We start from the raw sequence: 72,089 nt of genomic DNA on the forward strand, positions 1-72,089 counted from the left end.
AGGCTCCAAGGGAAGTACGATCAACTTATGGAGCGACTGGATGTAGCTTTTCGGGATGATACTCGACTCCAAGAGGAACCTAAGACACAGTTGATTCCGAGACTTGAGTCCTTGACGCGGTTTGTTAACACCAAGCTCGGGGAGAAGCCGGCACACCGCGACCGCAACAACCAGTATACCATCCAGATGGTAGCAGATGAACTCCAGGGTATCGTGAAGGTACTTCAAGGGGAGAAGTGGGAAGAGATCCTAATAGTTTGAGATGATAACTAGGAGATTTGGGAGGATGACCGTTAGGCCGAACTAGGAGCCAGATTTCCTATTTCCTTTTCAGTTGTCTATCTTTTATGTTATTGTATCTTTCAGAACTACATAATTTCTTATGTCCCTTTCAGAACTACATAATTTCTTATGTCCCTTTCAGAACTATGATGTTGCCCTTTAAATTCGTACCTTATTCGGTTATGATAAATCCTGTTTCATTTTTGGTTCTATAAATGAAAAGCTATGTCAAAGATTTTCAAGACTCATGGAGAGTAAATATGAGATAAGTATGATGGGAGAACTAAGTTACTTACTTGGCCTTCAAGTTAGCCAAATAAGTGATGGAATATTTATCAGTCAAACCAAGTATATCAAAGATTTATTGAAGAAATTTGGAATGGTTGACTGTTCACCTGCATCAACACCCATGTCTACAACTACTAAGTTGGATGAAGATAAGAAAGAAAAAAGTATAGACATCTCATATTATAGAGGAATGATTAGATATTTGTTGTACTTAACTGCTAGTAGACCAGACATCATGTTTGTAACATGTTTGTGTGTTAGTTTTCAAGTAAATCCTAAAGAATCACATTTGATGGTTGTCAAGAGGATTTTCAAATATTTAAAGGGAACAATAAACTTGAGATTGTGGTATCCTAAGGGAACTGGTTTTGAAGATTTTGGATACACTGAAGCAGATTTTGCTGGATGCAGGGTAGACATAAAGAGTACAGGTGAAAGCTGTCAATTCCTTGGTCATAGACTTGTATCTTGATATAGTAAGAAATAACAATATGTGTCAACTTGCACAGCTGAAGCTGAATACGTAACTGCTGGAAGTTATTGTGCTCAAGTGCTTTGGATTAGAAATCAATTAATGGACTATGGCCTAGTGTTACACAAAATTCCAATAATGTATGACAATACTAGTTCCATATCTATTTTTGCTAATCCAGTTAATCATTCTAAAACTGAGCACATTGATATAAGGAACCATTTTATTAGAGAACATGTTGCAAATGGTACCATTGAGCTTATTTTTTTCAAATATAAAAATAACTGGCTGATATTTTCACTAAACCTTTGGATGAAGCAACTTTCACTAGACTTGTAGGTGAAATTGGTATGCTAAATTCTTCATCATAAAGGAAAAAACTCGGGTAATGTGTTGTAGCAGATTAATTTCTATTAAATCAAAATTAATTTAATTTAATTGGAAATTAACTGGAATATGATTTATAAATATTTCAGAATTCTCTGTATATTTATTATTCAAAATTCAAACCTAACTTGTAATTTCTCAAATTCTGAGAAAAACTGTCTAATTGTTAATTCACATTCTCAATAACTGAAATTAATATAAGACATAACTGAAAGAGAACAAAAGTATGTAGATAACTAAGTTCTCGATAAGTCTAAATGACTTCTCGACAGATTTCTAGATAAGTCTTTTTCATGACTTCTCGATGGGCTTCTCAATAAGCCTCTTTATGACTTCTCGATAAGTATTGTAGAGAACTCGACATATATTTATACATGGAGTTCTCTACATGTATAAATTTTAGACTTCTCGATAACTTAGTACTGAAATAATTTAATTTAATAAATTATTTTATTAAAATACTTTTGATATAAAATTAATTCTAATTTTATGTTGGTTCATTCAATATAAATTGGAATAGTTTAGTCCAATTAGAACAAACTGGGTATTTATTCTACATCTCGATAAGTCACTATCTAGTTCTCAATAAGAGTCAGGATATTGACTTCTCGACATGAGTTTTCTAATTCACGTGACTTCTCGATAAGCAAATATCAATCGTTTATTTCTACTCGACAAGTCACATCTCTAGCCTATAAATACCCAGACATCTCGACATAATCTATCTTTACGCTTTTAAGATCTCAATTGACCTAACATTCTAAAATCTTCACCACTATCACTCATTTCTAACTCTTTCTTTCTCAAATTTCTTACCCACTTGAACTCAAACACTTTCAATGGTTTCCAACAATGTTAGAGCTGTTATCCCAAAATATGGTACTAATTACCTGGCATTTATTGATGCAAACCAAGCTCCTGACAGTTTCAAGTGTTTTGTCAAGTTTTTAGTTGAATCTTATCTTGCTGGAGTTTTGATTTCTAATCCTTTTCTATACTTGGATGTGCTCAACGAGTTTTGGAACTCAGTTTTTGTGAATACTATTGTTCATGAGAATCAGACAGTTTCCTTGGTGGTTAATTTCTCAATTCAGGGAAAGCTCGTAGAGTTTGATGCTAATGATGTCAACAAGTCTTTGGGCATTCCTACATATGACATTGTGGAGGTACCAACAGCACTAGAGCTGGCTGATTTTATGGACTTCATAAACTACTGTGAGAAGATTAACCTGGCCAACCTGAACAAGACGCATCTAAGGAGGGAATGGTCTTTCATCTTCGACTTCATTGTTAGAGCTTTCACATGTAGGAAGACTGGGTATGACAATATATCTAGTATTGTATAAAAGCTGGTGTTCTCCATGGCATACAACATGCAATCTATGGCATAGTGACATTAATGTTGGTCTATTGATCCTGGAAGAGCTAAGCAGCAGGCTAACAAGGCCCTTGGTAAGTAGAGGTAAGGAAATTTTATTCCCTAGATTCATAATGTCTACTTTAAATTATAAATTTGCAGACATTCATTTGCTTGAAGGATTCAATAGGACTAAAACAGGAAATTGTAAAATGGTGTTTAAAATTTTATTTGGGTCACTTATTACAAAGAATCGGGTAAAGGTAGCTTTAAATTTCACAGACTTTATGTTGAGATTTAGGACCTACCTTTATCCTATGCCTGATATGAGGTCTAGTGCAATTTCTAGTACAGTTATGGCTCCTGCACCTGTAGAATTACACAAACAGGATAACCAACATGAGCTCTCCACAACTGAGAACATTTCTTTAAAATCATTAGAAGGTAGGGAACCAACTACTTCATCCTCTCAACAGGGTGGAGTTAGTAAAAAAAATATACAGAAAACACCAATGGTCATTGTTATTGAGAGTGGTGAGGACCAAACAGATACTGAGTCAAACCTAGTCAAAAAACCAAAGAAGTCAAGGAAGGTTGAGTTAACCACTCAAATAGCCACCTCTGAATCTTCTCAAAAAGATGCAGTTACAACAAAAGGGTATGAACAGACTCTATGGGCACCTTCTCAACAAGGTGTCACTGTTGAACAAAGCATTCACCCCAATGCATCTTGTATAGAGTTTGTACCACATCCTGAGCACTCTCAAGATTATGAAAGAAGATATTTGGCTAGAACACACAAGGAGAGCACATCTGTTGAAACTCCCTCATCCATTCAGGGGAGTTACCAAAAATCAATTTTGAAATATCTAATCTTATTTTCCAAATTTCTTCTTCTTATAATAAAGGGCTTGAATCCACTTCTCAAGCCTTGCCAAACTCAAGTGACACAGTTCAAGAAATTGTGATCACCACTCAAACACAATATCTAGATGGTGAGAGGCTACATGCTGAGGTAGACCTTGATGACACCATCACAAACATAGGGGTTTCATCAGTCTTTACTGAAGACCCTGTACAAGTTCCTATAGCACCTTCATGTGCACCACAATCTTCACAGTCTGTTAGGTTTGAGGGTAGTCCTTTTGAGGGGGAGCTACTCAAATCCTCTCCAATTCAATTGGAGGTTTCTCAAGTAGAAATAACTCCCCTCACAAACCTGGCTGAAATTGGTTTTTCAATTGAAGCTAGGAGTATAAATACCAATAATCCAGTCACTGAGGAGGCAAGTATAGCACATTCAGATGCCAAATCCATGGTACATGATAGTAACCTGGTAAAATTCCTTCTAATTCAAACAGAGGTTCCCACTAGTGCTGAACAACACACTATCATAACCACAATGCATGCTGTGAGTCAAACTGTGACTCCTGTCACAAGCACAGTTGTCACCTCCATCCCATCCGCATCAAACACAACAGACCTACCATCAACCTCAACCATACCAAACCATCCTAAACACCTCATTTCCCAATGGTTGCAAGATGTTCAAGCTCAACCTACAATAGTAAATGATCTTTTGGTTGATCAGCTTGCTGGCCTAGCTAATATAACTCAACAACTTCTTACCACTGATATGTCCAACCAAGACTATCAAGCTATTCTACTCTCATACAAGGAAGATGTTGAGGAGCAACTTGAGAAGATTGTAGATGAAGTAGATGGTAATGTGGATGCATGGCTTTCAAAAGACTTCACAACAACCATGGAGGAGGCCTTGGAAAAATTTAGAGAGAAGTATGTCACCATTTTGGGAAGCAATGCCAAGGTCCTCACTCCTCAAGAGGTTTAAGATGCTATGAAAGAATTATAGAAAACTCAATTGAAGGCCTTTCATCATATTGGAAGAGTTATGGAGAACACACTAGACAAACATCAAGATGCAGTCAAGAAATTAATAAATGACAGGATTGATGAAATGATGCCTACATTCATAGATATCAAATCAAAGTTCAACAAGTTTTTAGATAAACTTCAAGCTCTCTCTCTCTCTCTCTCACTAGTTGAAAAAAATGTGTCCGAGTTGAGAGAATCTTTCTTAGACTTACATGAAGTGATCCAAAAGTAGATAACTCAAAATAATGACTCCAAGGTCAAGCTGGATCAACTGTACAAGGCTAGCTTTGAACCATTAGCTTTGGTCATGGAGGAGATCAAAAATGATGTTCAAAATTCTTTTGGCACTTTAGCTGCATCAAGTTTACAACCTATACCTTCCATTTCAACAAACCTTCAAATTCAAAATCTACAAACTCAAGTCTCCACTCTCCAAGCTTCAAATGACTCCTTATCTGCTCAAGTGTCTTAGCTCACATCTCTTGTACAAAACCAGCAACAAGACATCAAGTCCTTAATAGACTCCCACAAGTATTTATAAATGCAGAATTCAGTATCCTAGGGAGCTATTATGGGAGCCTCGAAAATCCCACTTCAGGAAACCTCTCAAGCTTTCAGGACCCAAATCCCATTCTCTACATCTACTGTGCCTACTATCAAGCCTAAGGGGGAGATGGAGTCTCAGCTACAACTAAAATCAAATCAAACCACAGTTCAAATTCAAAAAAAAAGATGATGTTGGAATGGACAGACTTATGAAGGAAGCTCAGGGACCTTTTCTTGACAAAGAATTTGATGAACTTCTCAAAGATCTCAGAATCTCTCTAAACAACAATCACTTCACTTACAAAAAGGCTTTAGATACTTCAAGGAGAAGAGGATTGTTGTCAATATTAATGACTCGGGTCTGGACGGGTGCATGCATGTGTCTCTTTCTTATCTCCAATCAAGAAAAGTATCTGAGATGGACATCCTTATCAACAAAGTCAACAAGGTGATTCCAGAGGACACTCTCTTGCTCAATAAACTCAAAAAGGGTCAAATGGCCGCATTTCCTGAAGCCTAACTTCAACCAAGCAAGGGAGTGGCCTACATCTATCCCAACACCAAACAGTGCACACATTTTCGGATCCCAAAGCACTGTGTCATAGGGAATAAGAAATTGCTAATAATAATATAGATAAATTTGAAGTCAAAGATGAACAAGACTGTTGAGGATGTGGAAGCCTTGAAAATAATTGCTAAATATTTGAAAAATGATGAATCCATATTTCCAAGAGCTCAAATCAAAACAAAAGATGACTTGGATGATGATAAGCCGAAGAAAGATGAATATAAATATTCTGGCTCAAATCCAAGCCAGCCTAGCAAAGCAACTGGAAGCAAGGTGGAGGAAAAGAAGAAGGAGAAAGAGGATAATAAAAGTAAGGATGGAAAGAAGAGAAGAAGGGATGGAGAAGGAGAAACAAAGAAATAAAATGTCCAAGCAAGCCAAATCTCAGAAACTCAAACCCCTAAACCTAGCCAAACAAACACTCAACCTATCCTGACCTCAAAGCCCAAGTACCTCTACAAGCCAACTGCAAATTCCCTACTAAAAATACCTATCAAATCTATCCAAACCTCACTAAAGAAAATATCAAATCCACCTTCATTCAAACCTCCAACCAAAACTCACTTCAAAATTGCAGGAAGAAAAACCAAAGAAATTCAAGTCGAGGTTGGTAACAGGAACTTTTTAAATCATGATGACTTTCTACCAGTTTCAGGAAGCATAACAGATGATGATTATCACCAACAACTAGCTGAGGAGATAGTCAAAGTTTTGGTTATTTCTCTGGGAGAAGTCAGATGATACTACAGGGATAGCTCCTTCATTTTGCTGAATAGAGAAGTTATAGAGACTTTTTCAACTGCAGAATTGAAGAGGGTGATCAGTTTGATAAAGGTTAAGGATTCAAGTACAAGAATGAGGAGGGTTGTGTTGGCTGAAAGGTTGAGAGACATAAATATAAGGCATGCTAGGGAAAAGGCTAAGAGGGAAGAAAGAGAAAGAAAATATGCCAGGGAGATTGAGATGTTTGAATAAAGATCTAATGAACTCAAGGAAAGGGGGTTGAGCAGGGTTTCAAAAGATGGACACTTTATGAATATCAAGGTTGGTAGATTTTCAAGATTCATGATTCATCTTCTCAATAATTATTCATTGGAAGAATGACTCAAGCTAGTGAAAGCTCTAAGAGGGACTGAAATTATTGAAGAACTTGAAGTACTAGTCAAAATCAAGGACTTCATTAGAAAAGAACCTGGTTATGAGAAATTCACCTAATGTTTGTAACTGTGAATTGATGTAAATGATCAATATATAAATAGTGCATTTTTTTGATTTGTCAATTTTATTGTATTTGATTTTAGCTTGGGGTTAGTCTTGTTATCAGGCATGAATTTGTGTTAAGCAATCTTCTCATAAATTAGGGGAGATTGTGGTGCACGACATGCCTGTATATGACAAGATTAAGTCATATTGACAGCCCTAAGAGTAAGTTGTATGATAATCAATATTTATATTTAATAATTATATGCTCGGAGTCTGTAAAAATGTTTAGTAGATTAGACTGGGGGATTTTTCTGTGAACAGTTTTCAAGCTAAGGAATAAACTTTGGAAGAAGATCAAATCCTGATCATGCCTCAGAGAAAAGTGTAGCAGCTTGGAGTTGAATAATGTTGTTCTAGGAAAAATGTTCTAAGTCAAGATATCGACAAGTCACGGATCAAGGAATATCGAGAAGTCAGTCGAGAAGTTCAAAATGACTTGTAGAGAACTCCCAAGAGATATCGACAAGTCATTTCTGCATGTAGAGATCTCAGAGATATCGACAAGTCATTTCTGCATATAAAGATCTCAGATATATCGACAAGTCATTTCTCCATCTACATATCTCATAGATATGGACAAGTCAAAATGTGTATGTAGAGATCTCAGAGATATCGACAAGTCATATATGTAAGTAGAGATCTCAGAGATATCGATAAGTCAAAATGTGTATGTATAGATGTTGGTGAGACTGCGTAGCTGTATGAACAGTTATGTGATAACTCAACACAATAACAACACTAGAACAGGACAGGTTAATAATACTACGTCTACACAAAGAATCCAGAAGAAGAATGATCAGACACCTACAAGAATCAGAACACAGTATTACAAGTGCAAGTCTATTTGAAGTAATAGAAAGAAGATCATTCAGTGATCAGGCCTCTGTGAAGAATAAATAATCAGAGGACTTGTTGTTTTAATACAGTTGAAGATTCAAGTATAGAAATCAAGTGATTCCAATAGAAAATAATCTATAGAACTCAAGTCAGAATTCATTAACAAGGAACAATCAGAAAGGATAAGGATATTCAATTCAGGGCTAGTCGTTTGTGAACCAGACCAGTGCACTAAGCGTCAGCATTCCAGGATTGATCATTCAAGTCTATAAAAGAAGTGGTAAGTGAATTCAAGATTAAGTTCAAAAGGGATTCAAGTCAACATTCCAGGAGTTGTTGGTTAAGCAAATAGCATGTATAAAGATTTGGCTAAGTAAAGAGCACTCTAGGAGTAGAAATCGACTTATGGAATTCAAGAAAATCTACTAGTCGATTCTAAGGAGTTAGTAGTCGAATGGAGTGCATTGTAGAAAATTTTCTAAGGCAAGAACAAGCCAAAATCGACTTCTAGATTCTGTTAGTCGATTTTGAGCTTTAGAAATCGACTAGTGTGAAGCTTCTAGAAGAATCCAAGTCAAAAACACTCTTAAGGATACAATTCGACTTCTAGCATTTCAATTCAAGGAGAAATCGACTTCTAGATTCTACTAGTCGATTTTGAGCTCTAGAAAATTGACTAGTAGGTACGTGTGTTTAATTCTAAGGCAAGTCTCACTCTCTAGGCTTGAATTTGACTTCTACACAAGGTTATATCGACTACTGCAATCGACTACTAGGGACTTGGGTTATTTTGAAGTACAGCAAATTAGAATGCTTGGACCAGAAAAAGCCACATATTCAATTTAGTTTTAAGTCTACAATAAAACAGAAATTTCAGCATTCATTCAGATAGATTTCTTCACCAGCAAACTGAGAAGCTTTTATGGAGAGCATTACGGAGCATTCAAGTTCATATTAATTGCTTTGTAACTGTACTATTATGTTGTTGAAATTTCTGTAGAAGCTAATCAATTGATTAGATTGTAGCAACATTAAGGTTTATATCAATCGAAATATATTCCTTGAATTGTGTTGTGTTTTTACTTTCCAGCATAAACTAAGAACTTGTTTTGAATCAGAATTAATTGGTGGTATCGTATTCAACCCCCCCTTCTACGATACCTTTGGACCTAACAATTGGTATCAAAGCCTACTGATCGATATACAGATCAGATCCGTAAGATTATTACGTTATGTATTGGTTTTGGTTATTACGGAGTCTGGGAGTTCTTTCGGTGTGTAGAACTGATTGGGATTAATTTGTGGTCGTAGTGTTCTTGATTGTTGTGGATTGGTTGATTGATTGGTATTGGTGGATTTTGACTGTTTGGGTTATCGTATTTTGAGACCTTATATTGCTGAATTTTTGTAGATCTAAAATTATGAGTACTCGGATAGTTAGTGGCATCAAGATTCCTTCCTTCAGTAACGTCAGTGAAAGTAACTTTAAATTATGGAAGAAAAAGATCACTCTATTTATTTCAGTAGTAAACTGTGATTACAAGGGAATTTTAGAGAGTGGTCCGTTTGTACCAAGAAAGGACATTTCTGTACCTACAAATTTGGACAGTACAGTTCCTCAAGAGTTTATCCCAAAGGATCCGGCTGAATACACTGATAGGGATAAAGAATTAATCTCTTTGGATGCAAGTCTTCGATCAATTTTAGTTGAGTCAATGGATTCTAACATGCGTCATCAGATTAAGAATTGTGTTAGTGCTAAACACATGTGGGAAACCATTGAAGCTATTGTGGAAGGAACTGAACACAAGAACATATTGAATTTTTTAATGTCTGAGTACAGGGAGTTTAAATCTCTTTCCGGTGAAAGTATCAAACAGTTGCTTGGAAGGTACACCCAACTTCTAGACGAAATGAGTACACTTGGGAAGAAATACTCATAGAAACAGATAAACAGAAAGTTTATTCTTACCTTGCCCAATCATTTGATAAATAAAGTGTCATCCAACAGAGAAGGATTGGATTTGAATACAATGTCATTGGATGAGCTTTATGACAAGTTGAAGACCTATGAAGCTGAGGAAAAGCAGAGAAATATCAAACATGGGTCTGAGACAGTGAACAACAGGAACAAGACTATAAATGAATCAACATGTCCTGTAGTAGAGGAATACAGAATTCCTGAAGAAAAGGTTAAAGGATCACTGCCTTCGGAAGCTTCTACAAGTGGATCAAATCTGACTGGAAATGAAGAAGCTACAGATGACTATTATACTTTGGAAGAGCTTGAGAAATTAGAAGATCAAACTATGTTTAAGATGGCTTCTAAATGTGGTGCAATTAAATTCAGAAGAAATTCCAAATATAAGGTTAAGTCATCTAGTGGAGACAGTCAAGATCTTGAAAATGAAGAATCTACAGAGTCAGTACCCAATGAATGCTGCAAGGAACAGTTGATTGAAGGAAGCACACATGAACTATGTGATGGTGAAGAAAAGGGACACTCTAACAGTGAACTAGAAGAGTCCACACAAGCAAATGAGAAAGAAGCTTGTCTGAAAAGGAATGAAGATGGACAAAAGAAGCATCAGGACAAAGAATTAATCGGAGATGAAAAGCACTGGAATGGTACAGATGTAGAGGAAGAAGAATGCAATGATCCAACATTAATGGAAACCTCTTCATCGCAGGTATATTCTGAGACCACTAATAATATATCCTGGCATGATTGCAAATATTGTGATAAGGATAGAAGAGTAGAATTGTTTCAACTTTATGCTAGTGTGATCAGCTTTAAAGAGGATATAGATAGAATAAAATCTAAAAATAGATTGCTGCTCACTAGACAAGAAGAACTAGGCCTAATTACTGTTGAATTAGATAATCTTAAGAAATGTAATGGATGCCTAGAGAATATGGTCAAAGCCAGTGAGGATTTAGATGTTGTCTGTAGGAGTCAGATAGCTGAGTTAGAATCTAAGTTGAAAGCTTATCAAGACTCTTCTGTTAGTGCAAAAGAAATTATTGACAACCAAATCGGTGGAGCCATAATTGACATTGGATCCAGTGATGTTGGACGGAAACATGTGATAGAATCAGAGAATGTTGATAATTTTAAATCAAACTCTTCAGATGCATCGCAAGCTTCTGAAAAGGTCAATAATTTGTTATGTAAAAATGCCACTCCTGATTTGCTTGTTGAGGATTATGTCTCTAGTGATGAGGAGTCAACTGTAGAGTCATCTGAGGAGTCAACTTCTAATGATGAACCTAAAACTCACTTAGATGATAGAGATGTTCATAAGGCTAAAAAGAAAAACAGACGCAATAGAAGTGGGAAGTTAGGTTTTAGCAATAAAAATGAAGATCTGCTAAAACCTAATTCTTTTAGGAAGTTATGCTTTAAATGTAATTCTGCTTCGCATCTTGCATATGCATGCACTGTGAGTAAAGTAGATAAAGATAAAGTTCATAATAAGCATAACATGCCTACCATGCCTAGTTCTCATACATCATGTCATAAATCTAAATGTATGTCATGTGCTTTTAATACCTTGTCTTCCTATCTTAACTTGATACATCTGCCATCCACTACTTGTAAGTATAATGATAAGAACATGAGTAGAAAGCATGATAGGGCAAAGACTGTTAGTCCTCCTAAGGTTAGGAAGGCAACTTCTACTTGGACGCCTAAAGGCATTCTTAAGGCTTCTAAAGAGAAGAAGGAGACAGTCGATGAGAAGCAAAAGCATGTTAAATTTGCATCTGATATTATTTATAATGTGAATCTCTCTAAGTCCCCTGGACCCAATTTAGTTTGGGTACCAAAGAAAACTTGATCCATAATGTAGACAGGGCAAGAAAAAGTGAAGCGGACCATGTGAATTGTGAATAATGGATGTTTAATACACAAGAGTTCGAGGATAGAGCCCTGCTATCAAAAGTGGACAAGTAAGCTGGCCCAGTAGTAACCTTTGGAGATGACAACAAAGGAATCACTACGAGATATGGCGTGAAATCAAGAATGTCATCTCTCACTCAATATTTAAATGCATATATTTGTTGAATATCTGTTGCAGTTATTTGTTGAGTTTCTACTTCAATAGTTTGATTTATGGACCTTGAAGCCATTCAACTTTATTATTTGCTCCATAAGTCAAATTGTTAAAGTACTAGCAGCATCACATCTCTGATGATTTATTCAGTGATTTGTGATGAGTTTAGTAGCATTACACCTCTGAGAATCTTTTTCAGTGGTTAGTGATGAGTTTTGTAGCACCATAAACTCTTGATAATTCATATCATTAGCTAAAGGTGATATATGTAGCATCATAAACTCTTGATAATTCATATCATTAGTTAGTGGTGATATATGTGACATCATAAACTCTTGACGATTCTTAGCATTAGTTGGTGGTGATATTTGTAGCACTATAAACCTATGATAAATCTAGTAACAAATCTTGTTGATAGTTTTATCACTATTTAGTGGTGAGATTATGATGATAGTGAGATATTTTAACTTACTTTTTCTGAAAAACTCACTAAGATCAAAATCATGTGTGTAGCATAGTTGAACATACTTCAATTTCTGTGGAGTCTAACAATTAATGAGTTCTTTATTGAATATCATAATTTGTAGTAGACTTAGTGAATAGTGAATCATGTTTGATTACGAGGTTCTATATTTGTCATTATTAACATCTAATGACAGCAAGCTCCTAAGTAATCAGAGGGAAGACAACTTAGACAATCTAGATGTTGAAGATCTTTCTGATGATGAAGATAAACCTGAGGTTGTTCCAAATGAAGATGTCTATGCAAATGATTTTGTCAATACTCACAATTCTGATTCAGACTCTGATGGGCATGGTTCTGAGATAAGCAAATATAGTCAATCTATTTATGGAACTAGTTCTCAGGATTCAAATTCTGAAGGATTAATTGACAGTAATGATAATGGAAATTGGAAGAAGCACAATCATATCATCTTTGGAACCAATCCACAAGCTTCAGATTCTAGATCATGCTGACAACAACTCAGGGGGAGCAAAAGAAGAACAAAGATCCACTGGTCAGACTTAACATAATTTTGAAAATGCTGAGTTATCAAGAGCTAGTCTACCAAGACGTAAGAATAGTGTAAAAACCATCCTTGGCACTTGATACTTGGTGTTTTTGATACTAGAGTAAAGGCTAGAGGATCAGAAGAAGGAGCAAAAGAAGGATCAACTAGTCAGACACAACACCACATTGAATATTAGAGGACACTAAAGAACATATCTGCTGAGATAAAGGGTTTGATATCAATATTATTCCCAGAGTCTAGTTCTTAAGTGATCCAGATGGTGGAGTAATGATTAGCAGGGCTACTGAGTGTGAATGATTATTTCTCTAGTTTTCTATCTGAAGAAGAAACTAAGAAAGTTACAGAAGCTCTGATAGATCTGGATTGATTGGGTGATTGTGAAGCAAGATGAGCTCAATTAGTCAGCGAGCAGATTGTAGGGAAGCTGGTATCCAAACCAAATGACAATATTGTAATTGGTACAAGGATAACCAGAAATCATACTGGATGACAATGGCATTGTGACGAGGGACAAGGCCAAACTGGATGCTAGGTTATTATCAGGAAGCAGTATCTAACAGAAAGCACCAGTGATGAGACTTGAGGATATTACGACATATCAGGTACCTGATGCACATTACACTTGGAATTGGACTCTAGTAGATGTGTATAAGTGCACTCCTGGTTGGTGAGTCAAAAGAGGAAGTCAATGCACAACAGTTGATGGACTTTGCAGTTGCAGACCTATTGGACCACGTATATCTCTTCTTCACAAGCTCACTTCAGATTGGTATGAACTAGTATACTACTCAGGCAATCGTCAAGGATTTGGTATGGCACTCTAACTGAAGTTACAGTTTAATATGAACTAGTAGAGTCGTCATATTAATAACTCTCTTATCACTAGGCACAAACATAATGTTATATATGTGCTCTGATATAATGATAATTTTATATGTTGGTCTACTAACAAAACTTGTGCAATATTATTTGCTAAGTAATTGCAGAGTAGGTATGGAGGAGCATGTTGGAAATGTTACAATTCTTTTTAGAATTACTTCAAGCAGGCCATTAGAATAATTCTTTTAGGAGCTCAAGCAAGCCAAAAGAACAATTCTCTTAGGAGCACAAGTAAACGAAAAGAATGATGGCAATACAAGTAAGTTAAGGATCTTTTGAAGATGCAAAATTTGGAAGATTCTAAACATGCCAAGACTACTTACCAACAGAAACCACTAAAGCTTGATCAGTGCAACTCAGGTATAATGACAAGTTATAGAGGTATGACGAGCTCACTCTTTTACTCAAATGCTAATAGAAAACATGTAATGGTCTCAAAATGCCAAAGTGCAAGGTTCTAAGTGGATCCTAGAGAATCCAATCTTATAGCTACTATCAAGATTATTAGATATCTTAAGGGACTATCAACTCTTGGAGTAAAGTACCCTAAAAGATATTATGCTTAACATGTTTGGCTATATAGATACAGATTATGCAGGTTGTAAGAAAGACAGGAGAAGCATATCTGAGGCTGTCAACTTAAGTGACAGGAGAAGCATCTCGAGAAGCTGTCAACTTCGTGAAAGAAGATTAATTTCTTGTTATGATAAGAAACAAACAACTCTGTGGAACACTCTATTACAAGGCACCTTGACACCAGGTATCATTTAATTCGAGAGCATGTCTTTTAGTTAAAGAGTTACTGACAGAAACATTTATTAAATTACTTGATAAAGTTAAATTTTCAAGACTGGTTTGTAAGTGTGGGATATCATTCATTGCATATTTTTTGGAAATCCCATCTGTAAGGAATTCTTAATATAAGTTCACAAGTATTAAATCTTTAATAGTTAAAGGACTTGTGAATTTATCAGTAATCCAGTACCTCGTACTTAGTGCTACTATCCTAATTATCATGATTACAATATCATTTACATTTATGGTAGTTAAGTGTTATAGCATTAAGTTTGAATATTATTTTAATTGACTTAAATTATGACTGTAGACAATTCCATTCCATATCAGTCTCATAATTTGAATTGTATGAAAATAATATGCAGTATAGTTATTTGTATCTTGTACGAATAATTGTGATACTTTTAGTATTAGTGATATTATATAGAATTTTTGTTCTAAGTAATCAATTCTTATTTCTAAAATCATTGATATTGAATGTTGAAGTATTTTCTAAGTTATGTGTATAAAACTCTCAATATTTTATATGCTTAGAAAGTATTTCTAAAGTTACTAATTATCCAGAGAGTGATTGCCATGTATATAAGTCATATATCCTATTGCTGATTATTCAAGGATAATTATGAAAATATTTAAGTGCTAGTATCTAACTCATAGATATTTAGTATTTATTTATTTAATATTTATTTTGGGTAGTTTGGATTATGGAAATTGAAGCAATTCAATAATTTTATTTGCTCCATAATTCAAACTAACTTAAAATAAATAAGCAGCTTGATTGATTATAACTAAGATTTGTCAACAATTGATATCTAATATATTGATTGTAACTTATATGTTATAAGTTAATTATGAGATTTTGGTTTTAGTGAATTTAGCAATGCTTATATCTCAAGAATTCACTGAAATCAGAATATGATTGTAGCAGGATTAGTTGTGTGATTTCTTGACTTATATCAGTTAATGATATTTAGTTAAGAGTTTAATTATGAACTAATTGTGGAGTATTAGTATTTGTGACATTACTTAGAACTCCTCTAAGTAATCAATGTTTATCCTCAGTCACTTATACTAATATAAAAAGTGTAAAAATATCTCTAGAAGTACAACTATGGTCAATGAAGATTTTGCTTTATTAGAAGTAACCATATGTTGTTCACCTAGAATAATTTTTATACTTATTTCCGAATTCCTAAACACTTTGATAATAGATGCAATACTCAATGGATCAAAGTATATGGAACTTAGAATATTTTTCTAAAAATTGCAAACAAGTCAATATTGGTTAATGTTGCTTTATTTATCGAACCAATATTGTTTGAGACACTACAGTTTTTAGGAGTTAACAATTGTATGATATATGAAATTGAATGCTAATATCTTTTTGATAGATAATTGGTATTTAATTCATTAATACCTTATTTTAATATTTAAAATAGGATGCAACATAATTATTGGTATCTAAAGAACTTGACAAGTATCAGTCAATGATATATTGTTAATATTTTGTTGCAGATAATTGTGAGATTTTAAATTCTAGTGAATTTATATGAGTTGCTATATCTGAAAGTTTCACTATAATTTAAAATCAGCAGTATAGTCATTCTTGTTAAGATTGTTTATCAATACACAATGTTGTTGATAATCATTTTATAAAGATAGATTATGGAGCTTTTGACATGAATAAGAATTGCTTAGACTTTACCCTAAGTGATCAATGCTTTTACAAAAACTCATTCATGTTGAAAGACAAAATCTTTCTTTCTCTTCTTAATACTGCTAAGTCATCAGTCTGTGTCTTATTGTTAGGGTGAATTCACGCGCTAATAATACACGCAAGTATACGTGTTCGCAAGTAATATAGAATACTTTCTAGTTCGTTCCCACAGAGACTCAGACTAATTATGTTCAATTAAACTTACTCACCAATGTATGATTGCTTCTCAATGTTAAGACAATAAAACTTAGAATTGATTAACTAATTATTAACTATAATCAACTACTACAATTAAGAACTTAATTAACACTTCGAATTAACAATATTAAAACACTCATGAGATCACAACTTCATTACTACTTCCTTCAATAGTCATTGTTATTACCCTTAGCATGCAACAATGATGATATTAATCGAATAACATGAAACTAATAAAAGCCAACTTTCATTATACTAATACCATTCTACCAAACATCCACAATTAAGATAGAAGTTGAATAGGCATCAATTATGTTGAGTCCCTATATGTCTACAGAAATTGATAACATAACGATTTAAGAACAACTTATTCCTTTTGATTACACAGGGCGAATAAAACGGTTAGAGTTACCCACTAATCATGCAACATCATACATGAACCTATGCTAGCATGGCAAGTTCTAAATCTCAAGATCCACCGTCGCTTCACAAGAGATTAACACCCTATCTTATATGTTCGCGACGCACATAAGATGAATAAGCACAACCAATACTAGATATCATACAATCATCACACACTAAGGTATTAAACAACTAACTAAAGAATTCCATAGTAAATCCGTTACGACCCCATGATCACGATTAGCCCATGATAGCACTCATCGTCATCATGGGTTCATATGAAAATATGATAAATAAACACAAGAGAATAATAACTAAACTACTTATATTAAACCAGAGTACGTGATAAGTGGATTTTATATCCACTTGGAATGCTTTATTACAAGCTTAAATTGGTGTTTTGGACTCAAGTTATTGGTATTTTGATGTGTTTTTGTGTTAATGCATTTCAGGTATCAGTTAAATGAAGAAAAGAGCTTTTAAAGGAAATATGATGAAAAGTGATCAGAATTGGAAGCCAAGGCCATTGTCAAGTTGTAGAGAATCTCAATAGCTTCGCGTGGGCAGTTGAATAGCCTAATTCTGACGAGTAGAACTCAAGTTATGGTCAAAACAAGATTCATCAGAATATTTTTCCCAGTCAGTAGCTGAGCGCCCGCTCAGCAGAGCTGAGCGCAGGAGAGCTGAGCGGCCGCTCAGGAGGCGGCTGGTCGCTGATTTCGCTGAAAAAGCCTTTTTTGAGTAGAATTTGACGATTTTAAGGGTCCAGGTCCACTAGGGGCGTATATATACTTAAAAAAAGGGTTTTCATCATCCAGGAAGATTGGGATACCAAGGAGAAGGCCTAGAAGCACAGAACAACTCCGAAAAGAAGATCTTGTTTTCAACTTGTGATTCTTTGAATTAGTTGTAACTTTGGATGCTCGTTTTCGTTCTTGTTGAACCTAGATCTCGTTTATTCGTACTTTGATTATTATTTAGTTTATTAAGACCTTGTTCATACCATGTTTTCATTGGAACCCATGGTGACGATGAGTTCGATTATGGGCTAATCGTTGTCATGGGGTTCTAGCGGATTTACTTATGGATTTTAATAGTTAATTGTTTCGATATCTTGGTGTGTGGTGATTGTATGATATCCTAGTATTGGTTGTGCTTATTTGTCTTATGTGCGTAGCTAACATATAAGATAGCGTGTTAATCTCTATTGAAGCGACAGTGATTATAGAGGTTTAGAACTTGCCATGCTAGCATAGGTTCTTGTATGTGTATACATGATTCGTAGGTAACTCTAACCGTTTTACTTGCCCTATGTAATCAAGATAGATAACTTGTTCTTAAACCGTTATGTTGTCAAATTCTATAGACATATAGGGTCTCAATATAATTGGTGCCTATTCAGCTTCTATCTCTTTTGTGGATGTCTGGTAGAATGGTACTCGTGCAATGAAAGTTGGCGTTTATCAGTTTCGTGTTATCTGATTAGTGTTCTCACCATCACATGCTAAGGTTAAGAACGAGAAGGCTATTGAATGAAGTAGTAATGAAGTTAGAATCCCATGTTTGTCATATATAGTAATTCAACCTCAATTCTCTTAGTTAATGTTATTTAGTATAATCTCTTAGTTTAATAAAAACCCAATTTGTTATTTGTCTTAGCATTGAGCGATAACCATACATTGTTGCATAGGTGCATAAATTGAACTTAACCTAAACCAGTCTCTATGGGAACGAATCTGATTTATATCTTATACTACTTGCGAACGCATATACTTGCGTGAATATTAGCGCGTGTTTTCGCCCTAACAAGTTTTTGGCGCCGCTGCCGGGGACTCGGTGTTAATTTTTAGTTTATGTGCTTGTCATCAGTGGTCGTTAAAGTTCACTGACTCGGATTCTTTTACTTTCACGGTTTATTTGTTTGTGTTTCAGGTACTCATTACAATGGGAGATCCAACAGCATGAACGAAAGCCTTGATGGATTTTTCTCAACCCAAGATCAATGACATTCAATCTAGCATTGTCCAGCCAGCTATCACAGCTAATACCTTTGAGATCAAGCCTGGCGTAATTCAATGGGTACAGACTTCAGTCCAGTTTGGGGGTTCTCCAACGGAAGATCCCAATACACACATTAGGGATTTCATTGAAATATGCGACACCTTCAAGTTCAACGGTGTTTCTGAAGATGCTGTGAAGCTGAGACTGTTCCCATTCTCTCTGAAGGACAAGGCTAAGAGCTGGTTACACTCTCTACCAGCTGGTTCGATTACTACTTGGGAAGATCTTGCTCAGAAGTTTCTTACTAAATTTTTCCCTATGGCGAAGACAGCTGCACTCAGGAATGCTATTACTCAATTTGCGCAGCAAACGGGAGAATCGCTAAGTGAAGCTTGGGAGCGCTACAAGGAGATGCTTAGGAAGTGTCCTCATCATGGAATTCCTGATTGGATGATCATCACTTATTTTTACAATGGGTTGGGAGCACAGTCCAGACCCATGCTCGATGCAGCATCAGGCGGAGCATTATGGGCAAAGAGCTATAAGGAAGCTTATGATCTAATTGAACTGATGGTTGCTAATGAATATCAGTATCCAACCCAGAGATATCCACAGGGCAAGGTAGCAGGAGTTCTTGAAGTGGATACAGCTACAACTATCACTGCTCAACTAAAGGCATTGTCTATGAAGATCAATTCTCTGGCTAACTATGGTGTTAAGCAGATAATTAGTGTTTGTGAGCTGTGTGCAGGTCCGCATACGACAGAACAATGCGCTATATCTAGCGACTCAGCTCAGTTTGTGAGCAACTTTCAGAGATTGCAGCAACCAGTTCCAGACACTTATCATCCTGACAACTGGAATCATCCTAACTTCAGCTTGAGCAACAATCAGAATGCGATGCAACAGCCATTCCAGCAGTTTGCAAATAAGCTATTTAACCCTCCTGGTTTTCAGTAACAATTTACACCAAGACAACAACTCCAACTTCAACAACAAACTAATGATGCAGGTCTATCTTCGAATGAAAAATATGAATTGGAGGAGTTGAGGCTTATGTACAAAAACCAGGCTCTTATATGCCAAAGCCAGGCTGTTTCTATCCAGAATCTGGAGAACCAAATAGGGCAAATTGCTAATGCCTTATTGAATCGACCACCAGGAACGCTTCCTAGTGATACAGAAACAAATCCAGGCAAGAGGGAAGTTGAAGAACAGGTGAACGCCATCACCTTAAGGTCTGGAAAGGTCGCAAGCCCCCAAGTTCAGCAAGACGAAGATCCAGAAAAATCTCACGATTCAGAAAATGCAGTTGTGGCTGAAGAAGATGTGCAGAAGGAAGTAGAGGTGCAACCAAGGAAGACTACTGTGGAAAACACTCCTCCTGAGGGTAATACAGGGGAGAAACATATTTATCCTCCACCTCCTTTTCCTAAAAGACTACAGAAGAAAAAGCTGGATAAGCAGTTTGAGAAGTTTCTGGAGGTGTTCAGGAAACTTCATATCAACATACCTTTCGCTGAAGCTCTTGAACAGATGCCTAGCTATGCGAGGTTTATGAAAGGTATTCTCTCTCGGAAAGTGAAGCTCGATGACTTAGAGACCGTTGCTCTAACGGAGGAATGCAGTGCTGTGCTGCAACAGAAGTTGCCTCCGAAGCTTAAAGATCCTGGAAGCTTCACTATTCCTTGCACCATCGGAAACTTGTCGTTCGACAAGTGTTTATGTGATTTAGGAGCTAGCATCAATCTGATGCCCTTATCTATCTTCAAGAAGCTTGGTCTGCCTGAGCCGAAACCAACATTCATGTCATTGCTACTAGCTGACCGTTCCATCGCTTATCCACGAGGTATAGTGGAGGATGTCTTGGTCAAGGTGGATAAACTCTTCTTCCCTGCTGACTTTGTAATTCTTGATTTCGAGGAAGATAAGAAGATTCCCATTATCTTGGGAAGACCATTCTTGGCTACAGGCCGAACTATGATTGATGTGCAAAAAGGAGAGCTTATGATGAAGGTTAATGATCAGAAGGTCACTTTCAATGTGTTCAAGGAAATAAAATTACCCACAACTAAAGAGGAGTGCTTTAAAGTAGAGCAAATTCAGGTTTTGAATGCACCTCTGTGGAAGAGGAAGTTGGATGTGCCATTCGATTCTCTTGGGTTAGCAGAGCTGAAAATTTCTCAGGATCGTCTCGAGTCGTCTATTGAAGATGCTCCTACACTTGAGCTCAACCCACTACCAAATCACTTGAGTTATTCATTCTTAGGTGCACCCCCTGACAAGGGGTTGGGATATATCTTTGATGATGTAGAGGGTAGCCGAACGGATCCTCCAGTGCCTATAGAGGGTTCTTCTCATGTGCAGCAGGTAGTTGATAGGACTGGTGTTGGTGACGAGCAGTACAGGCGAGTAATTAGGCGTATGGAGGCCATGCACGACATTCACCGTCATTTTGCTGAAGATTTGACACACGCTTTCGGTACTATTTTCCGAGACACTAGTGGCGAGGTTGATTGGCCACCTGATCCTCCACCCGAAGAGGGTGATCTTTCCGACGACTAGGTATGCCTGAAATCCTTATTATTACCTTCAATGAGGACATTGAAAATTTTAAGTTTGGGGGTGATAATGTAAGGATTAGTAGTGTGTGTCCATATAGATTCATATAGATTTATGTTGCATGTTTAGTTGTAGTTCATTCATATTTTTGCATGATTGTTCATTTAGGACATATTTGTTTATTTTTATGTAATTTCATATAGTTGCATTTGCATGCATATTTAGCATGATCCCTTAAGATGAACTATGATATTTGATAAGTTGATGTTGATTTGAGTGTGGTGAGGAGGAATAGAGGGATGTTTAAGTCTTAATGAATTGATTTGCATGCCAGAAATAAATATTTTCAAAAAGTCTTATAGGGTTGCTTTTGATCTAGATCATGATCATACTTGTTTGTTGTTGAGATTTAATCACTTGGTTATATTTAGAATTTGTGATATTCTCGTAATGACGTAAAAACACTGATTTTTTTTTATCTGGAGAAAAACTTGGATTTCATTGCTAGTTGTTGTAAGGCTAGGCATCAAATGGCTAGTAGTCGGCTCATATTTTTATGAGTAGTCTAGGGTTGAATGAGATGGAGCGAAACGCACTCATTCAGAAATTGTTGAAAAAAAGGAAAAAAAAAGAAAAAAGAGAAAAAAAACAAAGAAAAAAAGTATGTGTTTATGCACAATTGATCAAGAGTGAGCTCTTTAATACTCGAGTTATTAAGTTCTAGGGGACTTTGTGCCTAGTGACCTAAGGCTTTTATAGTCTGGGATCCGCTAACCTAACGCTCGCTACATGGGTATTATTGTATAAGTCTTTTGGGACCTCATTCATTGCACGATCAAATAAGCATCTTTGCTATGTGTTCAATAATAGTGTGAATCCTTGTATAACTCTAGTAGAAAGGAGGTGTTGTGAGTCATAATGCATTTATTGTCTATTCTGTTTATAAACTTTTGATTGTTTCAATGATAGATAAGTTAGGGTTATTGATCTAGTATCGAGAGTATATCTGTTAAGCATCCACACACGCACGTTTTTGGTTTGTGAGTTGGTTTGTGGGATTTATTCAAACTCTATTTCAAGTTATTGTATTCTTAGAGGCATTGGCTTATTCATTTGGTTATGGTTATTCTGAGGGGATCGATTGCATTGTCATTTAGTTGCATTCACATAGTTGCATTCATGCATTAGGTTTATTTTGTAGTTTTGAGTCTGTTTATGCTTGAGGACAAGCATCGATTCAAGTTTGGGGGTATGATAAGTGGATTTTATATCCACTTGGAATGCTTTATTACAAGCTTAAATTGGTGTTTTGGACTCAAGTTGTTGGTATTTTGATGTGTTTTTGTGTTAATGCATTTCAGGTATCAGTTAAATGAAGAAAAGAGCTTTTAAAGGAAATATGATGAAAACTGATCAGAATTGGAAGCCAAGGCCATTGTCAAGTTGTAGAGAATCTCAATAACTTCGCGTGGGCAGTTGAATTGCCTAATTCTGACGAGTAGAACTCAAGTTATGGTCAAAACAAGATTCATCAGAATATTTTTCCTAGTCAGTAGTTGAGCGCCTGCTCAGCAGAGCTGAGCGCCCGCTCAGCAGAGCTGAGCGCCCGCTCAGAGAGCTGAGCGCCCGCTCAGGAGAGCTGAGCGGCCGCTCAGGAGGCGGCTGGTCGCTGATTTCATTGAAAAAGCCTTTTTTGAGTAGAATTTGACGATTTTAAGGGTCCAGGTCCACTAGGGGCGTATATATACTTAAAAAAAGGGTTTTCATCATCCGGGAAGATTGGGATACCAAGGAGAAGGCCTAGAAGAACAGAACAACTCCGAAAAAGAAGATCTTGTTTTCAACTTGTGATTCTTTGAATTAGTTATAACTTTGGATGCTCGTTTTCGTTCTTGTTGAACCTAGATCTCGTTTATTCGTACTTTGATTATTATTTAGTTTATTAAGACCTTGTTCATACCATGTTTTCATTGGAACCCATGGTGACGATGAGTTCGATTATGGGCTAATCGTTGTCATGGGGTTCTAGCGGATTTACTTATGGATTTTAATAGTTAATTGTTTCGATATCTTGGTGTGTGGTGATTGTATGATATCCTAGTATTGGTTGTGCTTATTTGTCTTATGTGCGTAGCTAACATATAAGATAGTGTGTTAATCTCTATTGAAGCGACAGTGAATATAGAGGTTTAGAACTTGCCATGCTAGCATAGGTTCTTGTATGTGTATACATGATTCGTAGGTAACTCTAACCGTTTTACTTGCCCTATGTAATCAAGATAGATAACTTGTTCTTAAACCGTTATGTTGTCAAATTCTATAGACATATAGGGTCTCAATATAATTGGTGCCTATTCAGCTTCTATCTCTTTTGTGGATGTCTGGTAGAATGGTACTCGTGCAACGAAAGTTGGCGTTTATCAGTTTCGTGTTATCTGATTAGTGTTCTCACCATCACATGCTAAGGTTAAGAACGAGAAGGCTATTGAATGAAGTAGTAATGAAGTTAGAATCCCATGTTTGTCATATATAGTAATTCAACCTCAATTCTCTTAGTTAATGTTATTTAGTATAATCTCTTAGTTTAATAAAAACCCAATTTGTTATTTGTCTTAGCATTGAGCGATAACCATACATTGTTGCATAGGTGCATAAATTGAACTTAACCTAAACCAGTCTCTGTGGGAACGAATCTGATTTATATCTTATACTACTTGCGAACGCGTATACTTGCGTGAATATTAGCGCGTGTTTTCGCCCTAACAGTACGTCACAAGAGTAAATAGGTTCAAAGTAAAGAAAACTAGCATCCAACGTTACAACGAAATAAGAATCACAAGAAAATATGCTTCCTCTTCGTTGCGGTGTGCTAAAACGGTCTTCTTCCTTATCTCCTTCGCTTCTTGATTAATACCACGATCCAACCTTAGTGAAACGTCTCTGAAATCTACTTATATAGGAGTGCCATAAAATCCAGATTACTCAGAAGTTGGAAGCCAAACAGAATTAGAAGTCTAAAAATAATTATTCTGAATTTACGACCCTGCGCGGCCGCTCATCATAGCTGAGCGGGCGCTCAGCTTCCTGCGCAGCCGCTCAGCATAGCTGAGCGGGCGCTCAGACCCCTTCTGGAAAAATGGTCTGTTTTGCTCCGTTTCTTCGCTGTAATCTGCTCCTCTCTTCCCACTTGCAATGCTGAACATATGCCAAGGCTTATTATTGATAAATTCTCCCCCGAAATGCAACTAATACTCTGAAATGCACAAACACTAGAAAAACGCATCAAATACACAAAATACTTGATTTCAAGACACCAATTTAAGCTATTATAAGACGTTCTAAGTGGTATAAAATGCCACTTATCACACCCCCAAACTTAAATCGATGCTTGTCCTCAAGCGTCACAGACTCAAAAACAAAATAAAAACATGAATGAATGTAATCTATATGAAATGCATCGATCCCCCTTACTACGACCAAACCAACCAACTCACGACATCTCAACAAATGCAATTAGGCGAATAAAGATCAATCGAATCATACAAACTAACATACAGCCAGAAACGTGGTGTGTGCAGATGCTTAACAGATATGCTTCGCAACTAGATTAATTATCATGACTCAACTATCATCAAGGCAATCGCATGATTATACAAAGAATAAAAATTCTAGGCACAAAGTGACTTATAACACTATAAAAATCCTGGAGCTTATTACGGAATCATGCTTTTTATTTATAACAACAAATGCTTATTTGACCGTGCAATGAGTGAGGTCCACAAAAGACTTATACAATGGTATCCATGTAGCGAGCGTTAGGTTAGCGGATCCCAGACTATAAAAGCCTTAGGTCACTAGGCACAAAGTCCCCTAAGAACTTAATAACTCGAATACCAAAGAGCCTACTCGTGATCAATTATGCATTAATTCTTTTTTTTTTCTTTCTTTTCTTCCTTTTTTTCCTTTTCTTTTTTTTTCAAAATTTCTGAGCAAGTGCGTTTCGCTCCATCTTGCTCAACCCTAGACTACTCGCATAAAATACGAGCTGGCTACTAGCCATTTGACGCCTAACCGCAATTAGCAACGAATTCCATTTTTCACTCCATTTTTTTCTTTTCATGCCTTTTATCACTAAGAACCTATTATAAAATTCTAAGCATAATAAATAGATTAACCTCGAAAACCATCAAACCATAACAACAATCTAGTCCTTAAGCATTCTCTAAGACTTAGTGAAATTACAAGTGTTTCTAGCATGCATATCAATCAACATAATTCAACATCAATCTAACGCTATCACTACACTCGCATCAATATCATGAATTAATTGGTAAATCAGCGCAAAAGGGATCATGGTAAATGCATGAGCTACATGACATGATAAACAAATAAAGCTATAAATAAACAAAAAAAACTATATGGCAAAAATTATGCAATTATATGAACTAAACTATCATGAATATGCAGCTATATGACACACACACAAAATATTCCTTAACTACCACCCCCAAACTTAAAATCTTCACTGTCCCCAGTGAAGGTAGTAGAAAGGAACACAGGGTATACCTACTCGGAGAGATCATCATCATTACCCTCAAAGGGTGGTGTATCAGGAGGCGGATATGCAGAGTCCTCACCAAAAACTGGTCACTGGATGTCAGCTCCAAGGCCTCGAAAAGCAGTCCCTAGTGCAAGGTTGAGCTCCTGAGCAAACTTGCTCTGCGTCTCGTACATAGCATCCATCCTCTGTGACAGCCTCCTATACTGGTCATCAGCCATCCCAGCACCCTCCTGAGCTCTAGAATAACCAGCCTCATCACGCCTTGGCCTCGCCATGGTAGCACCTCGTGTTGGACGCCCTCCTGGAAGATGATAACCCAGCCCATGCTCCTCGGGCTCACCACCGGTCCACTCCTGCATCGCATGCAGAGTTCCGGAATCAATAGGAGCGGCCAGCAACTGCAACTGCTCATGAGACGGCCACTGAACTCCCACCGCTCGGTAAAGCTTGGTAACCGTAGATGCATAAGAGATGTTCATGTGCTTAGCTCCCCTCAAAACTTCAGAATTCCTTGGTAGATGAACTCACCAAGGTCCACATAGTACTCCTCATTCAAAATTCCCCACAACAACTGCGCTCTCTCAACTGTGACCTCATCTGCATGCGAAGTAGGCAAAATATTAGCACAAATAAAAGCATTCCATGCACGGGCATACCTATTCATGGCGATCGCCAGAAAGTGGCGATACTCATTAGTTCCAGTCTTGAAGGTCCAAATTGTGCCCGGCCTACAGAGAGTAGCACAAATGAAATCCAAGTCAAAATCCTCAGCAGTCTTCTCGTTCCAGTTCTCCTCCGTGGGCTTACTCTGTCTCTGCCCAATCACACGGCGAATCACCGTAGAGTGATAATCCACCATCATCCCCCGAAATACAGAATACCCATTCTTCTCGGCCTTCGCGTTCGCATAGAACTCGCGAACCACACTCATCGGCACCGCTTCAGGAGACTCACAAAAAGCTATCCACCCCTTCTCAGCAATCATAGGTAACAACTCACCATCCCTCCCCGATGGTAAGAACCCCCTCTCCTTCAAAATCGGCTTACCTAGAAGCCTAGTATACTCCTCCTCAGCAGCCCTATCATTCAAACGAGGTCTCGCAGCAGTACCCCTCGAGGAATCAGCAGTAGGGACAGTGCTGCTGCTATCAATAGTCCTTGCTCTCTTGGGTGCCATTGAAACTAAGTAAAAGTGCTTGAGATTTGTGTTTTTGTGTTTGGGAGAGAGTTTAAGTGTTGAAAGTGTAAGGGAGATATATGGGATAGGTGTATGTATATATAGGGTATGGATTAGGGTAGAATTTGATTAGGAGTGGGGTTAAGGGTTAAAATCATGGGATAATGGGGAAATAGGTCGTGGGTTTATGGGCTGTGTTTTGTGTTTTTATTTTTCTGATTTTTTTGGATTTTTATTGTACATAAAAAAATTTCTCCCAGTCGGCCCCTAAGCGGTCGCTCAGCTTGCTGAGCGGTCGCTCAGCATAGCTGAGCGGGCACTCAGGGGGCTTCTGGAAATTTTTTTTCCAGGCTCCATTTTTCTGATTTTTTTGTGGTTTTGGATAGGTTATTAACTTCTAAGGGTTCCTCTAACAACAAATCATGTGTTGTCTCCCACGAAGCGCTTCTTTTTCTTCATTAGCTTGACGTTGCTTACCTTCCTCAAGTTGACAATAAAACGGCACTAACCACTTCCCGGTTTGCCGTGTCCCCATAGTAGTGCTTCAAATGCTGACCATTAACCTTGAATGCTTGGTCCGGATCATTCTTAAAATCTCCACCGCTCTATGTGGAAATACAGTTTTGACAATAAAAGGTCCAGACCACCTTGATTTCAACTTCCCAGGAAAAAGTCAGAGATGTGAGTTGAATAAGAGAACTTGTTTCCCCGGAAAGAATAACTTAGGATGTAGCTTCCTATCGTGCCACCTTTTCACCTTTTCCTTGTACATTTTGTTGTTCTCGTACGCTTGGAGTCGAAATTCATCAAGTTCATTAAGCTGAAGCATTCGCTTCTTTCCAGCTGCATCTAAATACAGGGTCAACTTCTTCAACGCCCAATAGGCCTTATGCTCAAGCTCCGCAGGTAAATGACATCCCTTACCATATACAAGTTGAAACGGGGACATCCCAAGTGGAGTTTTGTATGCTGTTCTGTAAGCCCAAACAGCTTCATCGAGCTTTAAAGACCAATCCTTCCTCGACGGACAAACATCCTTCTCTAAGATGCGTTTTATCTCTCTGTTAGACACTTCCGCTTGACCATTTATTTGCGGATGATAGGCAGTAGCAACTCGATGATTCACATTGTAGCACTGCATCATATAAGTGAACTTACGGTTGTAGAAATGCGACCCTTCATCACTTATGATTACTTGTGGCATTTCAAACCTTGTGAAAATCTGCTTATGAAGAAAATTCAACACTGCCTCTGCATCATTTTTCGGTAGAGCCTTGACTTCTACCCATTTTGAGACATAATCGACTGCCAGCAAGATGTACTGATTATTGCAGGACGAGACAAAAGGCCCCATGAAATCGATTCCCCAAACATCAAAGACCTCGACTTCAAGCATCACATTTAACGGAATATCATCCTTTCTCGTAAGATTTCCCACTCTTTGGCAATGATCACACCTTAAAACAAACTGGTGAGCATCCTTAAATAAAGTAGGCCAGAAAAAACCTGCTTGCAGAATACGAGCTGCTGTCTTCTCACCACCATAGTGTCCACCATAAACTGTGGAGTGGCAGTCTCGTAATATCCCCTCTGTCTCACAGAATGGGATACATCTCCTGATGATCTGGTCAGCTCCCTGTCTAAACAAATACGGTTCATCCCACATATACCACTTCACCTCATGGAGAAACTTCTTCTTTTGAGATGTGGTCAAATTAGGAGGCATTATATTGCTGACAAGATAATTCATAATATCTACGAACCATGGCTCTTCCTCCTGAACTGCGAATAACTGCTCATCCGAAAAAGATTCGTTGATCAATGTCTTATCATGTGAAGTAGACTCGGGATTCTCCAATCTAGAGAGATGGTCAGCTACTTGATTCTCAGTACCTTTTCGATCCTTGATCTCTAACTCAAATTCCTGTAGCAAGAGCACCCAATGAATGAGTCTCGGCTTTGAATCCTTCTTGGAAACCAAATAGCGAATGGCCGCATGATCAGTGAATACTGTTACTTTTGTCCCAAGCAGATAAGATCGAAATTTTTTGAAACCAAAGACTATAGCCAAGAGCTCCTTCTCAGTAGTGGTGTAGTTCATTTGGGCCCCATTTAAAGTCTTGCTAGCATAGTAGACCACATGAAAAAGATTATTTTTGTGCTGCCCAAGAACTTCGCCCACCGCATAATCACTCACATCACACATCATCTCAAAAGGCTCTGTCTAATCCGGTGCTGTAATAACTGGTGCAGTGATCAAACTCTTCTTAAGAGTCTCGAATGCTGTTAAGTAGTCATCATCAAATTTGAAAGGCACATCCTTCTCAAGCAAGTCACACAACGGCTTAGATATCTTTGAAAAGTCCTTGATAAAATACCGATAAAAACCCTCATGAACAAGAAAACTACGGATTCCTTTCACAGAAATAGGTGGTGGAAGATTTTCAATGACTCCCACCTTGGCTTTGTCCACCTCACGACCCTTGCTAGAGACCTTGTGCCCAAGAATAATGCCTTCATGCACCATAAAATAATTTTTTTCCCAATTGAGCACCAAATTAGTTTCTACGCAACTTTTGAGTACGGCACGAAGATTATTCAAACATTCATCATACGAATGTTCAAAGATGGAGAAGTCGTCCATGAACACCTCAACATTATTTCCAATCATGTCAGAGAATATAGCCATCATACATCTCTGAAAAGTGGCTGGTGCGCCACATAACCCAAACGAAACTCTGTGAAAAGCAAACGTGCGAAATGGACAAGTGAAGGTAGTCTTTTCTTGATCCTCTGGTGCAATACAAATCTGATTATACTCCGAGTAGCTATCCAGAAGACAATAGTACTCATGACCAGCCAACCTACAAGCATCTGATCAATAAACGGAAGAGGGAAGTGATCCTTCCTCGTGTCCTTGTTCAACTTTCGGTAATCCATGCATACTCTCCATCCTGTGACTGTTCGAGTGGGGATGAGCTCGTTCTTCTCATTTTCTACCACAGTGATACCTCCTTTCTTAGGTACACATTGCACGGGGCTCACCCAAGAACTGTCAGAAATAAGATAAATGATTCCTGCATCCAACCACTTCAGAATTTCTTTCTTCACCACTTCTTTCATGATAGGATTAAGTCTGCGTTGTTGCTCAACAGTCGGCTTACTACCCTCCTCTAGCATAATCTTATGCATGCAATACGAAGGGCTGATCCCTTTGATGTCTGCTATAATCCATCGAATAGCCGATTTGAATTCTCTCAAGATCCTTAAGAACTTGTCCTCCTCACTACCTGAAAGGTCAGATGCAATAATAACAGGTAAAGTAGATGCATCACCTAAAAAAGCATACATCAAGTGTTCAGGCAATGGCTTAAGCTCCAAGGTAGGTGCTTCCTCTATAGATGGTTTGAGCTTTCCTTCAGCATTTTTGAGGTCAGAAGCACCAAGAGATTCAAAAGGCATGTCTAGCTTTCGCCTCCAGGGAGAAGCATTAAGATATTGTAGTTGCGCATTGCCATCCTCATCATCACTGTCAAAATCCCCCACTAAGGCCTTCTCTAATACATCAGACATTAGCATATGATCGAGTTCTGAAGTAACCGCAGAATCAATCAAATCCACTTTTAAGCACTCCTCATCTTCTGTAGGGAATTTCATTGCCTTGAATACATTGAATGTCACATCCTGATCCTGTACCCGCATAGTAAGTTCACCCTTCTGCACATCTATCAAGGTACGGCCTATAGCCAAGAAAGGTCTTCCCAAGATTATGGGAATCTTCTTATCTTCCTCGAAATCCAGAATAACAAAGTCTGCAGGAAAGAAGAGCTTATCCACCTTGACTAGCACATCCTCCACTATGCCTCTTGGGTAAGTAATAGAACGATCAGCCAATTGTAGAGACATGTAGGTGGGCTTTGGATTAGGTAAATCCAACTTTTTAAAGATCGACAACGGCATCAGATTGATGCTTGCTCCCAAATTATAAAGGCACTTGTCAAAAGACAACTTGCCAATGGTGCAAGGAATGGTGAAGCTACCTGGATCTTTAAGCTTTGGAGGTAACTTTTGCTGCAGCACAGCACTGCATTCTTCCGTTAGAGCAACAGTCTCAAGGTCATCTAGTTGCACCTTTCTTGAAAGAATACTCTTCATAAACCTCGCATAACTAGGCATTTGCTCCAGAGCATCAGCGAAAGGTATATTGATGTGAAGTTTCTTGAACACCTCCAGAAACTTACCGAACTGCTTATCCAACTTTTGTTGTTGCAATCTCTTAAGGAAAGGTGGTGGAGGATATAGTTGTTTTTCCCCTGTATTACCCTTAGGCAGAGTGTGTTCAACAGTAGTCTTCCTTGGTTCCGCCGCTTTCTCCTTTTACTTAGCTTCTTCATCTCCAACTTCAGCTTCTCCTTCTTTTACTTTTTCAGCATCAGCAACTTTTCCAGACATTAAGGTAATAGCCTTGACTTGCTCTTTAGCTTCCTTCCTGCCTGGCACTTCAGTGTCACTGGGAAGTATGTCAGGTTGACGATTGAGCACTGTATTAGCTATTTGACCAATTTAATTTTCCAAGGTCTTGATCGACACCGCCTGACTCTTGCACAACAGCTTAAGTTCCTCAAAATCAGCACTAGTGGGTGCAGCTGCACCTTCCTGTTGAGGATATGATTGCCTTTGAGCATATTGCTGCGGTTGCTGGAATCCAGGTGGATTGAACTGCTTAATCATACCTTGCTGATATGGTTGCTGAATAGCATTCTGATTATTACCCCAGCTGAAATTTGGATGATTTCTGTTGTTAGGATGATAAGTAGCTGGCACAGGCTGCTGTTGTCGCTGATAATTATTCACATACTGAACAGATTCATTAATAAGAGAACACTGATCCGTAGCATGAGAACCTGCACAAAGCTCACAGACCATAGCTATCTGATTGACTCCATAGGTGGCTAGAGAATCGACCTTCATAGACAGCGCTTGGAGCTGCGCTACAATAGCGGTGGCTGCATCGACTTCCAGAATACCTGCTACCTTCCCAGGTATCATCCTTTGAGTTGGGTTTTGATGCTCATTTACAGTTATAGTCTCAATAAGATTATAAGCCTCAGTATAGCTTTTGGCCCACAATGCGCCTCCAACTGCAGCATCGAGCATGGGCCGAGATTGGGCCCCCAAACCATTATAGAAACCAGTGATCACCATCCAATCAGGCATTCCATGGTGTGGACACTTTCTCAACATCTCCTTGTAGCGCTCCCAAGCTTCGCACATAGATTCTGTAGGTTGCTGCGCAAACTGAGTAAGAGCACTCCTCATACAGCAGTCTTTGCCATTGGATAAAACTTCACCAGAAACTTTTGCGCAAGATCTTGCCAAGTAGTGATGGACCCAGCTGGTTTGGAATGTAACCAGTCCTTAGCTTTATCCCTCAGAGAGAAGAGGAAAAGCCTCAGCTTGATAGCCTCATCATTCACACCATTATATTTGAAAGTACTACAGATCTGGACAAAATTTCTTATGTGCATGTTGGGGTCTTCAGTAGCAGCACCTCCAAAAGAAACAGAATTATGCACCATCCGAATAGTGCCCGGCTTGATTTCAAAGTTATTGGCCTCAATAGCCGGGTGCATGATGCTAGATTGAATGTCATAAATTTTAGGCCGAGAAAAGTCCATAAGAGCTGGATCTGCCAAACAATATGATCACCCATGATTACTGGCTCTTTCTGCTCACTTCCTGAATCTGAATCTTCAAAATCTATTTTCTCCGGAATATCAAGAACTTCGTCTGTCTCCTCAGCTGTATCTAAAGTCCTCTTGCGAGTATGAGAACGAGTTTGCATAAACGCTCGCTAAAGTACCTGAAACACAACCGGAAATAATAAGTAACACGTCTTAATCACTGAGTCCTAATGACCAATGATGGTAAGTACATAAACTAAACAAATACGCCGAGTCCCCGGCAGCGGCGCCAAAAACTTGTTAGGGCGAATTCACGTGCTAATAATACACGCAACTATATGCGTTCACAAGTAATATAGAATACTTTCTAGTTCGTTCCCATAGAGACTCAGACTAATTATGTTCAATTAAACTTACTCACCAATGTATGATTGCTTCTCAATGTTAAGACAATAACACTTAGAATTGATTAACTACTTATTAACTACAATCAACTACTACAATTAAGAACTTAATTAACACTTCGAATTAACAATATTAAAACACTCATGAGATCACAACTTCATTACTACTTCCTTCAATAGTCATTGTTATTACCCTTAGCATGCAACAGTGATGATATTAATCGAATAACACAAAACTGATAAAAGCCAACTTTCATTGTACTAATACCATTCTACCAAACATCCACAATTAAGATAGAAGTTGAATATGCATCAATTATGTTGAGTCCCTATATGTCTACAGAAATTGACAACATAACGATTTAAGAACAACTTATTCCTTTTGATTACACAGGGCGAATAAAACGGTTAGAGTTACCCACTAATCATGCAACATCATACATGAACCTAAGCTAGCATGGCAAGTTCTAAATCTCAAGATCCACCATCGCTTCACAAAAGATTAACACCCTATCTTATATGTTCGCGACGCAAATAAGACGAATAAGCACAACCAATACTAGATATCATACAATCATCACACACTAAGGTATTAAACAACTAACTAAAGAATTCCATAGTAAATCCGTTATGACCCCATGATCACGATTAGCCCATGATAACACTCATCGTCATCATGGGTTCATATGAAAACATGATAAATAAATACAAGAGAATAATAACTAAACTACTTATATTAAACCTGAGTACGTCACAAGAGTAAATAGGTTCAAATTAAAGAAAACTAGCATCCAACGTTACAACGAAAATAAGAATCACAAGAAAATATGCTTCCTCTTCATTGCGGTGTGCTAAAACGGTCTTCTTCCTTATCTCCTTCGCTTCTTGATTAATACCACGATCCAACCTTAGTGAAACGTCTCTGAAATCTACTTATATAGGAGTCCCATAAAACCCAGATTACTCAGAAGTTGGAAGCCAAACAGAATTAGAAGTCTAAAATAATTATTCTGAATTTACGACCCTGCGTGGTCGCTCAGCTTCCTGCACGGCCGCTCAGCATAGCTGAGCGGGCGCTCAGACTCCTTCTGGAAAAATGGTCTGTTTTGCTCCGTTTCTTCGCTGTAATCTGCTCCTCTCTTCCCACTTGCAATGCTGAACATATGCCAAGGCTTATTATTGATGAATTCTCCCCCGAAATGCAACTAATACCCTGAAATGCACAAACACTAGAAAAACACATTAAATACACAAAAAGATTGAGTTGACAGAAATAAGAGTTTCGACCATTTTACGGTTAGATACGATTGTTTAAGGTTCTTTAACGGACCAATTGCCTTTACAAGTGTTAGGAGAGGATACTGATCCAATAGCTATATGTCAGTGGTCAGTGTCTACCTCCCCAGGACTAATAAACCTGGATGTATCTGCGGATAGTGGATCCGACATAGGTGCAGATCGGCAACTTGTTGACAATGATTCAGATATTACCTGATGAGTCATAAGGAAATGTTTTCACAAACATTAGAAGGAAACTTTGATCTTTATGCTAAATTCTTTGGATCATTGTTTACCTTCCCAGAGTTCAAATCTGGGACCCTAAAATGGAAACTAGCAACTTGTAGATTATGACTCTGATTCATCTGACAAGTCTAACGAGGATGGGGATTTGCGAACTCCCATTGCACCACCTGTGACCTCCTTAAGGATGGCTAAGGTGATTTTCCTTACAGGTACTGCTGGATTTTGGAGCTATGAGAGGAGTGATACACTTGTGAGAATGAGTGTAAACATGAGTGGAGAGAAGAGTGAAACAATTGTGAGGTACACGAAACAGAATCACACACTCACAGTGAGGAAGAAATACAGAAACACCATATCACATTCCCTATCCTAAATCATGGTTCTTGATACTTCGGGTCTCGATTTTGTTTATGATTGGAACTTAACTCTTAGGAACCTAACATTTACAGATTGGATTATAATACTTCGGGACCTTTGGGAGCTCACAATTAACATTTAAAGGGACATGGTTGAGCAGACTATGACTTGTTATTTCTTTTCCAACCAAGTAACATATGAGAACTCCTTCAGACAACCACATACATTCCTTCTCTAAGGGGGAGATAAAAGCTTATATGATAGTTTGGAGGATTCCTCAACTAAGGGGGAGAAATAGCAGGAATGAGGAAAAAGGTAAAGCACATGTACACTACACCACACCATTGTTGTTTGTAACTACGGATCCTATTGTACGGGAGAGGTGGTAAACACAAGGTGATTTCCTACTGATCAGAAGAAGTGGTTTGGTTCATCACTGTTCTTCATAAAGGGAGAAGCTATTTTCTAAAAGGGGAGTACCATTAGTTCTTATCTGTGGATCCTATTGTACGGGAGAGGTGGTACACGAAGGTGATCTCCTTTAAGCAGTTGATTCTTATAGGGGGAGAAGCAAGAGAGATATGTGCTTCTCAACAGGAAATGTGGTTGTACAAAAGAAACTACTAATGATTACTTCAATACTGAGAAGTATTATCTGGAAGAGAGTTGAAGAACCAAGGAAATGAAGATGAAACTACTTGAAGATCAGTTCAGTGCTAAAGGAACAAGCATCTTTCATTTCAGTTACTTAATAAATCTGGAAATGCGGTATTTGATCCAGAAAACTAGTAGCATTATTTACAAGTCCTGGTACATTACTTTTTCTAGTTGTTAGTTGAGTTATCCTCTCTATTTACTTTGTTTGTTAAGTTTAACAATCAAATATGGGGAGATTGTGAAGGGTTTTTAGCACATAAACGCAGCAAAAACGTAAATTTAAATCTTAAAAAAAAACCGAAACCCTCCGCAGGATCCTTGCGAAAAATAATATTTAATTCGTAGTTCAATATGTTTACCTTAAAAAGGTTTACGTTAATGGAAAGATGGAGGTCTTTAATGACGATCCAAAAATGATGAACGGAGATCCTTAGCAGCTGCTCCTCAAGTGTGAAGCACTCCACCGGTATCCACCAAGAAAATGATGTAATGAAGGAGGAGGAGATGGAGAGAATTAGGGTTTTGTAAATCTTTTTGTTTGAGGAAAAAATAGAGTCTATAATAGTATATTTATAGGCAAAATTTTCAGCTGAAAATTTCCCATAAAATATTATTATTATTAACCCTTTATTATTCTCACTAATAATTAAAACACATTTTAATTATTAATCCTTTTTCTAAACTCTTTAGAAATAATTCTCTCACTTAATTTAATTTCGAAAAATTAAATTCTTAATTAATAATATTAAGAACCTTTTTCTTAATTAATTTATAATCAATTAAATCTGATTTAATCAATTATTAAATTTGCCAATTAATTATTTATTTCATAAATAAATAATTATCAGCCATTATTAATTAATTCCTCCACCATTAAATTATTCTCTTTTATGGTGTGACCATGTAGGTTCAATATTAAGCCGGTAGTAGAAATAAATAATAAAACTATTTTATCATTATTTATATAAATTCTCTAATTCATTAAATATGATTATCATTATTTATATAAATTCTCTAATTCATTAAATATGATTAATTAATTAATCATATTTATTCTACATCGTGAGGGATACTTCTCAGCATATCGCGACTATCCGGATAATACGAATTCACTACTTAGAATACCAAGAACCTATTCAGTGAGTAGTTACCGTACAATCAATTCCTTCTACCCTGCAATGTCACGATTAAATACAAGGCATGGAACTTGTGTCAGGCCTATCTTATTTAATCACTTGCTTTCCCATTCAATATACTTAGTTCTATTTAATGTAAATTAGAAACTTCTTTCTAATTTCATTCACTCTGGCTAGAGATTCTTTAACTAGCATAAGTGGATCAGCATTGAACATTCTCTTCCTTCACTGGAAGGGGTAGATCCTTTATAGATCATACACTATCTTCGTGTACAAATTCCTATACCCAGTAGAGCCCTTATAATTTTCCCTTGAGACTAAGAACTAAACCAAAGCATAGTTCAGTGTACACAAGATGACTATGATTACCTCAAGTCTAAGGATACTTGTACAACTATCACTATGTGAACAACTGCTGACACGTGAGTGAACTCCATCAATTGTTCAGCTGTGTGAGTCATGTTCAGTGAACTTATTCTATAATAAGCACCTACATACTAGCTATAGTGTCACCACACAAATGTCTATGAGAACAGACATCCTTCATAATGAAGCAAGCATAGTATGTACCGATCTTTGCGGATTATTAATTACCAGTTAGTAATCCCACGACCAGGAATTATTTAAGTTTAGAGTTATCATCTTTTAGGTCTCATTATTATGATCTCATCACAATCCATAAAAAGCTTTACTCTAAACTATCACTACAAGAAATATTGGATCAGACAATGATTTTCCACCGTTGTCTAAAACATGAATTTTTCGTTGTCTATCCGGGGGCGGTGTGTTTGACACTCATACAATGGTTATGCACCATTGTAACAAATACATCACACAACTGAATATAAATCCTTTGTCTCGTTTTATTCACACAACGCATATGACCCTGTATAATATTCTACAAACAACAGTTTTTTAGCCGTTGTAACAATTTACAGACACAATAGTTAAAAATAGTGTTATGAGAATTGACTCCTACAACAGTTTATAAATTTATTTCATCTAGTTACACATTGGTTTTTATTAAGAAACAAATGTATGAGATACTTTACGCAACAGTTTTTTGTTTTTTGGGTATTGTGTTTTAGCAATGCTTACAACAGCTTTACGCAATGGTGTAAAAGATTTAAACCATTGCAAATAATATCAAAAGACAACAGTTTTTTTTTAAAAAAACTATGTGCACCGAGACAACAACGGTTTTCATCATTTTTAATGTGGCTTTCACACAACTGTTTATAAAATTAATCTCATTATTTAAATTAAACCAGTTTTTAAATAAAATGGTATTATAATAATTCAATTATTATTTCACAATTGAAATTAAATTTACAATACAAAGATTCTCTACAAGAATTACAATTGTAACTTAAAATCTATTTCTACTAATGCTCATTAATGTACACATTTTAATAAGCTTGGCTATTGAAAAAAGTCCCATTTCTGTTGGATCAGTGGCTTGCAAGTCAAGCTGGATGTCGTTGAATTCCCTCTTAAATCTGTCTTTAGAGCTTGCGTAAATAATTTTGCTCCTTACCTTGGACACCTTTGCAACCATATATAGATCATAAATAACTGAACTTAAAGAAGTGGAATGCAAATAAAGCAAATTTAAGACCTTGCATTTTGTACTTACCATTCAATGAAGAAAATTCTGCTCTTCTGCCAATTCTCTACGGTCACAAAATCATAGTCATAAATCGCATAACGACACTCATCTTCTGGAAGGCTAGCTTCATAAACATATATTGAATGTAAAAGCTCATGTACTCCATGCAAGAAAAGTAAAACACGGGTTCACAGAGCAATTACCTGCCGAAAAGGTACATATAAAGGTAAATACGACACTCTACGCCATGTTCTACTATCCCTAAAGTAGAACCCACCTTTGATAATACCTATTGTTGATGATCATTGATAAAATGCTAATTATTTATAATATAAAGAGCATACATATATTAGTCTAGTAAATTAGTATCAATTTCTCCATTCTTACTAGTATATTCCTGTCACCACTTCAAGAATCATTTACATCACCACTTCATGGAGATATTGGCTCCCTTCCTCTCCTGCTAAAGCCAGAGCCTTTATCCCTCATACACATTTCTGAACAAACAAAAGACTTTTTTGTAATTATAAAAAGACTACCGAATAATAGTGTTTATATTATAGACAGATAGGTGAGAAGCAAGCCTTGCTTATTACTGTCAATTTCACTATCATTATCTTCAGAAGTAAGAATTAAATACTACTATATCACAAGGTAAATCACCTGTGTTGCCATAAGCATGTGTATAAAACTTATCCATAATGAATGTTTACAATGTTCAAAGAAGAAGAAAAACCCAGAGAGAACGAAACATAAAATTAACAGCAAAGGATATTTTTTCTTATTGCCTAAATCACTTGCTCTATCACGAAGATGAGTGAGCTGCAACATTTCTGATTCAAGCCACTGGATCATAAACATTATACATCTTTAGTATTAAAATGAAGTGCAGTTATGTATAATGCATTAAAAGAACAAAACTAATAAAGATAACTGCTCCAAGACCACAGCCCTTGATCTGCACAAGGCGGTTCTGAATCCAGTCGGTTTTAAGAAGAACATAACATTCCTAGTATATGTAGCATAGGCAGAACAACTTTTGCAAAATAACATACATATGTCCATTATCTAGCTACAATCTACAAAAACTGTGTAGATATATCTACTATATAATTCAATTATGTGGCCTGACAAGGCAATCTAGGTACTAAAAGCCGTTCATAACAGGAAAATTGTTTTGGCTGAATCATTTGCAATCAAGTTAATAATATGCTTGCTTCTCTGAAATTATTAGATTACAAACGAAAATACTTGTGGAAAAAGAATTAAGAAAGTATGGAAACTATGTTAAAGTCACAAATAGTATATGCTAGTATTCTTAAAAAAAACTAGCAGAAGTATGAAGCTAATCAATTTGAAATGTTTCATATTTTCAAGTTATTCAGCTTGGAAATGGAGAAGGAAATCAAGGTCACACGGAAAATAATCATCACAGTATATGTCGGACTCAAAGTATGAAGTTGTACCATTGAATTATCTGTAATAGCCAGAAAACGTGTCCCTCTTCAATTTCATCTTGAAGTCATAAATTAATTTGAGCTATTACTACCTGTGGCCCGTGGAAGAAGAGAAACAGGTCCTCTCTCAGCTCAGCATTTGAGTACTTCTTGTATATGAGCTTTCAACTTATTCTCTGCTGCACCTGAGTGGAACCTAACCGGTTCTTTAGCACATTCCTTGTGTTTAACAACCACAAAATTAACACACATATATAAGTGTCATTCACTCAAAATTATGGCTGAAGAACACTATGGAATTTAGACAGAGGAGTTTTTTGTGTAAAATAAAGGACCATCAATTTTAAAAATCTTCAATTAGTTAAACCAAAACCCACAAATAATCAGAACAAAACTCCAAATAAAGCATATATATTTACCAATTCATTCAGGCGCCCATTTTGAAGCCCAAATTACCTGCAAAATCAGCCAAAATTATTAATTTCTATTTAACCGGAGCCCCAGATCAGAGCCATAGACATGTCCAGGGGAGAGAAATAATTCCGGACACCTGAAACACCAAAAATTCATGCTTTCATATAGAGAGGGGGAGAGAGAGAAATAGAGCATCCATAGAGAAAAGACAGTTGTAGAAAGAGAAGTATTATTGAGTAGTTTTTTGTTTTGGGGGGAAAATGACCGCCCAACAATTCACTACAGAAGCCGTAAATCATTGTACTTCAACTAGAGAAGATGAGGTCTAGATTGAAAATAAAAGTGGGAAATATTTTATCAGATTTAGAAGTAAAGAGGGGAAACAAAATTTTGTGAAGGGGGAAAATGATTGAATAACCTAGAGAAAGAAAATATTGGAACGACATTACTAAAAAATTAAATTTTAAATAGTTATTTATTAAAAAATGAGTATAAATTATATTAGTATAAATCATTTAACTAAGAATAAAATCAAAGTGAGTATAAATTTCAATTTTTTTATTTATTTTTATAATGATTAGTGTCAAAATATTTTAATATTTGAATAATTGAAGAGACACCTATTAAAAAAATTATTTTATCAATTTCGTGTTGTTGAGTAGTATATCTATTAGTTTTTTCTATTTATATCATGCAAGATGAATTTAAAATTTTTTAATATTTTTTTATATGACTAAAATTAATATATCCTAACATTTGTACAGTTGGATTGTCGAAAAAATCATTTTAAAAATTAATCTTGTAAATCAGGAACGAGTCTCATTGTCGGGAGTGGTACTTTTACTAGATTTTTCTAATCCTCACGTGCAAGATGAATTTCAAATTTGTTAATAATTGTTTCGTATGACTAAAATTGATATCTCTTAACATCCATACGGTTGGATCGTCAAAAAAATTATTTTAAAAATTAATCTTTTAAATTGGGAACTAGTCTCGTTGTCGGCAGTGGTACTTTTACTCAATTTTTCTAATCCTGACATGCAAGATGAATTTAAAACATGTATTTGATAATGTGAGTTTTTACATGCCAATCACTTCTCTTGTACATGTCAGAGTTTTTACATGTCAGAGTTTCTAATCAGAGTTTTTACATGTCAATAGACAATGGTTTTACCGAAAAAGACTTGTTTGTACAGGTTCTTACAATGGATTTTCGCCCAAACCGTTGTCTTATATTTTGTCAAAAAGGTTGATGTCATGAAACAATGGTTTCCTAAAAAAATTCTTGTTTGTACACTTTCGTACAATAGTTTAATTTTAAAATTGTTGTCTTATATTTTCGGAAATCATTCTTCCAAATTTTAAGCCCCTATATCGAATTAAATTAAGAAAAATGAAATATTCAAATGGATCGACATTAAATGGCTTGTTTCACTTTTCTTTACTCATACGGTGTCTCTATGTAATATTGTAAACTTAACAAGTCCCGAATCTTTCATATGTATAGTTATCGACTATATTTCGAAAGTAATGACGGGATCTACGTACGTATATGATTATGATACAACATATTATAATGAAAAAATATAAGTTATTTATTTCGTATAACCTTAGTGATATTTAAACATGTGTTTGATAATGTGAGTTTTTACATGCCAATCACTTCTCTTGTAGCACATTTTGAAAGCGTACGGTAACGATTCAAGTCCTATTCAAGTCTTTGGGATTGTCAAGAAATTTGATGTCAATAGACAATGGTTTGAACTAAAAAGACTTGTTTGTACAGGTTCTTACAATTGATTTTCGCCCAAACCGTTGTCTTATATTTTGTCAAAAAGGTTGATGTCATGACATAATGGTTTCCTAAAAAAAGGCTTGTTTGAACACTTTCGTACAATGGTTTAATTTTAAAACTGTTGTCTTATATTTTAGAAAATCGTTCTTCCAAATATTAAACCCCTATATCATATTAAATTAAGAAAAAATGAAATATTTAAATGGATCGACATTAAATGGCTCGTTTCACTTTTCTTTACTCATACGGTGTCTCTATGTAATATTGTAAACTTAACAAGTCCCGAATCTTTCATATGTATAGTTATCGACTATATTTCGAAAGTAATGACGGGATCTACGTGCGTATATGATTATGATACAACATATTATAATGAAAAAATATAAGTTATTTATTTCGTATAACCTTAGTGATATTTAAACATGTGTTTGATAATGTGAGTTTTTACATGCCAATCACTTCTCTTGTAGCACATATTGAAAGCGTACGGTAACGATTCAAGTCCCATTCAAGTCTTTGCGATTGTCAAGAATTTTGATGTCAATAGACAGTGGTTTGAACTAAAAAGACTTGTTTGTACAGGTTCTTACAATTGATTTTCGCCCAAACCGTTGTCTTATATTTTGTCAAAAAGGTTGATGTCATGACACAATGGTTTCCTAAAAAAAGGCTTGTTTGTACACTTTCGTACAATGGTTTATTTTTAAAACTGTTGTCTTATATTTTAGAAATTCATTCGTCCAAATTTTAAACCCCTATATCGAATTAAATTAAGAAAAAATAAAATATTCAAATGGATCAACATTAAATGGCTCGTTTCGCTTTTCTTTACTCATACGGTGTCTCTATGTAATATTGTAAACTTAACAAGTCCCGAATCTTTCATATGTATAGATATCGACTATATTTCGAAAGTAATGACGGGATTTACGTACATATATGATTATGATACAACATATTATAACGAAAAAATATAAGTTATTTATTTCATATAACCTTAGTGATATTTAAACATGTGTTTGATAATGTTAGTTTTTACATGCCAATCACTTCTCTTGTAGCACATTTTGAAAGCGTACGGTAACGATTCAAGTCTCATTCAAGTCTTTGGGATTGTCAAGAAATTTGATGTCAATAGACAATGGTTTGAACTAAAAAGATTGTTTGTACAGGTTCTTACAATGGATTTTTGCCCAAACCGTTGTCTTATATTTCGTCAAAAAGGTTGATGTCATGACACAATGGTTTCCTAAAAAAAGGCTTGTTTGTACACTTTCGTACAATGGTTTAATTTTAAAATTGGTGTCTTATATTTTAGAAAAGCATTCTTCCAAATTTTAAACCCCTATATCGAATTAAATTAAGAAAAAATGAAATATTCAAATGGATCGACATTAAATGGCTCGTTTCACTTTTCTTTACTCATACGGTGTCTCTATGTAATATTGTAAACTTAACAAGTCCCGAATCTTTCATTTGTATAGTTATCGACTATATTTCGAAAGTAATGACGGGATCTACGTATGTATATGATTACGATACAACATATTATAACGAAAAATATAAGTTATTTATTTCATATAACCTTAGTGATATTTAAACATGTGTTTGATAATGTGAGTTTTTACATGCCGATCACTTCTCTTGTAGCGCATTTTGAAAGCGTACGGTAACGATTCAAGTCCCATTCAAGTCTTTGGGATTGTCAAGAAATTTGATGTCAATAGACAATGGTTTGAACTAAAAAGACTTGTTTGTACAGGTTCTTACAATTGATTTTCGCCCAAACCGTTGTCTTATATTTTGTCAAAAAGGTTGACGTCATGACATAATGGTTTCCTAAAAAAAGACTTGTTTGTACACTTTCGTACAATGGTTTAATTTTAAAACTGTTGTCTTATATTTTAGAAAATCATTCTTCCAAATTTTAAACCCCTATATCGAATTAAATTAAGAAAAAAGAAAATATTCAAATCGATTGACATTAAATGTCTAGTTTCACTTTTCTTTACTCATACGGTGTCTCTATGTAATATTGTAAACTTAACAAGTACCGAATCTTTCATATGTATAGTTATCGACTATATTTCGAAAGTAATGACGGGATCTACGTACGTATATGATTACGATACAACATATTATAAAGAAAAAATATAAGTTATTTATTTCGTATAACTTTATTGATATTTAAACATGTGTTTGATAATGTGAGTTTTTACATGCCAATCACTTCTCTTGTAGCACATTTTGAAAGCGTACGGTAACGATTCAAGTCTCATTCAAGTCTTTGGGATTGTCAAGAAATTTGATGTCAATAGACAATGGTTTGAACTAAAAAGACTTGTTTATACAGGTTCATACAATGGATTTTCGCCCAAACCGTTGTTTTATATTTTTTCAAAAAGGTTATGGTCATGACACAATGGGTTCCTAAAAAAAGGCTTGTTTGTACACTTTCGTACAATGGTTTAATTTTAAAACTGTTGTCTTACATTTTAGAAAATCATTCTTCCAAACCTAAATCACCTTCAAATTTTTTTTTATTTTTTTTAAAAAATTTCTATTTTTTTTAAAAAAATTCAGGCGGGAATCCAAATAAAATAGAGGGGAAACGAAAATTTTAATTTTTTTTAAATCAACGGCTAAGAATAATCTATTCATAATCTAACAATAAAGAAATTGTGACTTTTTTTTAGTTTTATATAAATAAAATTTACAGTAAAAATAACTTAAAAAGAAACGTAATTAGTTTAAATTGAGGCATAAATTCAGACAACGGTTTTGGTGAGCTCTGTTGTGTGATAGAATGCATATACCATTTATTAGCGGAAACCATTGTCAGATGTGTCAGGAATTAGTTTTCCTAGAATTAATAATTCAGAATCTTTGCCTGAAGTATCTATGTGAAGGTTTTTTTAAAAAAAACTCTCAGGTAAACATATAATGGTTTTACAAGAAAACTGTTGTCACCTATATTCTAATGGAGGTGATTCAGACAACAGGTAATATACTATTGTGTGACACTCATTTACTCAACAGAGGTGATAAACAATTGTCTACATGTTTTGCTTCTAACAATGGTTTTTCAGCACCATTGTCTAAAATACATGAACACATGTGTTTTGAGCCACCGTTGTCTAACTTGCACAACAGTCATGACAATTAGTTGTCTAAATTCAAAGCGAGCACAACGGTTTATTATGACCTAAAAACAACTTGTGTAAGAGAAGTCACACAATAAGCTGAACTATAACCATTGTCTCATTGGAGCACACTGGTACCATGTAGACAACACTTTGGAAAAAGTTTAATCACCATTGTAAGAAGGGAAGTCGCACAATACTTTTCAGTCAACGAATCATTCACCGTTGTCTGATGATTTGGGACAACAGTTTTTTGATCAACCATTGTGTAAGTAGTGTTGTCTGATTCAGTTTCTGGTGTAGTGTATGGTATATCTTATTTAAACATTTAAATAGATAGAGCCCGTAATAAAAACAAAACAAGTCTTCTATTAATATCAATGAAATCAAAACATATTACATAAAAGTTATTCCTAAATCCTCATACATGATTGGACTTAAGATATATCTCTTTCAATCTCCCACTTGTACTAAAGCCAATCACTCTGGTATCTAATACCCATCTTGTCTTTATGACGATCAAAGTGACTCTGAAAAAGTGGCTTTGTGAGTGGGGCTGCTACATTGTTATATATGTCAACTCTCTCGACGTTGACATCTACTCTTTCAACAATATCCCTAATCAGATGAAAGCGCCGCAGGACATATTTGGAATTTCTATGAGACCTAGGTTCCTTGGCTTGTGCTATTGCTGCATTGTTATCACAATACAACACAATAGGCTCTTCAACGCTAGGAACAACTCCCAACTCAGAAACAAATTTCCTCATCCAAACGGCTTCTTTTTCAGCCTCACTTGCAGCTATATATTCTGCTTCCGCTGTGGAGTCAGCCGTTGTAGACTGTTTGGAACTCTTCCAACTAATCGCACCACCATTCAGAGTAAACACGTACCCTGACATGAATTTGCTATCACTTTCTGATTGAAAACTAGAGTCAGTATAACCCTCTATTTTCAACTCAGATTCACCACCAAAAACAAGAAAAATGTCCTGAGTCCTTCGCAACTACTTAAGGATGTTTTTCACTGCTTTCCAGTGGTCTTCACCTGGATTGGACTGATATCTGATCGTCACACTAATTGAATAAGCAACATCAGGACTTGTACACAACATCGCGTACATGATAGATCCTATTGCTGAAGCATAAGGAATCTTACTCATACGCTCTCTTTCCTCAGGTGTCTTAGGAGACATTTTTTCGGAAAGGGACACTCCATGGCTCATCGGTATGAGACCTCTTTTGGAGTTTTTCATGCTAAACCTTTTAAGCACTTTCTGGATGTATGTAACCTGGGTAAGACCTATCATTCTTCTAGATCTATCTCTATAGATCTTCATACCGAGAATGTAGGATGCTTCTCCCAAGTCCTTCATGGTGAAGTTCTTTGATAGCCATACTTTGACTGATTGTAGCATCGGTATATCATTTCCTATAAGAAGTATGTCATCCACATACAATACAAGAAATGTTACCGCGCTCCCACTAACCTTCTTGTAGATACATGGTTAATCTATGTTTTTGATAAAACTAAACTCTTTGATTGTCTCATCAAAACGGATGTTCCATCTACGAGAAGCTTGCCTTAAACCATATATGGTTCACAGCAGCTTACGCACTAGGTGTTCATTTCCCTTGGAAAGAAAACCCTCTGGCTGTGTCATATACACTTCCTCCTCAAGTTCCCCATTGAGGAAGGCCGTTTTCACGTCCATTTTCCAGATCTCATAGTCGTAGTAAGCAGCAATCGCAAGCAAAATCCGAATTGATTTTAACAGGGCTACAGGCGAAAAAGTTTCATCAAAGTCAATCCCTTGCCTTTGTTTGAATCCTTTTGCCACGAGCCTTGCCTTATAGGTCTCCACCTGGCCATCTGCTCCAATCTTTATTTTGTATACCCACTTGCACCCAATAGGCTTAACACCTTCAGGTGCCTCAACCAGAGTCCATACTTGGTTGGTATATATAGATTCCATTTCGGATTTCATGGCACTATGCCATTTCTCTGAGTCAACACTACTCATAGCCTCATTATAGATCACAGGTTCGTCATCATCAATGATTGACAACTCATTGTCATTCTCAATGACAAGGCCATAATACCTCTCAGGTTGGCGAGACACTCTCCCTGTCCTACGAATGGGCTGTTCCACAGAAGGTTGTTCAGTCTGAACATGTGTTTCCACTTGATCCGTAGTAGTTTGTGCTTCTTGAACTTCATCAAGTTCAATTTTGCTCCCACTGTTTCCTTCAAGGATAAACTCCTTTTCCAAGAAGGTAGCATGTCTGGAGACAAACACCCGATAATTGGTGTAAAAGTAATACCCCAAAGTCTCTTTAGTATATCCCACAAAATTACATTTTACGAATCGAGATTCCAGCTTATCTGGGTCAACTTTCTTGACATAAGCTCGACATCCACAAATCTTAACGTGTTTAAGACTCGGTTTCCTTTCTTTCCATATCTCATATGGTGTTTGAGGAACAGATTTGGAAGGCACCTTATTCAGTAAATATGCTGAGGTTTCCAATGCATAACCCCATAGGAATACTGGAAGATTCGCATAGCTCATCATGGACCGAACCATGTCTAATAAAGTTCGATTTCTCCTTTCAGATACCCCATTTAACTGTGGAGTATATTGGGGAGTCCACTGGGAGACTATACCATTTTCTTTGAGATAATCTAGAAACTCTCTATTCAAGTATTCCCCACCTCGATTTGATCGAAGAGTTATAATACTGTGTTTGGTTTGTTTCTCCACTTCATGTTTATATTCTTTGAACTTTTCAAAGGCTTCAGACTTGTGTTTCATCAAATACACATATCCAAATCTAGATCTATCATCTATGAAAGTAATGAAGTACAAAAATCCACCCTTGGCTTGCGTAGACATTGGTCCACATACATCTGTGTGTACCAATCCTAGCAAATCTGCAGCCCTCTCTCCATGTCCACTAAATGGAGATTTGGTCATTTTACCCAATAGACAAGACTCGCATGTAGGATATGATTCAAAATCAAAGGGGTCAAGTAACCCTTCCTTATGCAATATCCGCAATCTATTTTCACTAATATGACCTAGCCTACAGTTCCATAAATAGGTCAGATTTTCATCATCTCATTTTCTTTTATTAGTTTGTTCAATTTGAAGTAAATCATGCTCTACGTCACATACATACAGACCATTATTTAAAATTCCACGTCCAAAAAGAACATTATCTCTAAGGATAGAACATTCATTATTCTTAATAATAAATGAAAAACCATCCACATCCAACATAGGAATAGAAATAATATTCCTCACAATAGAGGGAGCGTAATAACAATTATTCAAAATAATAGTCTTGCCCATAGGCATATGTAAACTAAATGATCCTACAGATATGGCCGCAACCCTTGCTCCATTGCCCATACGTAGAATCACCTCATCTTTTTCAAGAGTCCTACTTCCCTTTAGTCCTTGCAACAAATTGCAAATATGAGAACCACAGGCGGTATCTAATACCCAAGTAGAAATTTGACCTAGTGACATATTAACTTCGATCATGAACATGCCTGAATTAGAAGCGGTAGTCTCACTACCCTTCTTCTTCAATTCTGCAAGGTAAACCTTGCAGTTCCTCTTCCAGTGCCCCAACTTGTTATAGTGAAAACAAACAACTAAATTAGGACCAGCCAACTTGTGAGCATCTAGTATGCTCCGGAGTGATAGTGCAGAAGACATGACGAATATAGTAAATCTGTAAATGATAAACACATAACACCACTTAGCAAATATTCAATTTCATTTCAAAACACTATATGAATCGGGTCTTTATTCATAAGTGTCTCCCACTAGTTTATCTAATTTTTTTCAACCTCCTAAGTGAAAATTAAGCATTCATAATGCTAGTGGGAATAGGGATCCTACATTCCATCACACAACCTCGGCTGTGGCACGAAACGTCATATGATGTTCAATAGGCAGACAACTCTTGTCAATTACATCTTATGTTATTCCCTAATAAAACTTTAGCCTCTTGAATAATTGAGTCACGGATGTAGCACGACAAACTCAATATTCTAAGTCAAGTCTAACCCAATATTTCGTACAATTGAATCAGTCTCCAATGGCCCACGGCTGTAGCACGTAACGACCTTTAGATTCTAATTCAATGTACACATCTCTATGTAATAGACAAGTATTTCTTATTTCAAAATCAAAGCCCTCGGCTGTAGCACAAAACGACAATGATTTAAAAATAAGAACCACTTTCTACCATGTTGGAAGGCTATGACCGACACAAGCCCGTTGTGTCATTGCCAATTACTACTTGATATTATTTAATTTTAGAGGGATTATATTACGTTACAATCATAATCATATTATAAAGAGATTCTTCCTTTTAAATTAAACATTTCAAATCAATAATCGATAATCAGATGATTTCCAGATCGGGTGGAGCATTGTCAAGAGGCGTCACTTAATAACCCTTTCTTACAGATAAAAATCTGTTGTTGACAGAATCATCCTTTCTCTCAATATTGAAAATTCATATTCAATTACTTGTTTCATAAACACAAGAATCTCATGATTGTATTCATAATATTTATTGTTAAGGCAAGAAACGATTCCTATTCTAGATTTTCTAGAGCATGCCTTATATTGATTTAAGTTCACCTAAATCTATCATCGCATGGTAAACATAGGCATATATCTCATATATAAAATTAAATAAACAAGTAAATGTAAAGTGCAATAAAGTAAATGTGTTTGGTTATGGCCCCATCCTATGTGATCTTTATCAAGCTCATGATAAAGATCAAGGTCAATATAATATGGTGATGGAAATAAATACAACTACTTATTACATAAGTCTTCTTCTTTGTTTAGACTTCTTGTATGCCTCGTCTTCTTCTTTGTATCACCTCCATTGGATAGCCTTCTTGAGTCTTCAATTACATTACATGATTGAAAGTAAAACTAATCTAATGAACTTACAAGAATAACTCGAGTTACATTCGAGATTTATGATTACAAAGATTGACGACATGCAAGTCGTATTTAAAACCAAAACCAAAACCATTACACTAAGGTCGAAAGGCCATAACCATCCACCATGCTCATACAACACATAAAAGCATGTTAAAACACATAATCCGATCTTAACATATCATATTATCCATGATCTAATCATAAAAAGAAAATATGACAAAAATCAGAAAAATCAGAATCAAATCAGAAAAACAAGAATCACTGTTCACGGGCAATAAACGACGTCAAACGCCTCACAGACTAGTCATTGATAGCTTTTGCTATCAGTTTTGTTCAGACGCTCGTGTACCTATGGAATAGTGTATTCATTTGCGTGAATCGGACACCAGACCCATATTTCAGCAAATCTGCAGCAGCCAATTCAGAATCCGTATCTAATATGATTCTCATAATTAGAACAAACATAAATCATGTATATATCTGTATATATACATATTACATAATCATCTTATGATTATACAACTCACATGAACATCAAATCATGGCGAATCACGTACATGCTCATATATCGAAAACAGTTAAACACATAAACGAATTAAAAACTTTTCGCAAGTAGCTCTGATGCCATTGAAGGGTTTTTAGCACATAAACGCAGCGAAAACGTAAATTTAAATCTTAAAAAAACTGAAACCCTCTGCAGGATCCATGCGAAAAATAATATTTAATTCGTAGTTCAGTATGTTTACCTTAAAAAGCTTTACGTTAATGGAAAGATGGAGGTCTTTAATGGCGATCCAAAAATGATGAACGGAGATCCTTAGCAGCTGCTCCTCAAGTGTGAAGCACACCACCGGTATCCACCAAGAAAATGATGTAATGAAGGAGGAGGAGATGGAGAGAATTAGGATTTTGTAAATCTTTTTGGTTGAGGCAAAAATAAGGTCTATAATAGTATATTTATAGGCAAAATTTTCAGCTGAAAATTTTCCCAAAAAATATTATTATTATTAACCCTTTATTATTCTCACTAATAATTAAAACACCTTTTAATTATTAATCCTTTTTCTAAACTCTTTAGAAATAATTCTCTCACTTAATTTAATTTCCAAAAATTAAATTCTTAATTAATAATATTAAGAACCTTTTCCTTAATTAATTTATAATCAATTAAATCTCATTTAATCAATTATTAAATTTGCCAATTAATTATTTATTTCATAAATAAATAATTATCAGCCATTATTAATTAATTCCTCCACCATTAAATCATTCTCTTTTATGGTGTGACCCTGTAGGTTCAATATTAAGCCGGTAGTAGAAATAAATAATAATAAAACTATTTTATCATTATTTATATAAATTCTCTAATTCATTAAATATGATTAATTAATTAATCATATCTATTCTACATCGTGAGGGATACTTCTCAGCATATCGCGACTATCCGGATAATACGAATTCACTACTTAGAATACCAAGAACCTATACAGTGAGTAGTTACCGTACAATCAATTCCTTCTACCCTACAATGTTACGATTAAATACAAGGCATGGAACTTGTGTCAAGCCTATCTTATTTAATCACTTGCTTTCCCATTCACTATATTTAGTTCTATTTAATGTAAATTAGAAACTCCTTTCTAATTTCATTCACTCTGGCCAGAGATTCTTGAACTAGCATAAGTGGATCAGCATTGAACATTCTCTTCTTTTACTGGAAGGGGTAGATCCTTTATTGATCATACACTATCTTCGTGTACAAAATCCTATACCCAGTAGAGCCCTTATAATTGTCCCTTGAGACTAAGAACTAAACCAAAGCATAGTTCAGTGTACACAAGATAACTATGATGACCTCAAGTCTAAGGATACTTGTACAACTATCACTATGTGAACAACTGCTGACACGTGAGTGAACTCCATCAGTTGTTCAGCTGTGTGAGTCATGTTCAGTGAACTTATTCTATAATAAGCACCTACATACTAGCTATAGGGTCACCACACAAATGTCTATGAGAACAGACATCCTTCATAATGAAGCAAGCATAGTATGTACCGATCTTTACGGATTATTAATTACCAGTTAGTAATCCTACGACCATGAACTATTTAAGTTTAGAGTTATCATCTTTTAGGTCTCATTATTATGATCTCATCACAATCCATAAAAAGCTTTACTCTAAACTGTGATATATCTTATTTAAACATTTAAATAGATAGAGCCCGTAATAAAAACAAAACAAGTCTTTTATTAATATCAATGAAATCAAAACAGATTACATAGAAGTTATTCCTAAATCCTCATACATGATTGGACTTAGGACATATCTCTTTCAGATTGTTGGTGAGACTGCGTAGCTGTATGAACAGTTATATGATAACTCAACACAATAACAACACTAGAACGGGATAGGTTAATAATACTACGTCTACATAAGGAATCCAGAAGAAGAATGATCAGACACATACAAGAATCAGAACACAGTATTACAAGTGCAAGTCTATTTGAAGTCATAGAAAGAAGATCATTTAGTTATCAGGCCTCTGTGAAGAATAAACAATCAGAGGACTTGTTGTTTTAATACAGTTGAAGATTCAAGTATAGAAATCAAGTGATTTCAGTAGAAAACAATCTATAGAACTCAAGTCAGAATTCATTAACAAGGAATAATAAGAAAGGGTAAGGATATTCAATTCAGGGCTAGTCGTTTGTGAACCAGACCAGTGCACTAAGCGTCAGCATTTCAGGATTGATCATTCAAGTCTACAAAAGAAGTGGTAAGTGAATTCAAGATCAAGTTCAAAAGGGATTCATGTCAACATTCCAGGAGTTGTTGGTCAAGCAAATAGCATGTATAAAGATTTAGCTAAGTAAAGAGCACTCTAGGAGTAGAAATCGACTTATGGAATTCAAGAAAATCTACTAGTCGATTCTAAGGAGTTAGTAGTTGAATGAAGTGCATTTTAGAATATTTTTCTAAGGCAAGAGCAAGCCAAAATCGACTTCTAGATTCTACTAGTCGATTTTCAGCTTTAGAAATCGACTAGTGTGAAGCTACTTGAAGAATCTAAGTCAAAAACACTCTTAAGGATACAATTCGACTTCTAGCATTTCAATTCAAGGAGAAATCAACTTCTAGATTCTACTAGTAGATTTTGAGCTTTAGAAAATTGACTAGTAGGTACGTGTGTTTAATTCTAAGGCAAGTCTCACTCTCTAGGCTTGAATTCGACTTCTACACAAGGTTATATCGACTACTTCAATCGACTACTAGGGACTTGGGTTATTTTGGAGTGGAATGCTTGGACCAGAAGAAGCCATGTATTCAATTTGGTTTTAAGTCTACAATAAAACAGAAATCTCAGCATTCATTCAGATAGATTTCTTCACCAGCAAACTGAGAAGCTTTTATGGAGAGCATTACAGAGCATTCAAGTTCATATTAATTGCTTTGTAACTGAACTGTTATGCTGTTGAAATTTCTGTAGAAGCTAATCAATTGATTAAATTGTAGCAACATTAAGGTTTATATCAATCAAAATATATTCCTTGAATTGTGTTGTGTTTTTACTTTCCAGCATAAACTAAGAACTTGTTTTGAATCGAAATTAATTGGTGGTATCGTATTCAACCCCCCTTCTACGATACCTTTGGTCCTAACAAGAGATCTCGGAGATATCGACAAGTTATTTCTCCATGTAGAGATCTCAGAGATATCGACAAGTCATTTTACATGTAAAGAACTGGAGACCTCGATAAGTAAAATATAAATATAGAAAACTGAAGATATTGATAAGTCATTATATTTATCGACATGTCACTTCTCTACAGAACAAAAAGAGATCTCGACATACTATCTCAGATTCAGAATATAGAGAAGTTCAAGATTCATGATTATCAGTCAACAAAAAATTCATTCACTGAATTGCAAAGACTACAGAAGCAGCTTGAAGAATACAAGATCAAGGGCCAAGAATCACTGGACAAAGGATATTCACAGACCTGCAAGATTCTGCACAGATTTGCTATCACCAGAAAAGGCATAGATAAGGTTGCTTTAGAAATTGTTATAGTACATTTGAGTGCAAGTTTTGTCAACCCGTGATGCTAGTCTATAAAGCATACACGGGTCTTTTGTTTAGAGATAACAAACAGATCTAGAAAAATCTTGTATTCTCTCTCAAGGTTGTAGCTGAGTTCTTGTTAGTCCCTTAACAATGTAACAAGAATTACAGAAGGGGGGTTGAATGGAATTCTTGAAACTTTTTCTTGAATAAAAATGTTTTAACTCAAATATATATATATATATATATATAAGTGTGAATTGATTAGCAGAATGCGGAATAGTTACTTAAAATGAATGAAAACATAAGTAATTAAAAACAAGAGTCTTTAAAAACTTTCTGGTGGATTTGAATGATTCCACCAGAGATATATAATATTTATCGAGAGAACTCTATGTGCAAAAAACTCACAGCTGCTTACAAAATGATAACAACTAAGAATGAGAGAAATTCTAAGAATACAGCTTACAAATGTTTCTCTCTTTCTATCTGAGTTTCTTAGTTCATTAGTTACTATTCTACTGCTTCTTGGTTTATATATCACCAAGATTACAAAGTAATAAGATACGATAATAAAACAAAAACTATCAAATCTAATACAATGCTACTTCATTACTCTATTCCAACATCTTTGAATATCTTCATAATAGCATGGAAATGGCAATGCTTCTTTGTTCTCGAAAACCCAGTTGAATAGGCTACCACATTCCATTTGCATACACTCGACGCATATGACTGTGTTGTCACTATCAACAGATATTTGAATTCTTTATCCGTCGGGTTCATGATCATCCGTCGGGTTGTTGATCATCCATCGAATTCATTGTTGTTTATCCGTCGGGTAGCAATCAGGTACTAGACTTCATTTCATCTATGCAGAATTACAAGACATAATCTATGTACAATTAATCAACCTATTCTGCATATCTAGTTAAAGTCAACATGACTTAAGTACTACTACAAATTCTAAACAATGTGTATGCAGAAATGTGCTACAGACTTATTGTTATATAAGCTACTCACTCGATGGATAAAGAATCATCATCCGTCGGGACTATATTGAGTCATCCGTCGGGACTATAATCCCTATCCGTCGAGTGCTACAATTTCACAAAGTAAAATCTACCAAGGTGTTTTGTTAATGAAATCATCAAGTTCACAACATATACACAAAAATCTCCCCCACTTTAGGTCTACTGGAATTGTAGCCATAAATTAAGAGATACTTGATGATAACAAAACACCCTAAAAATACACCTTTGAAAGTAGATAGATAAAACTGTAAAGTGCTTCAATTAACAAAATGTACAAAGTTTAGCTCACAGTCATTTTCAAGGTGCTCCTCTAGCCTGAGCAGATTTATCTAGTTCCTTGAAGGTCTGGATCTCTTTCCAAGCTTTATGTTGTTTTCTTCAATCTGATTTTGGAGCTACCTGTGGAATTCTAGTTCATCAGATTCTGAGAGATTTAACTTTTCTTGCATTTCCAAGAGAGTCTCATTGCTAGAGATGCTCAATTGGTCTTCTAATCTGAAAAATATTCTCACTCCTTTGTCATCCATGAACTCCATCAGCCAGTAGGGCCTTAGATGCACTCTTCTCCCTGTGTAAGGGATGATTAGAGTCTTTGGGAGTGCATCTTTAGCTCTAACACTCCTTAGTTCTTCAATCTTCTTCAGAACCAATCTTCTTGCAGTGATATTGAACCCAAAGTTCTTCTTGAAAGATGAATAAATCTTAATCAGTACAGCTTGGCTTTCTTGAAGGATCCTGTGAAGTGGCCACTGAATCTCCTTTCCTCCCTTGTACTTGAACACTAACCTTTCAGGTAGGTTTCTATATGCATCAATTCCTCTTACTTCATCTAGTTCATCTAGATAGAGGTTTAGATCAGAAAACTCCTTGATGTCGCACAAGTACATATAATCTCCTTTGTTGACTTTAGATTGAGCTTTGACTAGAGATTTGGATTTGAGAGGTGACAACTTCACTTTCTTGACTGCTCTTGACTTTGTTCTCTTTGGCTTGTTAAGGACTGACAGATTGAAGTCAGGAATTGGTATGTTCTCCCATTCTATTGGCTCATCCTTAGGCACAATAGGTTCACCATGAATGTTCCTTTAAGGATCCACCACCTTGATATCTTCAAATACCACAGAGGGTTTTGATGCTTGAGTTGTAGTTGGAGTGGATTCCTTGGGAAACTGATTCTCCAATTCCTTATCAACAATGTCCAGTTTCCTTTTGGTTCTTTTAGCCAATTCCTTGATTCTTGGAGACTTCCTCTGTTGTTCAACTTGCTTCTTTGGATCTTGAGATTCAATGATTTCAGATGGCTGAGCAGGAATTTGTTGTGATGAATTTACAGCATGTAGCTTGGCCAAGATAGCAATTTGCTCTTTCTTTTATTTAGCCTTTTTAGTATCTAGAGCAGCTTGCTTCTTTTCCTGCTTCAATCTGGCCTTTTCTTCTCTCTTTGCTTCAGCAAATTTGAGGGTGTCCAACCACTACACAAATTTCTTTCCCATTCCTGAAAACTTTAGCAATTCTCTTTTTCAAAGCTGAATCAGCTGGATCTTTGTAGAAAGCAATTGACCTTGACAGAAGCTTCTTTTCATCAGGCTTAGGTGTCTCATACACAGTATCCAAAGGGTTCTTCAATGATGATTTTGGATAGTTCACCCTTGGTGTCAGAATTATTTCAGCCTTTGGAGATTTGATGCAGGATGACTGTCCCCTTTCCAGATAGTTCATGCTCATCTCATTCAAAGAAATCTGCTTGGTTTAAGAGTGATGGATGACTGACTTTTCTGGCTCCTTGACTAGCCCAAATTTCCTTTGAATATCCTCATCAATCTCCTCCCAGTTGATTGGCTTCAACTGCTTCATTTCAGCTGCTCTAAAGTTGACTGCTGCTGCATTTATCAGATCTATACTGTCTATAACTGGTGGCTTTGAGATAGTAATTGAAAGCACAATTACTTTACTGATTTGAATTTGAAGCCTCTCCCCCTCACTTGGTCCTTTCTCCCCCTTTTTGTTATCATCAAGTTAAGTAGAGGAGGGGGTTTGAGCAGCCACCAGTTTTTGAAGTAAATCTATCTGTTGGGCTTGATGAAGATGAATGGTTGTTAAAGATGCTTCCATGGCTGACATTCTTGTATCCAAGGCATCTATCTTGGTTGCAAGATCAGAATTTTTCCTTAATTGCCTCTTGATGTCAATCATTGAAGCTTCTGGAAGCTTAGAATCTATCTTGTCTGAAATGGCCTTCTTCATCTCCTCAATATCACCCTGGATGGTCTTTACATCCCTAGCATGTTGGAAGCCTTGAATTTGTTGAAGTTGTAGAGAGGCTAGATGTGCCTGAAGAAGCTTCTTGGTGCTGGCATTTGTAGTGGCTTGAAGAGCAGTATTTGTCTGATTGATTAGTTGTATCAGGATTGTCTTGAAGTAGTGCTCATCACAGTGCTTTGAAAATGCCCATGATGGCATACCTGACCTTGAACTGGAACCTACTTCTCCCCCTATGTCCATTGCTTCATCTTCACTATCCCCACTTCCATCACCAAAGAAATTAGCTGAACCACCAGTCTCATAAGCCATATCACCAGCTGTAGAGGGCAAAGCTGTGATGGCATCCTTAGCTCTTAGCATAGACTGTGTGGTATGCACCAGATTGAGCATCCTTTCTGCATTGTCATTGCCCTGTTCAGCTAGAAGTTGATAAGCTGGAACAGGGTAAGTAAATGCCTCAGCATCAAGGGAGGTGGAATCTATAACAGCTTGAGGTTGCCGAGATAGTCCCTCCCTGTCTGCATCCTGGACATTCATTGACTCACTAGCAATGACATCCATCCTTATAGCTCCAGTACCTGCATTTATCTCGTTTTCTCTCTTTTGTTGCATCAGGGTCTCACCCTGGCTCCCCACCCTCACACCCTAACCTTCACCATCTAAGGTGGGACTCCTCTCACTTTCTTTTGCCAATCCTGAAGAAATGGATTGGATAATTTCACTCATTTCCTCTCCTTTTTCCTGGGAGCAACCCAGACTCTCACTCATAGCACTCTTCTCTCTCAATCCTAATAGTGACTGTACAACCACTAATTCTTCTGCACTTGGAATAAATAAAGTTTGAAGTGGTGCAGAGACACTCGACGGATGAGTGATATCCATCAGGTGAGTGGTTTTGCTATCCGACGGATAACTGCTGTTAAGCTTATCCGTAAGGATACAATCACTACTCGACGGATGAACAATATCCATCGAGAGAGTAGAAATGAATGAACTAGGAATGGAAACTATTGTGGACTCTGTGCTGATTGAAGATATTTTGGGCACAGATGATTCAACAGTTCCTGAAAGAATTGACAAGTGAGCCAACAAATCATCTAAAAGATGATGCTCACTTGCACTAGATTTTGGCTTCCCCAACAAAGTTAAAGAAGGGGAATCAGGAATTAATGTGTTTATCATATCCACATTCAGTGAGTTTGTGGGTGAGTTTGGTGTTTGAGGTGCTTCTATTACTAGAGATTTTGGCTGTGACTCCACTTTTTTATTGGAGCCACATCAAACTGAATTTGTGAAGGTGCAGTGACTGTGTCTTTAGCACCAGTTTGCACAGTGTGTGTACCTTGTGCATCCCCAAGGATTTTAGATTTCTTCTTTCTGGCGTAAGTTTGGGGTGAGCTTGTGTCCCTAATCCACTTGGCATGTGCTCTTGGTTGAGAGCTTTATTCAATAACTACATCCTTTTCAGAGGATGCAGCTAGAAATAAGCTTTTATCATTTTTAAGCACTGCAGTTTGTTGGGAAACTGCAGTGTGGCTAGGCTGGGAACCACTCAACTCTCCATCCTTATCCTTAGGGTTTCTTTTATGTTCACCCCTTCCCTCACCTGTCTTACCCACCTGCACACTCCCCTCTTTGGTTTTGGTGGATTTTGCAACTGGCATCTTTTGAGAGATACCAGAGGGGGCTTTCTTTGATTTGGGTTTTGAAATTTTTGCAGATTTGGTAGCTTGGGTAGGCAACTGTTGGGTCATTGACACAGTTTCCATAGCTACACTAGAACTCAAAGAAATTAGTGAGGTTGGAATAGTAGTAGGGATAGATGAACTTACCTCACTTACCTGAGGTGCTTCCATTACAGGGAAATAGAGCAGTGGCACCTCCTTGTGATGATTGACCCTGTTCAAATCTGCAATGAGCCTTCTCTCTTGAACCCGACAATCTAATTTGTTGTTAGGGTTCTCAAGCACAATTTCCTCGGAGAGATGGTTAGCTAACATCATAAAGAATCTAGCATAATACACATTTTTACCTCTCTTATTTAACTCTCCTAGTTTGAAACCCAACTCAAACAAAACAAGGTCACTGAAATTATAGAACTTATCTGTAACTAGCATGTAGAGCATGTTAAGCATGAAGATATTGACTGAATCAAAATTATTGACTTTACCTGAAAAGACCTTTGTCACTACATCACACATAAAACTCCATCCTTTCCTAAGGCCAAGTCTCCTAATGTCACTTAACTTAGAAGTAGAAAGAGCATAGTTCATGGAATTAAGCATATTGATTATGTCAGTGTCAGTGTGTGGTGAGGTCACAGTGTTATCAGAAATCTTGAAACATGCTTTTATAACATCACTATTGATACAGAATTCTTTACCTTTAATGGTGAGTGTGGTTGTCTTATCTGTTGAGTTGTATGTAACAGTGGTCCACATCTCTTCAACAACTTCACAAAAGATTGCGGGTGATTCCAGCATGGCATAGCTAGCCTTGCAATTCTTCACAAAGTCCATCATCTTATGATAGTCACCAGATTGCTGAATACCATTGTTTACTAGTGCAGTAAAATTGTTCTTCTCATAAATAAACCCAGTTTGAGGCATAATCTTGACAACGGGCGCCATTGTTAGAGAATGAGAGCTTGAAGAGAGAGAGTAAGTGCTATGAAAGAGAAAGAAATTGGAGCAGTTGATTTGAGAATGATAAAAGAAAAGTAATTGAAATGAAATAAGCTTTTATACTATCTCAAAAATAATTGCTTAAAATAATAAAGTAAATTAAAGTAACCAATGAGAATTGCCTAAAATAGCCGTTTAAAAATAAACTATAAAAATTCCACCCATTATCCGTCGTGTTATGCTTACAAACTGTAAGTATACTCGATAGATAATGTTAAGGAAATTAACGACTGAGATTAAGACAATTCGACGGATGAGGATAAACTGTTATCCGTCGAGTCATAAAATATTCTAGAAAAATAATTGATTTTTATTAGCAAATAGTATACCGACGGATGATCAAACTTTATGGATAAAGATCATCCGTCGAGATGTAAATTTTGACTTAGCCAAAATTACATCCAAGACTGAAAAAATCAATTAAATTTCTGGCTACATTACAACTTGCAAATTATCTCATAAAGATTTAAGAATAATTAAGCATACCTAACTCACTTACCAACCTTGAAAAGGTGGATTCATCCAGTGGGTTGGTAACAATATCTGCAAGCTGCTTCTCACTTGGAACAAAATGCAGTTCCACAGTACCATTCATTACATGTTCCCTTATGAAGTGGTACTTGATATCTATGTGCTTTGTCCTTGAGTGATGTACTGGATTTTCAGTGATGGCAATTGTACTTGTGTTATCACAGAAAATAGGAATCCTTTCAACTTGCAAACCATAGTCTAGCAATTGATTTTTCATCCATAAAATATGTGCACAGCAACTGCCAGCAGCAATATATTCAGCTTCAGCTGTAGAAGTAGAAACTGAATTTTGCTTTTTACTGAACCAGGACACAAGCTTGTTTCCTAGAAATTGACAGGTTCCTGTTGTACTTTTTCTATCAATTCTACAACCTGCATAATCTGCATCTGAATAACCAGTTAGATCAAAACCAGAATCTCTAGGGTACCAAATGCCAAGTTTTGGTGTTCCCTTGAGATATCTGAAAATTCTCTTAATAGCTATTAAGTGAGATTCTCTAGGATGAGCCTGAAATCTAGCACATAAAAATGTAGCAAACATTATATCTGGCCTACTAGCTGTTAAGTACAGAAGTGAGTCAACCATGCCCCTATAACTTGAAATATCCACAGACTTTTCAGTAGTGTTTAATTCAAGCTTAGTTGTACTAGCCATGGGAGTTTTTGCAGATGTGCAATCCATTAGATCAAACTTCTTTAAAAGATCAAAAATGAATTTAGTTTGACTAATGAATATTCCATCACTAACTTGCTTAACTTGCAAACCAAGAAAGTAAGTTAGTTCTCCCATCATACTCATTTCATACTTACTTTGCATCAATTTGGCAAACTTTTTGCAAAGTTTCTCATCTGTAGAGCCAAAAATAATATCATCTACATAAATTTGAACAAGTATACTAGAGCCATTAACATTTCTAAAGAATAAAGTTTTATCTACAGTACCTCTTGTGAAATAATTTTCCAAAAGGAACTTTGATAAAGTGTCATACCAGGCTCTAGGTGCTTGCTTCAATCCATAAAGTGCTTTCAAAAGATAATAGACATGTTCTAGAAAATTTGGATCTTCAAAACCAGGAGGTTGACTGACATAGACTTCCTCCTCCAAATCTCCATTCAGAAAGGCACTTTTGACATCCATTTGATAGACCTTGAAATTGGCATGGGCTGCATAGGCTAAGAAGATTCTGATGGCTTCAAGTCTTGCAAAAGGAGCAAATGTTTCATCAAAATCTATTCCTTCTTGTTGATAACAGCCCTTAACAACCAATCTAGCTTTGTTCCTGACTACTATGCCATTTTCATCCATCTTGTTTCTGAATACCCATTTGGTGTCTATTGGATTCTTTCCTTTAGGCTTGGGCACCAGCTTCCATACATTATTCCTTTTAAATTGGTTTAGCTCCTCCTGCATAGCTAAAATCCAATCAGGATCCAACAAAGCTTCTTCTACCTTCTTTGGTTCTTCCTTTGAAAGAAAGCTACTGTATAGACATTCTTCTTGAGTTGCTCTCCAGGTTTGAACTCTAGAAGAAACATCACCAATTATTAGCTCAAAGGGGTGATCTTTTGTCCATTTTCTTTGTTGAGGTAGATTAGCTCTAGATGAAGAGGCCTCGTTGTTGTCTTGATGTGTGATTGAGTTTTGATTGTTAGAAACTCCCCCTGAGTTTGTGGATCTTTGATTTGAGAAAGGAGAACTTTCTATAGGTGATGTATCTTGACTTCCTGCTCCTCTTGATAACCCGACGGATGGTGAATTTTGAGTACCGACGGATGAAGCGGGTTGCCTTCCGACGGTAAGGCATATTGTCTCCCGATGGATGAAGCATTTTGCAATTCGACAGATGTTGAATTTTTTGCTTCATTTGTAGTAGATTTTTCTGCATTATCCTTTGATACTGTTTCTTGATCACTTTCATCATCACTGTCATCACTAACTATCTCCACATTGTCGAATTTGAGGCTCTCATGGTAATCTCTATCTTGAAGTCCTTCAATCTTTTTATCATCAAATACAACATGTATTGATTGCACAACAATGTTGGTTCTTAGATTGTAGACTCTATATGCTTTACCAACAACATATCCAACAAAAATTCCTTCATCTGCTTTAGCATCAAACATCCCATTTTGATCAGTTTGATTTCTCAGAATATAGCATTTGCAGCCAAAGACATGAAGAAAATTTAGAGTTGGCTTCTTGTTCTTGAACAATTGATAGGGAGTCATGCATCTTGCTTGATTAACCAGGGAAATATACTGAGTCTAGCACGCTGTATTTACAGCTTCAACCCAGAAATATGTTGGCAGTTTAGATTCTTCAAGCATTGTCCTGGCAGCTTCAATAAGTGATCTGTTCTTCCTTTCCACTACTCCATTCTGTTGTGGATACTTGCTGCTGAAAACTCATGTAGAATCCCATTTTCCTCACAAAATGCTCTCATGATAGAATTCTTGAACTCAGTTCCATTGTCACTCCTGATTCTTCTAACCTTGAAATCAGGATGATTATTGACTTGCCTTATGTGATTGATGATGATTTCACTAGCCTCATCTTTAGACTTTAGGAAATATGTCCAAGAGAACTTTGAGAAATCATCTACAATTACTAGGCAAAATCTTTTCCTTGAGATGGACAACACATTGACTGGTCCAAACAAATCCATGTGTAGCAATTGCAAAGGTTCTTCAATTGTTGAATCAAGTTTCTTCCTGAATGATGCTTTAATCTGCTTCCATTTTTGGCAGGCATCACACAATCTATCCTTAGAAAACTCCACTAGAGGAATGCGTCTTACTAGTTCTTTCTTTACTAGCTCATTCATGGTCTCGAAGTTTAAATGGGATAGCTTCTTGTGCCATAGCCAACTTTCATCCTGACTTGCTTTACTGAGAAGATAAGTAACAGATTCTGCATTAGATGAGTTGAAATCAGCTAGGTACACATTTCCTTTTCTCACACCAGTGAGAACCACTTTGTTGCTTCTTTTGTTAGTCACAACATAGGCTTCTGAGTTGAAAGTTACTGGGTTGCCTTTATCACAAAGCTGGCTGATACTCAATAAATTGTGTTTGAGACCATCCACTAAGGCAACCTCCTCAATGATGACATTGTCCTTTGAAATCAGGCCATATCCCACAGTATAACCCTTGCTGTCATCTCCAAAAGTAATACTTGGGCCAGCTCTCTCCTTGAACTCTGTGAGCAGGGTAGAATCACCAGTCATGTGTCTTGAACAACCACTATCCAAGTACCAAAGATTCTTTCTGTTTCCCTGCACACATCAAAATTAAATTAAGTTGATTTTGGTACCCAAGTTTCCTTGGGTCCTGCCTTGTTAGCTTTCTTTTTCTGTTTCTTAGGCTTTATCTCATTTGACTTGGGTATATCAGATTCATCCTTAGTCATTTGAGTTGGGCCTTTGAAACCATTCATTGCAACAGAATTATCATGCATATTATAATCAACGGGGAATGGCATGCTATTAGTGAACATGTTATTCCAGTAAGGCATACCAAATGGCATTTGTGGCATACTAAATGCAGCATAATAAGGATTAGGTGCAAATGGCATATTAGCAAACCGTGCATTCATATTTAGTGTAGACATACTATTCATAGGCATGGGAGGCATGGCATTCATGTTGGGAAAGTGAGGTGGCACAGACATGGAAGTAGGCATGGCAGATTTGCAATTAACAGACAAATGATTTACACTACCACACTTGACACAAATTTTTCTAGGAGCATATTTATCAGGTGTGTAGTTATTGTGTTTGTTAATCCCTACTTTACCATTTCTACTATTTTTCTTTTTTGCCTCTGTTTTCACATCAATCTTTTCAAGTCTGTCACTTAACTGTTTGATAGTCATGTGACCAACATTAGCCTTTTTCCCTTTCTTAACTTGACTCGATTCTCCTGGAACAAAGTTCTTGGAAACAGATCCATACTTTTCATTCAACTTAACAAGTTTGGCTTTACTAATAGGCTTGCTAACAACCGACGGATGAGGATTTTCATCAGTCGACAGATAACCCTTTTGGTTATCTGACGGATGACCCTCATCATCCATCGAGTCTACATCTGTTAGCACTCCATCCACCAAATTTGGTTCTAGTTTCTCCTTGTTTTTTTTCTAGGCTGCATCATAGAAGGACTCAATTCCATGAACTTTGGTGATTTTAGCATGGACATCTCTAGATGTTTTCCATGCCTTAATCACCTCTTGTTCACGCTCGAGCTGCTTCTTCAACATTTCTTCTTTCTTCAAGGACTCAGTTAATTCCTCCTTGGCAATCTTACACTCAATTCTTAATTTTTCAAAATCAATGAACTGAGACTCTAGCACATTATTTCTCTCACTCAAAAATAAATTGTTTTCTTTGATTTTAGCATTTTCTTTAGTAAGAGACTTAAGTGTAAAACACAAATAATATAACTCTCTAGACATGTCATTTATAGCATCATTACACTCAGCTTTAGATAAATGTGCAAGGTTTGTAGTAATTACCTGATTACTTGAAAAACTTGTTTCTGTTTCATCAGACTTGGCCATTAGGGCTAGATTGACATAGCTGACATCTTCATCTTCATCCAGACCATCTGCTGCCCAGTCATTTTCTTGTGTAATGAAAGCCCTTTACTTTTGTTTGAGCAGCTCAAAGTATTTTTTCTTATAATCCACAGGCTCAAAAGTTTTCTTGTTAGAATCTGATTTTCTACACTCACTGGCAAAGTGCCCTGCCAAGCCACATTTGAAACATTTGAATTTTGATTTATCCACCATATTTCTATTTGGCTTGGCTCCTCCAAAGTTCTTTTTGAACTTGAGCTTGGAAAATCTTCTGGAAAGAAATGCTAAACGTTCATCAATGTCTTCAATGTCATCTTGGCTCAAAGAATCTTCACTTTCTACTGTAAGCCCCTTGCCCTTGTTTTCACAGACCCTTGAAGTAAATTCAACAGCTTCCATCTTCATCTCCTTCTCCTTCTCTAACTCAGCAACTAGTGCAATGGACCCTCCTTTCTTCTTTCCTCTCTACATCCTCTCATCTTGCTCTATTTCAAGCTCATATGTTTTTAGGATGCCATACAGTCTCTCCAAAGTAAACTCCTTATAATCTTGTGAGTTTCTCAATAAGACTGTCATTGGTTTCCATTCCTTTGGAAGAGATCTAAGGAATTTCAAATTGGAGTCTTTTGTCTGATAGACCCTTCCATGTAACTTTAGAGCATTTAGCAGTTTTTGAAACCTACTAAAAATGTCAGTGAGTGACTCACTTTCTTCATTATGAAAATGCTCATATTGCTGAATCAGTAGCTGCATATTGTTTTCTCTAACTTGCTCAATGCCATCACAGATGATCTGTATTGTATCCCAAACATCCTTGGCAGTTTTGCAGTTGATAATGTTGTCAAACATATCACCATCAACTCCATTAAACAGAATATTCATGGCCTTTTTATCCTTCCTGACTTGTTCAATATCAGGATCAGACCATTCATGCCTTGGCTTGGGGACAGGTGGCTCATTTCCAGTTACAGCTCTCATTGGTACATGAGGGCCTCTTTCTATGCAGTCCACATAGGCCTCATCTTGAGAAAGTAAATGAAGATTCATCTTTACCTTCCAACGATGGTAATTATCTTTATCCAGAAAAGGAATCTTGACTCCAACATCCTTCTTGTTCATCTTGCTGTATTGTTTTGATCTTTAAACTCTTTGTTCAAGAGCTTGCTCTGATACCAATTGTTAGTCCCTTAACAATGTAACAAAAATTACAGAAGGGGGTTGAATGGAATTCTTGAAATTTTTTCTTGAATAAAAATGTTCTAACTCAAATATATATATAAGTGTGAATTGATTAGCAGAATGCAGAATAGTTACTTGAAATGAATCAAAACACAAGTAATTAAAAACAAAAGTCTTTAAAAACTTTCTGATGGATTTGAATGATTCCGCCAGAGATATAAAATATATATCGAGAGAACTCTGTGTGCAAAAAGCTCACAGCTGCTTACAAAATGATAGCAACTAAGAATAAGAGAAATGCTAAGAATACAGCTTTCAAATGTTTCTCTCTTTCTATCTGAGTTTCTTAGTTCCTTAGTTACTATTCTATTCGCTGCTTCTTAGTTTAAATATCACCAAGATTACAAAGTAAAAAGACAGAATAATAAAACAAAAACTATCAAGTCTAATATAATGCTACTTCATTACTCTATTCCAGCATCTTTGAATATCTTCATAATAGCATGGAAATGGCAATGCTTCTTTGTTCTCGAAAACCCAGTTGAATAGGCTACCGCATTCCATTTGCATACACTCGATGCATGTGACTGTGTTGTCACTATCAACAAATATTTGAATTCTTTATCCGTCGGGTTCATGATCATCCGTCGAGTTATTGATCATCCGTCGGGTTGTTGATCATCCGTCGAATTCATTGTTGTTTATCCGTCGGGTAGCAATCAGGCACTAGACTTCATTTCATCTATGCAGAATTACAAGACATCATCTAGTTAAAGTTAACATGACTTAAGTACTACTACAGATTCTAAACAATGTGTATGCAGAAACGTGCTACAGACTTATTGTTACTTAAGCTAATCACTCCATGGATAAAGAATCATCATCCGTCGGGACTATATTGAGTTATCCGTCGGGACTATAATCCTTACCCGTCGAGTGCTACAATTTCACTAAGTAAAATCTACCAAGGTGTTTTGTTAATGAAATCATCAAGTTCACAACATATACACAACAATTCTTATTTCTAAGAACACAGATTTGTAGCAAGACAAACTTAATTAATACAATTAAGTGACTTTTTGATATATTGTGTTTTGTGTGCTCACTGTTAAACATTATATCTCTACAACTCTTAACTACTTTGTCCATCCATAATCCAAACAATTTTAATAGTCAAGTAAAAGCCAAGAAACACATTCACCCCCCTCTGTGTTACATTTCTTTGCATTCAATATTTAACACTTGGAAATTGAGACTGATAGGGAGTTGGCTCTAATGAATGCAATTAAAGTGATCTTTCCAGAATTCTCTCATCTTTTAGGGACAAATGCGATGAAATCACCTGTAAAGACAGTATGATTGGGAAAAATATGATGCCTTGGTGACATGTAAAGGTAATTTTACAAGCTTCATATGTCTTTCTTGTGCTCACAATATTAGGGGAGGAATGCAGCCTACACAACTTGATGATGTTCATCCTCAATGGAGACTTGACATAAGGTCATTGATGAGCAGCGATGGTAAGAAAGATAAGATATAAGATTTTCTTAATAAAGTTTACTATAATTATCAAAAATTGCTTCTAACACTAGAAAAATATCATATATGACTGAGTTTGGCAAGTCTTCGCTAAGGTTGTAACATAAACAAATTTCAAGAATTGTTGAGTTTTCAATTTCATTTAGTGAACCTAGGACTTTCCCTCACAAATGAAGACTATTGGGTTCATTGAAAAAAATGAGAGTTCTACAACTCGTGATCCTTCGCTTTTCAAAATTGTGGAGAAAACTCAAATATGTATAGAATAAGATAGTAAGTCAAATTTTAATATCTATCAAATAATAGGCTTTCTTCATATGTATTTTTCTATCTTAACAATTTTGAATCATTGTGCTATGTTTTATTTTAGATTAAAGGACTCTATGGTCCTGTCTGAATCTCCATGGTGCTTCCTAATGGTCTGGTCAAGTTGATGTAGGCCAATATATCTTGATAATATATATTTTGGTATTGTGATTTTTTTGGGGGATTTATAACTAAAATGATTATAAAGGCTATTATTCTATATTAATCTGAGATTTTGTGGATCAATGATGATGTTAATTCACTCAGTATTAATTATATTCTAGTCATATATTTATGTATTGATGTTGAAGTAATTTTTGTGGAACATTTGAGTTTGTAATGGATAATGACTTAATAAAGGCCTGAGACCTATTTTGTAATATACATTACTTTGTTCTTGGTCTAATATTTAGTTTTGTTCTAAGAAATTATAAAAAAAAAGAGTTCATGTATTGCTCAAGGATATTTTGGTCTTAAAAATATACAGGGTGTGCAACAATCAATCAAGGGTGTGCAATTATCAGCACCCTATTTTTAATTTTTCATATCAAAAAATATACACAAATATATACATATTAAAAATATTATCAAACTGTCATCTGATTTTTTCAACAAAACTTTTTCAACTAGCACTTTTTCCGACAGTATTAGTTTTTAACAACAATCTCAAACAGAGCCTAAGACTCACCTCCCGTGTGTTAAAACAAAATATAAGAAAGGAAAAGTGACATTTTCTCATTTAAAGTTTTTTAAGGTAAATAATTCATTAATATAAACCATATGACGTCTACAAAAGTCAATAATATTGAAGAACACGTCAACACATTTACGAACAATCGAAAATAATTTTGATCCAAAGAGAGAAAACAAATCATAATATATGTGTAGAAAAAACTCACCAACGGGGTACTGATCTCTCTTAAGAAGAGAGATTTATTAAAAGATAAAAGAAAATTAAAAGAAAATATTAAATAAGGGGCTTATCATCGACCAAAAGGCTGATGACTTCCCTTAAATTGAAAATTGAATTTAAGGTTTTTTTGGAGGCTAAAGGAAGGGGCAACTAGGGAGATATTAGAGAACTCCTTTAAAGATAAACACATGGCATGCTCTCTTTTATGGGATACAATTATCACATTCTCCTTTTATAATTCTTTTTTAAATTACTAAATATACATAGAATTCCCTAATTAAATATATTTTTCTTCCATTTTTCCACTAATTCACCTACTTTTGCTAATTTTCTCTAATATTCATTTCCTTACTTACGCTGATTATCTCTTCTCACTTTTTCTCAAAGTCTTATCTTTCATCAATATTATTATTATTATTAAAAATACTTATCATTTATTAAATATCTTAAATATTCCTTTTCGTATAACCTATTATATTCTCTCACCTTCCACTGCTTAGTACTCAAAGAACAAACAAAAGATTCATTAAAACATTGGAACTCAACCGGTACAAACCTCTGAACTATCAACTAGAATATAATTGAGAAACAAAGAAACGAGCTAAATCAATAGCCATTTTATTTTTTAATTCACTTAACACATAGATAATATTTTTTTAATCTACAAAGTATTACAATGATATCTTGAGCAATCCAACCTACACCAGTTGTGGAACTAGTAACATCACAATTGGCCGTCACATAAGTGTCATTGTAGCTCAATGTTCAGAACTATCAGTTACAATAACTAATATTAGAGGAACAAATACCCTCAAAATATGAACAATTTTTATCGTGAAATGTGAGCTCTTACAGAGTCCCCAAAATACCATATAAATAATTTGAAGAAAATTTACCGAAACCAGTAACATGATACACAAAAATATCTAAACATAATACACTAACATCCCAAAAAGATGGGCATGAATAACAATCTTGATAACAAGGTACTCAACAAGATCATCCAAAATGGATTCGATCTCAATTTTATTGGAAAAAACTTATAAATAAAAGAGAGTATGAGAGAACGAAGGGGGAGTATGGGTGAAATGTTGAAGCTTTGTTCCCCCTAATTCCGAAACACAAGACTGGAAAGTTGAAAAGTGGCGGCTAAAACCCTAGAATTGTGAGTCGACTCTTAAAATAAGTTTCTTTCACTACTTGTTAATATCAACATTTTACAATTTCTTAACTTTCGTCAAAATTATTTATCAAATACTTAATATCACCATTTAGCAATTTTTATTTTTATTAATATTATTTATTAAGATACTTATCAATTTATTTTATATTTTTATTATCATAAGATGTTTATCATTATTATTATCATCATCATCATTGTTATTTACTAACAATCAATACTAGGGTAATTTGTAGAGAGGGTTGAATACAAATTACAAATTTCAAAATTTTCAAACTTGAACAATTGCTAAACTGAAATAAATACACTGGGCATAAAAATTTCAGGTGATTTGTTTTTGACTTGCGAACTGAGTTATATATTAAAAAAATAATCTATGCGAATTACAAGAATTTTACGGCTTTTTTTACAGTGTTTCTCTCAGAGATAGTGATCTCAACTAAGCTCTATGGAAATTCTATATACTTATTTCTTGAGAGTCGACATCTGCATCTACTTGGTTTATTACCAAGATATAATGCTTTCTAGACAAAACATAACACAGTTTTCGAAGTCCATAAAGAGCTTCTTCATTCTCTTTCCCATGTGGCTTGACAAATGAGGCTATATTGTATCTTGATATATTTTTTTTAATATCCCTCCAATTTGTCATGCATGGAAATAAAATGTTTTTTCTTCTTCAGAATCCAAGATCATATACATGTTTTATCTTGGCTCCCATTATTCAAATTGAGATCTTCTAACACTCCATGTGGTCAATTGCTCTTTGGTACTTTAGCCATTGATATTGTAATCTTCTTAGTTGTTGATGAGCTGATTCAATTAGCCATTGAATGTCTATTCTCCTTAGTCATTGATGACTCACTTCATGTAGATAGAACTATATGACATTTCATATTTATAATTGACCATCCTAATCTATTGATCCACTGAGTCAGTGATGACCATGGAATGAATAATTACAACAATGGCTATCTATTGAGATCTTCATAAAAAAATGTAGTAAGAACTTATCAGTTGATAAGCTACTCTATCAACGGCTATCAAACAAAGACAGTTAGTTGTTGATAGTCACAGCTACTTAATGGATAGTTATGTTATATGTTTTGTTCATTATTAAAAATACACGTGATTTCTAACAATCTCCCTCAATTTATGAGCGATAGAATAACAGCCATATATTATCTTGTTGATGATAACAAAATATATTATGAACAAAATACTTTGAAGAAAGCACAACAAATTATCATTAAGCTACTGAGTTTTAAAAAGGAACATAAAATACAAGTAAAAAGATAAAAATTACTTTCCTCTTCTAGTTCGAGCAGATCATTTTTTTCTATCTTGACTGGTTGTAACCATATTGCCTTTAAAGAAAGCCATA

The 72,089-nt window shown here is 35.9% G+C and overlaps 2 non-coding genes across 2 annotated transcripts; one reads left to right on the forward strand and one right to left on the reverse strand.

Moving 5' to 3' along the window:
- Positions 1-19,310: 19,310 nt before the first annotated feature.
- LOC141699168 (small nucleolar RNA R71) lies at positions 19,311-19,417 on the reverse strand. Its single transcript, XR_012565650.1, has one exon. It is a non-coding gene; the product is annotated as a small nucleolar RNA R71 (small nucleolar RNA).
- Positions 19,418-32,492: 13,075 nt separating this feature from the next.
- LOC141699033 (small nucleolar RNA R71) lies at positions 32,493-32,599 on the forward strand. The gene has a single exon (XR_012565524.1). It is a non-coding gene; the product is annotated as a small nucleolar RNA R71 (small nucleolar RNA).
- Positions 32,600-72,089: the final 39,490 nt, after the last annotated feature.

The sequence above is a fragment of the Apium graveolens genome, chromosome 11 (assembly GCF_009905375.1).
Source record: "Apium graveolens cultivar Ventura chromosome 11, ASM990537v1, whole genome shotgun sequence".
NCBI classification, from domain to species: domain Eukaryota; kingdom Viridiplantae; phylum Streptophyta; class Magnoliopsida; order Apiales; family Apiaceae; genus Apium; species Apium graveolens.